The sequence below is a fragment of the Meles meles genome, chromosome 6 (assembly GCF_922984935.1).
Source record: "Meles meles chromosome 6, mMelMel3.1 paternal haplotype, whole genome shotgun sequence".
Taxonomy (NCBI): Eukaryota; Metazoa; Chordata; class Mammalia; order Carnivora; family Mustelidae; genus Meles; species Meles meles.
This window is the reverse complement of record NC_060071.1, coordinates 137,416,298-137,484,754: the sequence shown is the minus strand read 5'-3', so window position 1 is coordinate 137,484,754 and position 68,457 is coordinate 137,416,298. Positions and strand designations below refer to the sequence as shown.

At 45.3% G+C, this 68,457-nt stretch overlaps 3 protein-coding genes across 3 annotated transcripts; 2 read left to right on the top strand and 1 right to left on the bottom strand.

Moving 5' to 3' along the window:
* Positions 1-14,214: 14,214 nt before the first annotated feature.
* On the bottom strand, positions 14,215-61,869 carry HEATR4 (HEAT repeat containing 4). The gene is made up of 17 exons (XM_046008609.1): positions 61,746-61,869; positions 50,412-51,409; positions 49,086-49,276; positions 47,732-47,872; positions 42,792-42,995; positions 41,396-41,539; positions 37,975-38,154; positions 37,270-37,430; positions 36,497-36,601; positions 34,118-34,236; positions 33,276-33,456; positions 32,650-32,719; positions 31,638-31,827; positions 30,236-30,314; positions 29,316-29,475; positions 27,857-27,915; positions 14,215-14,472 (listed from the first exon to the last, which is right to left on the bottom strand). Exons 2-17 carry the CDS (start codon positions 51,338-51,340, stop codon positions 14,314-14,316), a joined length of 3,072 nt encoding a protein of 1,023 aa, XP_045864565.1. The 5' UTR covers positions 51,341-51,409; positions 61,746-61,869; the 3' UTR covers positions 14,215-14,313.
* On the top strand, positions 25,641-28,213 carry RIOX1 (ribosomal oxygenase 1). The gene has a single exon (XM_046008611.1). It carries the CDS (start codon positions 25,701-25,703, stop codon positions 27,702-27,704), a length of 2,004 nt encoding a protein of 667 aa, XP_045864567.1. The 5' UTR covers positions 25,641-25,700; the 3' UTR covers positions 27,705-28,213.
* Positions 61,650-68,077, top strand: LOC123943990 (acyl-coenzyme A thioesterase 1). Its single transcript, XM_046008612.1, has 4 exons — positions 61,650-61,732; positions 61,876-62,469; positions 64,171-64,373; positions 66,414-68,077. Exons 1-4 carry the CDS (start codon positions 61,702-61,704, stop codon positions 67,074-67,076), a joined length of 1,491 nt encoding a protein of 496 aa, XP_045864568.1. The 5' UTR covers positions 61,650-61,701; the 3' UTR covers positions 67,077-68,077.
* The last annotated feature ends 380 nt before the right edge of the window (positions 68,078-68,457 follow it).

Below are 68,457 nucleotides of genomic sequence, written 5' to 3'. Positions count from 1 at the left end.
AAGATGGGCTAATCATTGCTCCAACTCCTCTATGCAGAAGTCTGAGTCTGGCTCCATGGAAATTCCAGAGAGGGGGTAGTGTTCCGGGAATGAGCAGGGACTTAGCTGTATGGACTTTGTCCCTTTCAAAAAAAAAAAAAAGCTGGTCACTGTGTGGTCTGCTAAGTCAGTCCTTAGCTGAAGATAAGAGAAAGGGGATCTCATACACTCTCTGTGGATGGAGTAGGACCCCCAAGAGGACTGGGCTGGGAGCAGTAAGAACCAAGAGACTAAAAGAAGAGCAGTTTTGCAACATGAAAGTGGGAGGAAGACGGGCACCTGGTTGGATGGGTCCAAAGAGCATGCAGTCCTTCATCTCAGGGTCATGAGTTCGAACCCCCATGTTGGAAGCGGAGATTTCTTAAGACAAGATTTTAATAATAGTAATAAAAAAAAAAAGAAAGTGGGAGGAAGAGAGTCCAGTTTGCAATGTGAAAGAAAAAGCACTAGGAGGTTGGAGTGAGCCAGCAGGGCTGGGTCGAAGCTGGCTTCCTTATAAGGAAAGAGGATATGGAGGGTTGGCCTATGGCCAGAGAAAAGGAGGAACTATAATCAAGGAAACCTCATTATTTTGGCTTTGAGTCATTTCTCAGGGTTCACTCATGATTATATGAGAAAAATGGGGGGCTCCTAGAGTATAAATAATCTTTAAATCAGTAACACTATAGAAAGACAAAGGTCCCAGGGCACTACTCATCCGATCTCATTTTTTTAGGCCAGGGGTATCTGTTCCTGATCACTGTCTCTCCCCCCAACCCCTTTTCCTCTTGCCCGGTAAGTGTACATGTTCTTTGCTTCTGTCCGTGTTCCCATGAAGAAGAAAAAACAATCCTCCTTTAGACTGGAACTGTTTCTTGAGGCACTATCACCTTCTCAGCCGTTACTGCTGTGGTGCTAGGCCGTTAGAGCGCAATAAATACAGGTGATGACAGTTTACACCTCGGCCTCCACATCAAATCACCTGTGTCACCATGATTTCAACAGGCCCATGGCGTTTCTGAGATGCTCTAGCCCCGGACCCTTTGCCCACCCCCCCCCGCCCGCCGACACGTCCGCAGACATTGCCAGATTTGTGCAGGGAAAGGTTCAAAGCAGAAGTTGCTGGGAAAGTTCCTTGAGGTTCCAGGAGAGGTGTGTAGCAATATCAAGTTCCCTTTCCTGTGACTGTTGTCTTCTCTCCTTCTAACTCTGTGTTTCCTCTGAGTTTGAGAAAGAGGAGACTTGCCAGTTTCAAGAACTTTCAGTAGCCAGAGAAAACGTCTGCTAGCTCCTCTGCGGGATGGCCAATTTTAGAAAGGAAAGAAGGGGTGGGGAGGTGAGGACTTGCCCCCAGGAAGCCTGACTACACAATGGGGGATGGTGTCTTTATTTACTCAGCCCTTTCCTACAGGCAGCCAGAACAGCGGCCATTTCATTTTGCACTCAGGAAGTGTATTCAGTGGTAGGCTTTCTCTCTTTTCCTGTTAGTTTCCTGCAAGAGGACATCAGTGTCTTCTCAGGGCAGCAGCTGATAAGAATGATGTTGTTGTTCAGGAGGAGACAGACAAACATACTTCCCGTCTCAGACCCAGACCCTTCCAAGGACACACAGAACTGGGCTTGGGTGTGGAAACTGAAGAACCCGGAGGGCACGCCTATTTCCCTGGTGCCGTCTTCCTCCCTGACGCACTCTCTCTAGTAGGTCGCAATAATAACATCCTCCACTTGTATGGAATTTCACACTTTTCCAAGGTAGCATCCCACTGTACAGAAGCAGCGTTGGACATGCTGAATTTGGCACGGCCTCGGAGTTACCTTCCAGGGCTAACACGAGGAGGCAACTTTGGGTACAACATTATGTTCTAAGGAGGCAACTTTGGGTATAACATTACGTTCTGGGGAAATTATACAAATAGTGTATATATAGTTTAGCCTCAGTTGGATTCCATGACTAGTCCCTACTTACCTTCCAGATCTCACCTTCGAAGTTACTACTACAGGGGAACTTTCTGACACCCCCTTTCCCAGCCACACTGAATGGGGTGCCCCCCCTCACACACGCTACCCTTCCACATTGGATTCACACAGCCCACGTGTAAATTTGCTTAGTGCCTCGCCCTTCTGTAGCGTGTCAGCATTATGATACCAAGAACCACATCCACGCTGCTCCTAGCTGCCGAGCACAGGGCCTGGCCCACAGTAGTTCTCCAAATATTTAGTGAATGAATGAGTCAGGAGTCGTCTCGAGGAGCAGCCTCGCCACCCTACACCATCATTTATCCTGGGGTGGTGCTCTGGGAATTATAAAAAAGGCATGTGCTAATTATTGTGTAACGATCACTAGTGGTTACAGTAATTAGTAGGGTAAAGCACAGGCTAAATAAGGCCCTCCACCAATGGGTATGGGCCCAACCCCGCACCCTGAATTTGAAATCCCACTGCCTGTCTCTGTTGGACTTCCCTAGACAGAATTGCTCCTTTTGGGGGAAGTTCTGTCCAGAGTTGCCAACACTGGGGACAGGGAGAGCTCAGTTTCCTCTGAGTCAGGGAAACCATTCTGGTTTGGATATTAAATTAAAATACAGGGCCAATGGTGGCCCTCGGACTGTGAGATGGTTTTCCCTTTAAAGGTCTGCACTGAGTCATCCCTCCTCCGAATTATAATAAACAAACAAACAAACAAACAGACCACTAACTCCCTCAGGATAAGTGATAGAAGCAAAAATTCTTCCCATGGAGGTCAACATTCATGGCCTCAGCTCCCTCCCTGGGAACAAGAGGGCAAGCTGAGAGAAAAAAAAAGACTTTTCCTTCCCATTCCTTCCTTCCTCACAAGCTCTGGGCCTGTGGATTCCTGTTGCTGAGGGGAGGTGAGACTGGAAGTAGGGAAAGAGGAAGAATAAGCTGAGGACAGGGTACTTTGGTACTTCCATGGCCCCGCGGCTGTGGGGGGGGAGGTGCGAACTGGGAGGAAGGATGACAAGACACAAAGAATTCCTGTAGGTTCCTCAACAGTTCTTGCATCCCAGACAACCGAGGCACAGCCCAGTTGCCAGGACACCAGGGAACCAGAAATGCAGCCAGTAGGAGGGAACAACAGCAAAGAAGCAGGCAGATCTGACACACAGGCCCTGTGGGAGCCCCACAAACTGCTTAAGAATGAGGGTAGCCAAGAGGAGGAGGCACTGAGTGTGAGACCTTGAATCAGGAGGCCCACATGCTCTTTTCAGCTCAGTCATCGATCTACAGGAGGACCTTAAGTGGAAGATGCATGTCAGAGATGTGGCTTAATCAGCCAGATGGGCAGATGTTTGTGAGATGCTGCGAAATCTCTAGATGAAAAGAATTGCCAGGAAAAGTTATTATGTTGAGTGTTCCATGATATGGAAGGAAGCCAGAGCATCTTTGAGCTCCTGTACTGGAATCAGAGGCCACAGTGTTTTCATCTGGGGTGGACTTAGGGACCTACTTCCTGACAAGCTTAGCTGAGAACAGGGTCATTGTTGCAGTCCATAAGGAATACAACCAGAAATCTCATCTCTGGAGTATCAGAAATTTCCAACCAAACTCTAATGCTTTTTCTGTGCAGATGGATCCTGGCCAGGCTTCACTTGCCTAGAGGGGTGTGCAAGCTATGACCTGATCCTGCTTCTCCCTCTCTATATCTCTCCCAAACTCTCTTCCTCCTCTCTTTCTCTTTTCCGCATGTACACAAGGCCACTTAGAAACACTGACTCATCAAGGGACAGTTGGAGATTCTAAAATGATCACCTCAGTTGTGGCTCTCCATCTCCAACCACTCAGCCTTTTTGTTTTAAAGGAAGTGGTTAAATCCGAACCTTTTTCTTTTCGTTCAGCAGGTATGTGACCCTGGTAGTCTTCTCTATTCAAGGCCTTGTATACTTTCCTATCAATACTTCCATCCCACTCCCTTCTCTGGCTTCTTTTCTGCAAACCATCCAGATTGTCATTCCAAAGGGATGTTAGTCATTGAGCAATAAAAGCAGTAAATAAGAAAAGAAAATAAAAATAAATAAATAAATAAATAAATAAAAGCAGTAAAAGTACATTCCCCTTCCTGATCTCTTCCAAGTTAGCAGGCTGTCTAGACTCATAATAAGACTTTAACCCAAATCTACAACAAGTACTAACCTGTCCTGCCTGACCTAAGCAGCAGCCACCCCAGGTCACAATTATCACAGGAACAAATATTATTTTTCTGTTATTGCACAAAGTGGACGAAGGTTGTCTAGCTGATGCAGAACGCATCACTTGGTAAAGCCAGAGCGGCTTGTAAACAAACAAACAATCACAAGCATGGGCATGTGACTGGTAGGCATACTTGAGGGGGAAAGCTGAGCCAAATCTACAGTATCACAAAGAGCGTGGGCAAGGTCAACATGGACTCATCTCTGAAATCCACAGATTCTAGGATTTCAATGTCATTTACAAACTTCCAGTGGAAATAGGCTTAGCACTGATAAAAAGGAATATAACTTCACACTGTAAATAATAAATGCATGACCTTTGTATCCAGGGAGGGAATATAATCAGAATACAGTAAATATATAAATTACAGAGCCATATATGAATGAACCAGCCATTTTTCAGACCCGATCTTATATCACAATTCCAGGCCCCTTTCTTAGTTGCAAGGATTTCACTTCACTAGGCTGGAGTAGGACCCAGGGATCCATATGTTATTTTTGCTAAAGCTACCCCAAGTGATTCTGATTCATAGCCAGGTTTAATTTCCACTGTTTTTTTTTTTTTTTTAAGATTTTTATTTATTTATTTGACAGAGAGAGAGATCACAAGTAGGCAGAGAGGCGGGCAGAGAGAGAGGAGGAAGCAGGCTCCCTGCGGAGCAGAGAGCCCGATGTGGGGCTCGATCCCAAGACCCTGAGATCATGACCTGAGCCGAAGGCAGCGGCTTAATCCACTGAGCCACCCAGGCGCCCCTAATTTCCACTGTTTGAATAACCTTTCCTACAAGGTAAGAGACTATCCCATGGTCTATGGGTTTGACCCAGCCCGGTAATCCCTGTGATCCTAATTGTCAAGTGGCTTGGTTAGAGATGGGCACAGCTGGTTTCCTTGTCACATGGAACAAGCTCCAAAAGCAGCCTTCAGACTCTGGATCCACTGATCAAATCCAGTAGGATAGCAATCCTCTGGTCCCTGATCATCTAGAAACTTCTCTAAGATTTGAGACTTTCCCACCATAGGGATGAATCAGCTGGGGTGTTTTAGAACATGGTACTACCTTTGGAAGGAAATATTCAGATTTTCTTACCAGAGTAAGGTGCAGACTTAAAACATTTCCATTGTGGCTCTTTCTGCAGTGTTTAGCAGAGTGCTGGATATTCATTTATTCAGTTCGTTCAGTATTTTTAATAAATGAATATTGGTTTTTAATCAATATTCATTGATTAAAAATTAGATACATACTCTATGCTAATAGTTTGTTAGTGAAGATATAAATAAGTAAATATGGCATTGTTAAAACAGACCGGATGTGGTCTCCAGCCTCTTAGGTACCTAACAGGTTCTCAAAATTTTTTAATTTTATTATAGCGGCTGAGAACAGTGAAATAGTCATCCCAGGAAATTCTACCTAAGAGTGATTCCACCCTCCTAAGGAACAAAACATTTGAGTTCTTCAGAAGACATATCTAGTCCAACATCAAGAACTGTAAAAGAGGGGCGCCTGGGTGGCTCAGTGGGTTGGGCTGCTGCCTTCGGCTCAGGTCATGATCTTAGGGTCCTGGGATCGAGTCCCACGTTGGGCTCTCCGCTCAGTGGAGAGCCTGCTTCCCTTTCTCTCTGCCTGCCTCTCTTGTGATTTCTCTCTGTCAAATAAATAAATAAAATCTTTAAAAAAAAAAAAAAAAAGAACTGTAAAAGAAGGGGCGCCTGGGTGGCTCAGTGGGTTAAAGCCTCTGCCTTTGGCTCAGGTCATGATCCCAGGGTCCTGGGATCGAGCCCCGCATCAGGGAGCCTGCTTCCTCCTCTCTCTCTGCCTGCCTCTCTGCCTACTTGTGATCTCTGTCTGTCAAATAAATAAAAACAAACAAACAAACAAAAACCATAAAAGAAGATTGCCCATCCTTTCTTTTTAAATGTACCTAGAAATGAAGGGTACAAATGGACTTCCAGAGAATAATTACTATGCTTTATTCACCTTTGGATCCCTAATACCAGACACATACAGTACCTTGCTCCTAATAAGTGGTTTTGAACAACAACATGAGTGAATGAAGCTTGACTGTGCGTCCTGTATAAGAAACAGAATCATTCTGATCCTCTGCTTCCTCAGGATTGGGACAACAGCTGCCTTGCCCACTTGATATAGGGTTAGAAATCACATGTTTTAAGAGTCATCAGCACTACCCTATGACCTAGCGATCGCACTACTGGGTATTTACCCTAAAGATACAAATGTAGTGATCTGAAGGGGCATGTGCACCCGAATGTTTACAGCAGCAATGTCCACAATAGCCAAACTATGGAAAGAACCTAGATGTCCATCAACAGATGAATGGATAAAGAAGATGCGGTATACATACACAAAGGAATACCATGCAGCTATCAAAAGAAACATAATCTTGCCATTTGCAACGAAATAGATGGAACTAGAGGGTATTATGCTGAGCGAAATAAGTCAATCAGAGAAAGACAATTATCATATGATCTCCCTGATGTGAGGAATTTGAGAGGCAGAGTGGGGGATTTGGGGGATAGGAAAGGAAAAAATGAAAAAAGATGGGATCGGGAGGGAGACAAACCATAAGAGACTCTCAATCTTACAAAACAAACTGAGGGTTGTGAGGGGAGGGGAGGGGTATGGCGAGGGTGGTTGGGTTATGGACATAGGGGAGGGTATGTGCTATGGTGAGTGCTGTGAAGTGTGTAAACCTGATGATTCACAACCTGTACCCCTGGGGCAAACAATACATTATATGTTAATAAAAATAATTTTTAAAAAAGGAAAAAGAGTCATCAGCACTGTGACTGGCATAAAGCCGGTACTCAACACAGAGTTATGCTAGTGGTACTTAGTCGTTACCCTGACAACAGGTAACCGGAAGCGCCTAAGAACCGATCTGTATGGTCAAACCGACACCTAGTGGTGCAATCTTAGAACACACACCAAAAGTACATCAATTTTTGGGTTGAAACTTAAACTGGGGAATAAGAAGGGACTTTGGAGCACCTGCCTCACACAAGCAACATTGTTTCATCCTTACCAGTTATTTTCAACCCTGGTTGCATATTAGAATGACTCGTGAAGTCTTTAAAATCTATGGATGTCTGGAGTTCACCTTCAGAGATTCTGACTTAATTTGCTGGAGGTAAGTATGGCACAGGCTGCAACAATTTTAAAAAAGCAATTATGATATGCAATCAGGTTGACAACTACAACAATAGACTTATGAGATAATTCTGCTTTTCATGTTACAAATAATCAAAGTAAAGCTCAGGGTGGTAATCTGCACAGAGTCTCAAAGTTATTAGTAGCAGAAGGGGATTTGAACTGGAGCACACCATTTTTCTAGCACATCACATTGTCTTTGCAAAAACTTTTTTAAAAAATATTTTATTTATTTGACAGAGAGAAATCACAACTAGGCAGAGAGAGAGGAGGAAGCAGGCTCCCTGCGGAGCAGAGAGCCCAATGTGGGACTCGATCCCAGGACCCTGGGACCATGACCTGAGCCAAAGGCAGAGGCTTAACCCACTGAACCACCCAGGCGCCCCCTTTGCAAAAACTTTTTGAAGTCAGGTGTGCTCTGCTTAGCTTTTGTCTGTGAGAGTCTCAATGATAGGGGCATGAGGGAAACCATGACTGTATGGGATGAAGTAATCCCAACAACAGTTTGGTGGTGATGGGGTAATATGGTCCAATGAAGATGGGTTTGATTTCCTGAATCCTCTCTCTAGACTCTCTCTTCCCAGAACATTAAATTCAGCTGCCCTGGTGATGGATAAACAAGCAATGAAGTTATTTGACTCTGAAGTGAATAATAACAGATGAATCTAAAACTATCTTCCTTTTCTGAGACCGGGACTATATTAGAGAATTAGCATGGATTAGATTAATCATCTATTACTGAGTTCTGGGAAAAAACAGTCAGTACTGCTACTGCATACTTACACACTTGGCCAAAACTGCTGAAGTCATAGGTATCAGCAGGTAAATGAAAAGGAAAGGGTCTAAACCCTAACAGGTAAGACCGTGTCCTAACCTGACCTCCCACAGAAGCCAAAAGGGGAATGTTGCATGATCTGGAAAGGCGTACAAAGCACAATGTCTTCCAAACCCATGGTGTAAAGAGGGCCAGTTCAGCCCCAGCATGCAAATTGAAGGGGACCCTACTGGGTCAGTGAGAGGGGCTGCGGCATCTTATGGAGATGGGATCCAGGCCACTGCCTGGTTCTATGACTTGCTGGGATGAGTTCCCTGAATTTTGAGAAATGTTTCCTCGGTTGGTGCTGGGCAGCATATGGGAGCAGGCTGAGAGCGTTGAGGTTTGGCCAAGTGAGCAATATTCTAGAAACTCACCATGTGAAAAGCCTGTATCAGGGGTCACACACTGTCAATCCAAGGAGAGAATTTGGCTCACAGATGTGTTCGGCACAGTATTGGCTTATATTATTTTTAATTTTTTTTAAAGAAAGAGATAGGGGGAGGGGCAGAGGGAAGGGGCAAGAGAGAATCTCAAGCAGGTCCCACACCCAGACATGGGGCTCTATCTCAGGACCCTGAGATCATGACCTGAGAAGAAATCAAGAGTCGGACATTTAACAAACTGAGCCACTCATGTGCACCCCCCCTTTTTTTTTAGAGGGAGAGAGAAAGAGAGCGAGCAGGGGAAATATTTTAAGTTAGTAGACAATATTTAACATTGCAGAGATTTCATGTAAAAATCTCAATTTTTTTGTGTGAGATGTAACGTAGAGAACCTTGACTGTCCTGGTCACCTGCCATATCCCCAGTCTAGAACAGTGCCTGGACCATAATGACTATTTCATAAGTAATTTTTGAATAAGTGTTATTCAAGGGGCGCCTGAGTGGCTCAGTGGGTTGAGCCTCTGCCTTCGGCTCAGGTCATGATCTCAGGGTCCTGGGATCGAGCCCCGCGTCGGGCTCTCTGCTCAGCAGGGAGCCTGCTTCCTCCTCTCTCTCTGCCTGCCTCTCTGTCTACTTGTGGTCTCTGTCTGTCAAATACATAAATAAAATCTTAAAAAATCTTAAAAAAAAAACCAGTCCCACAAGAGGAATTATTATCTTCATTTTACAGCAAACAAAAGAAATAGCAGAGGATTCAAGTAGTTCACCTGTGGTCACGCAATTGATAAGCAGCAGAATATGTGGACTCACATGGGTTTGACTTTCAAACCGGCATATTCTGTCCATTGTGCCACTCTGCTCAGCGTCTCACACTGGTGGGCCTTCCATAATCAGAAGAAAACCTTTCAATTTATTGAGATATAATTCTATACCATACAACTCACCCATTTAACATGTACCATGCGATGGGTTTTTTTGTATATTCACAGGGATGTACAACCATCACCACAATCTAATTTTAGGACATACTTGTTTCTCCTAAAAGAAACCCCCTTAGCAGCCAATCGCTGTTCTCCTCTCCCTCTCCATTTCCACTCTGTCAGTCCTAGGCAACCACTAATCTACTTTCTGTCTCTATACATTTGTTCTGGAAATTTCCTGTAAATCATACAATATGTGGTTTTTCAAAACTAGCTTCCTTCCCTTAGTATGTTTTCAAGATTCAGCCAGGTTGTAGCTTGTTCCAGTACCTTATTTCTTCTTCTTCTTCTCCTTCTCCTTCTTTTAATGTTTTACTTATTTATTTGACAGAGAGAAGGAGCACAAGGAGAAGGAGCAGCAGAAGAGGGAGAAGCAGGCTCCCCACTGAGCAGGGAGCCTGACACGGGACTTGATCCCAGGGACCTGGGATCATGGCCTGAGCCAAAGGCAGACGATTAACCGACGGAGCCACCCAGGCGCCCCAGCACCTCATTTCTTCTTACTGATAAATGACATTTTATTGCACAGATACAGCAACTTTAATTCATCCATCCCTCAGCTGATGGACATTTGAACGGTTTCCACTTCTTGGCTCCTGTGAATAATGCTGCTATGAATATCCACGTCAGTTTAGGTTTTTGATATTTCAGAAGTTAGTCATTGTAACGTTTTGTGTTAAAAGCAATCATTTAAAAATCTACCATCATTTTTTGAAATACAGTTTTGGCACTTGGTCTTTTAAAATAGAGCTGGCATCTCAAAAAACATGAGAATATCCACTCATTCGTTCTTGACCCCTGAGAGGGTCTGAATGCAGTCTCCAAACAAACAAGCCCATTTGATCCAGCTACACAAAAAAATTTCTCAAAGTGAGAGAAACGGTCTTATGCTTCTTGGTGTATCCATGATGAGTAAGTAACCCACACATTTGGTAAATATTTGCTGACAATACAGATCATCGAGAAATGATGGTAGGGTGGTAGAATTAAGTGATAACCAATACAAGATTGTGGAAGGACAGACAGTAAATTCTAACACAGGTGATTTCCTTTTTACCCATAAGCCTCACTTTGCTGTTGGTCTGGTCACGAAGCTTGCTGTGGACGGTAATTCACTAATGGATGCTACTTAGATGGTACGTGTACACTACTACAGATAGGAAGCTTGGTTGAAAAATGGAAGTTTTCTCTAGGTCTCAACCAAGAGAAGGACAGCACAGTGTTTCTCCCATATGCTGGGCCAAACAGAAGCTTCCTTTTATTTTATTTTTAAAAGATTGTATTTATTTGAGAGAGAGAGCACAAGCTGGGGGAGAGGAAAGAGGGGAGTGGAGATGTAGGGGAGGAGCCGAGGGAGGAGAAGCAGACTCCCTGCTGAACGGGGAGCCCCACAAAGTGGGGGGGGGCTCCATTCCAGGATCTGAGATCATGACCCTTGCTGAAGGCAGACACTTGGGCGACTGAGCCACCAGGTGACCCCAGAAGCTTCTTTTAGAGCAGGATAGGAAGCTGTTACTTGTTTAATCAACCAGTGGAGTTACTGAATGTTGTGGCAGAAAAAAAGGGAGAGGAAAGATGAAAAGAGGAACAAGGAAAAGGAGAAAACGGAGGAGAGACTGTCCTACAGATGTCTCAGTTGGGAGGGATAGGTGAGGTTCTTTATAAAGGATATGTGACATTCCTGGAGTGTTTTGTCGTTATAACATTTTGTTAATATGAACAGATCAGCAAAAGCATGAAGGTAAGGAGAATGGATGTCCAGCTTCTTCACTGAGAAGTAACAAGTAAACCAATATAGAAATAGGAGAGAAAAAAGGAACTGTCGAGGACCCCTACTAAGCTCATTCCTTCCTGCAGCCTTTTCTCCTGTCCTTCCGCTCACCTGAGTCTTCCCTCTTCTCCGAGAAGGTAGTACCTTCTCGGTACTACCCAATTCCTTAAAGCAGTGAGATCCAAGCCTGTTCCTGGGTCTCCATGACTACTCCTGCACCTCCCACCCCCACCCCAACTCCTACAGGACATCTGCTGGGTGCCACACATTTCCTACTAGATTAAGCATATTGTCTTTGAAAGACCCTTATATGTATGTCTTATAAAACCCCTTGTAAACTCCTCAAGCACAAGGGCCATTTCTTCTGTGGCTGCTACATCTCCCACAGGGCAGACCTTCTAAGAGACCCTCTGTTTGGCCTTGCTGACTGACTGAAGAGTTCAGCTGGGCTCTCTTGTTCTTGCCAGCAATGCAGAGTGCACAATAAAGCCCTTTCACTAGGAAATGACAAAGTCAAAGCTAGAGGGGCTGAGAAAGTACTCGTACAGAATTCTTTATTGTTTCAAATGCCCCTTGGCAGCCAGATCCCAGAATCCTCCTTTTTCACAGAAGTGGAAATAACCTCGATATACACGATGGTGCTTTTTGGATTCCTATTTCACTTGGACAGAGTGTGTGAACTGATAAATAAAAACGTAGGTTACATGGGTCAGGAAAAGGAAAGATTTTCTGTTGTGCAGTTAACTGATACTCCCCCCCCAAAAGTCCTTTTTTACTCCGTGTCCCATAGCTGCTAGGCATTCATCGTGGAAATTATTGCTTTTCTTTTCTTCTTTTTTAAAGATTTTATTTATTTGACAGACAGAGATCACAAGTAGTCAGAGAGGCAGGCAGAGAGAGAGAGGAGTAGGCAGGCTCCCCGTGGAGCAGAGAGCCCGACTCGGGGCTCGATCCCAGGACCCTGGGACCATGACCCGAGCCGGAGGCAGAGGCCTTAACCCATCGAGCCACCCAGGCACCCCGAAATTATTGCTTTTCATATTGCTGTTGGTAACAGTGCCACCGGAAGAGAGGATTTGATTAGGGGAAGAAAAAGTGAACGATTCACATCACCTGTATTTTCATCTCTAAATATCCCAAAGCTTTTTTTTTTTTAAAGATTTTATTTATTTATTTGACAGACGGAGATCACAAGTAGGCAGAAAGGCAGGCAGAGAGAGAGAGGAAGGGAAGCAGGCTACCTGCTGAGCAGAGAGCCCGATGCGGGGCTCGATCCCAGGACCCTGGGATCATGACCAGAGCCGAAGGCAGAGGCTTTAACCCACTGAGCCACCAAGCGCCCCATCCCAAAGCTTTTAAAGGTGTAAATAGCAATCAGTTTTTAGGAAAGAAAGCTGGAGTCACACAACTTTGAATACTGGGTCTCTCGTCTTCCATAGCGATTTTTTTTTTTTGGTATTGTTTTGAGATAGGGAAATTGAAGGGACCCCACCAAAAAAAGGCTGGCTTTATTCTTTGCTCCTTCTCCTACTTCTGTCCTACTTCTCTTGCTGGGACCTGTACTCCTGCCCTGCATCATGGCTGATAGTACAAATAATGTATGTCCTCCTCATACAGGTCAAGGAGTTAATGATTTTTTTGGAGTCTTGCAGCACAATGGATAGTATCTAAGGACTGACGGACCGTGTGGGGTGGTCATGTGCATTTTTCAAGACCACTGGCTCCGTTCACCAAGACCCCTGGCTCCAGGGCACAAGTGACTTATGGAGGACACCTGAGCACTCACCCTTGTTTTGACCTGGATGCCAGAGAGGACTCGTACACCAGACTACTGTCCTCAATAAAAACTCCAGACCCCAAGCTAAGACAGACTCAGGCTTCTTTCCCTTTCAGAGTCTCCCAAATGCTCCCTCAGTATCTGCTCTCTCTATGCCTTCAATAACCTCTGCTCTCACTTCCTGATGGCTCAAGTTTGATTTCTCTCCTGTGTGAAGCAAGGATGCTCTTGGTTGGTTCTGCAGGACTCCCTCTGGGTCCTGGACCTGGCCTGCCCACATCAGTACGCTCTTACAGAATCCCATCTAATGATACACAGACAAGCCTGCCCCTCTTCCATCATGTCTAAATCTTTAAAGCACGAGGGTTTGTTGAGGTTCCTGAGAGTCATTGATCAGCATCGTAAAACCGCAGTGATGCTTCCAAGGGATCTGAGTGTTGATGCCCATCTGCGTGGTGGGAGGGAAAATGATCGTGCCAGCTCGGTCTTCTTGTAACACTTTGGTAAAGAATCTGCTCGAGTGGCGCCTGGGTGGCTCAGTGGGTTAAAGCCTCTGCCTTCTGCTCAGGTCATGATCCCAGGGTCCTGAGATTGAGCTCTCTGTTCGGCAGGGAGCCTGCTTCCCATCCCCCCTCTGCCTGCCTCTCTGCCTACTTGTGCTCTCTGTCAAATAAATAAATAAATAAATAAGTAAAATCTTTAAAAAAAATCTGCTCTGAATAAGATTAGACTTGTAGATTTAAAAAGAAAAAAAATCACCTGAGCTGTCGCTTTTCTAGACAAATGGTATTCTAGTTTGGGTTTCAGATGACTCTGTATACAGCTTGCAAAGGATGATGGGTCTTTAATATTGCTACTCTAGTAAAATTTGGAGTTCTGACCTATAATTAGTATATAACCTTTCAAGGGTATGGAAAAACAGGCTCAATCACCTAATGTGGTGTCAATTTTCTTTAACCCTCTGTGTAAATGATGCACATTAAAAAACCGAGGACTACTGTTACATACAATTTTCTTTATAAACATAATGACAAAGAGACTATACAACATCAGTTTAAAAAACAGAATGTGACTAGGTCTACTGCGTCCGTCTTGGAGCAAGAGAAGGGCTCATCCTAGAAATGATCACCTTTCCTCCCAGGGAATGAGGACATGACCCTGGAAAAAATTTCTCTCTTGAGTATTTACCCAGCTAGACATCCAGGGAGTCAGATCCAAATGGTCCCATCATAATCCTTTTTTCCCGGGCAGTGCGCAGATCTCTCACAGGTGATGACTGACTTCTGCTTCTTGTGTGTAGGTCCAGGACTGGACTCTGTGACCATGGATTTGGTGTGTGGGGCCTCACAGGCTGCAGAGAAATATTAACACGTGAGTGCCTATGCCGAACATGTGGTCTCATGTAAAAGGTAGACCCAAAGGGAGAGCCTCTTCAGCCACGGTTTATCAGAATAGCTCCACGAACAACTATAATAATAGAATTTATGGCTTCAAGACCTGTCCTCCTTTGACCCCAGTCAGACGCCTAATGTGGCAAATATGCCCAAATTTCCAACTCAAGAAGGCTTGGGCATCTGTGTGACGACCTTTGGGATTAGCCTGTATTTTTTATGTCTTTACAGTTATGCAGAAGTAGCAGCAGTGATGGGACACCCTTGTAGCTATGACTGAAGAGACCTATTCCTGGGACATGCTGAGGAGGTGGATTCCCTTAGGATGAATAGTCCCCAGGGACAGAGCAGTGGTCTACTTCAATCCCATAAACCAAGGTAGTGATGGCCACAGTTGAGTTTGTACCTAGGTTATAGCATCCTCAGGAGTCTAGATTAGTTCTAATATCTTTTTTTTTATTTTTTCAAAGATTTTATTTATTTATTTGACAGACAGAGATCACAAGTAGGCAGAGAGGCAGGCAGAGAGAGAGGGGGAAGCAGGCTCGCTGCTGAGCAGAGAGCCTGATGCGGGTCTCGATCCCAGGACCCTGAGATCATGACCTCAGCTGAAGGCAGAGGCTTTAACCCACTAGGCCACCCAGTCACCCGATAGTTCTAATATCAATCAAGGTTTCTGCATTACTCCATGGGCTAATAAAAGGGATGTCTTCTGTGGAGAAAAAAAAAGGACCTCACACACTGCTGGTGGGAATATAAACTGGTACAGCCACTGTGGAAAACAGTAGGGAGCATTCTCTAAGAGTTAAAAATAGAACTACCATATGATCCAATAATTCCACCTCTGGGTATTTACACAAAGAAAACAAGAGGGAAATTAGAAAACTAATTTACAAAGATATGTACATCCCTGTTATTGCAGCATGATTTACAATGGCCAAGATACAGAAGCAGCCCAAGTGTACTTTGATAGACAAATGGATAAGAAAGATGTCTCTCTCTCTCTCTCTCTCACACACACACGAATATTACACAGCTATAAAAAAGGATGAGATTGTACCATTTTCAACAACATCGATGGGGCTAGAGGGTGTTATGCTATGTGAAATAAGTCAAGATTGAGAAATACAAACACCATATGATTTCACTCATATGTGGAATCTTAAAAAAAAAAAATGAAGGGGTGCCACCTGTGTGGCTCAGTCAACGGAGTGAGTGACCCTTGATCTTGAGGTCTTGCCCCACTCTGGGCCTAGAGCCTCCTTAAAAAATAAAAATAAGGGGCGCCTGGGTGGCTCAGTGGGTTAGGCCTCTGCCTTCGGCTCAGGTCATGGTCTCAGGGTCCTGGGATCGAGCCCCGCATCGGGCTCTCTGCTCAGCTGGGAACCTGCTTCCCCCTCTCTCTCTGCCTGCCTCTCTGCCTACTTGTGATCTCTCTGTCAAATAAATAAATAAAATCTTAAAAAAAAGTAAAAATAAAAATAAAAATTGTTTAAATGAATAAACAAAAACAAATAAAAACTAACTATGAATAAACAAACAAAAAGCAGAATCAGACCCATGAATAAAGAGAACAAACCAACGGTTGCCAGAGGGACACGAAGGTGGGGAGATGGGCAAAACAGGTGAAAGGCAGTGGCAGATATGGGCATCTCTTTCCATTCCTGCTCTATTCCGTACTGTGAGGACCTTACATACCCACCGGTGGAGAAGTTTGAGAAGTCTACACAATGTATGATCTCAGTTATGTGACATTCTGGAAGAAGCAAAATTAGGAAGATAATTCAAAGATGTGTGATTACCAGCTGTTTTCGGGGAGAGGGGAGGCTGGAATAAGTCAAACACGGATTTTTAGGGAGGTTAAACCATTCTGTATGATACTGAAATGGTGCATACATGGCATCACACATTTGTCAAAACCCATAGAACTCTATAGCACAGGGTGACCCTTAATGAATGCAGGTATTAAAATATCGTTTAGGAGATCAGGGGATCCCAGGAAGGAATGAGACTCCGACAAGATAACTGGAACCTCAACTTAAATATCTTTTGTACAGATAATGTGATGATGATGAAAAATATTTGCAAGCATAATTGTATATTAGAATAACATTCTGTGTGGAAGTTACTTCAAATCGGAAATGTGAGTTTGTGTCAAAAAGATAATCCATTTCAATTGTAAAGAAGAGCTTTGTTTCTTTTTTTTAACGGATGATGGTGGGCATCAAACTACTACGCTATGTAGATTCGATTGGATGCACTTAAAAGAGTGGCATAACAGTTTTAGTTTAAAACAGCAACGTGGGGGGTGCCTGGGTGGCTCAGTGGGTTAAGCCTCTGCCTTCGGCTCAGGTCATGATCCCAGGGTCCTGGGAAAGAGCCCCACATTAGGCTCTCTGCATAGCAGGAAGCCTCCTTCCTCCTCTCTCTGCCTGCCTCTCTGCCTATTTGTGATCTCTCTCTCTCTGTCAAATAAATTAAAACAAAACAAAACAAGCCCAGCAATGTGGGAGGTGCCTGAGTGGCTTAGTCAGTTAAGCATCTGCCTTCAGCTTAGATCATGATCCCAGCATCCTGTAATCTGAGCCCTGCATCGGGCTCCCTGCTCAGTGGGGAGCCTGCTTCTGTCCCTCCCCCTACTCATATGCTCATTCACGCTCTCTCTCTCTCAAATAAATAATAATAATAAATATAAATTATATGTATATATAACTATATACAAATATGTACGTATAATGAAAATAAATAAATAAAATCTTTAAAAATAAAATAAAATAACAATGTGTCAGGCGCCTGGGTAGCTCAGTTGGTTAGGCATCTGTCTTGGGCTCAGGTCATGATCTCAGGGTCCTGGGATCAAATCCCGTGTGGGGCTCCCCAGTGAGCAGGGAATCTGATTGAGATTTTCTCTCTCCCTCTGTCCCTCTCCCACAGATGTACACACACTCTCTCCCTCAAATAAATAAATAAAATCTTTTAAAAAATAATAAAATAGCAATGTGTAAATGGTGGAATCAATTAGATCCTTTGCGTCTATTTAAACTTAAAGTGAAAACACTTTTTTTTTAAGATTTCTTTTTTATTTTTAAGTAATCTCTACATCCAACATGGGGCTTGAACTTGTGACCCCAATATCAAGAGTCACATGTCCTATGGACTGAGCCAACCAGTTATCCCCAAATGAAAATACTTTGGATGTCAATTTAAAAAGTTCAAAAAGTCACAAAGCTTTTCACAATTCTGTCAGAGGGTATGAAGCAAGAGAGTTGGAAGTTCAATATTCTAGTCAGCATCTTTCATGATTTATATCAGGACTTGGCAGACTTTTTCTATAAAGGGCCAGATAGTAAATATCTTAGGTTTTGAGGATCAGACGGTCTGTCTCAAACCTACTCAATTCTGCTGTTGTAGCATAAAAGTAGCTACCGACAGTCTATAATGAATGAATGTGGCTGTGTTCCAATACAGGGTTACTCGTGGGCACAGCCATTTGAGTTTTGTATATATCTTATGTCACAGAATTTTATCTCCTTCTGATTTTTTCAACCATTCAAGAATATAAAAATCATTCTTAGTCCACAGAGTGTATAAACACAGGAGACAAGCTGGATTTGGTCAGAAAGCCACAACTTGTTGGCCCCTGATTTATAGTTATTTGGTAAATTAGTCTTACAAATTAGTAAGTCACTAGTCTCAAAGCTAGACTGTAATCTGTCTCACATTTGCCAAAGCAAAGGCCTAGTCCTTGAGGCCTTAAGCAAAATAAATCAGAAATATATGAAGTAAAGTATGAAAGTTTCTTCTATTGCCAATAATCCCATTCCCAGAGGCAACCTCTGTCTTCAGTTTGGAAATGTTTTTCCAGATATTCAGTTATGCAGACACACATACATATGCACACAACATATATGGCTTTAAAGAAGCTCGGGCCCCTGGTTCACTCAGTCTGCTGAGCAGGTGACTCTTGATCTCGTTCTTGTAAATTCAGCCTCACAATGAGTATAGAGACTGAGTAAAAATTTTAAAAATTCAAATAATAAGTAAATAAATAAACAAACCATATATAAACGTGTATGAGTTGTGGGTTCTTAAAAAAAGATTTTATTTATTTATCTGACACAGAGAGAGAGAGAGTGTGAGCACATAAGCAGGGGAAGTAGCAGGTAGAGGGAGAAGCAGGCTCCCCACTGAGCAAAGAACCCAGTACGGGACTCCATCCTGGGACCTCGGGATCATGAGCTAAGCCAAAGGCAGACACTTAACCAACTGAGACCCCAGGTGCCCTGTGGCTTGTGTTTTTTTTTTTTTTTTTTTTTTTTAACAAAAAAATAAGGCAACATATATTTTGCTGTGCAATTTGATTTTTCAATTTACTATATATATTTTTTCTTAGGTGGGGAGGGGCAGAGGGAGAGGGAGAAAGAGGATCTTTTTTTTTAAAGTTTTTTTTAAAAAAAAGATTTTATTTATTTATTTGACAGAGATCACAAGTAGGCAGAAAGAGAGAGAGAGAGAGAGAGAGAGAGAGAGGAGGAAGCAGGCTCCCCATGGGGCTTGATCCCAGGACCCTGGGATCATGACCTGAGCCAAAGATAGAAGCTTAACAGACTGAGCCACCCAGGAAGGCACCCTTAAAGATTTTATTTTTAAGTAATCCCTCCACCCAGCATGGGGATTGAATTTACAACCCCAAGATCAAGAGTTGCATGCTCCACCAACTGAGCCAGCCAGGTGCACATGGCTGAATATTTCCAGGGATAGATTACTAAAAGCACAATTACTAGGTTTAAAGACATTCAAATTTTTTTTTTAAAGATTTTATTTATTTGACAGAGATCACAAGTAGGCAGAGAGGCAGACAGACAGAGAGAGGGGGAAGCAGGCTCCCCGCAGAGAAGAGAGCCCCATGCCGGGTTTGATCCCAGGACCCTGGGATCATGACCTGAGCCGAAGGCAGAGGCTTTAACTCACTGAGCCACCCAGGTGCCCTCAAACTTTTATATTGATGCAGTCATCCAAAAGTTTATACTAGGGTTTCTCGATCTTGATACTATTGACATTTGGGCTGAATAATTCTTTGTTGCAGGGCTGTACTGTACATTGTAGAATGTTTGTTAGCATTTCTGGCCTCTGCCGGTTAAATGTCAGTAGCAACTCCCCTGTTGTGACAACCAAAAGAATGTCTCTCGACAATGCCAAATGTCCCCTTGGGGCAAAATCACTGGGTTGAGAACCATTACCCTGGGCTCACTTCCTTCCAACAACCTCTCATATTTTCCTCCCTTCATGATGGAAAAGTACTCAAAGGAACTTGAGTTCTGAATCCAGTATGTATCTAGTATGTATCACCTGTGAGGTAATAGAAAAAGTATATATTGGTCCCTCCCACCACCCACTCCTGGCACAGAGCTACTGAAACCCTCATAATTTCCTAATAATAAGAACACTAGGGGTACCTGGGTGGCTCAGTGGGTTAAAGCCTCTGCCTTCGGCTGAGGTCATGATCTCAGGGTCCTGGGATCGAGCCCGGCATCAGGCTCTCTGCTCCGTGGGGAGCCTGCTTCCCCCTCTCTCTATCTGCCTCTCTGCCTACTTGTGATCACCATCTGTCAAATAAATAAATAAATAAATAAAATCATTAAAAAAAAGAACACTAAGAGCATTTCTTAGTTCTAATATTTGTCTTTGACCCCTTCCCTGACATAGGGCTCTTAAAACCTTTGTAAATTCTTAAGTGATAAGAGCACGTGGTGCATCTTTTGGTCTATTGAGGTAACCTTAGACAGGCTTCTGGGTTGGGGAGGGTCACCAGGAAGACCAAGCCATGATTAGAAGCTTGAGATTTTCGGCCCAACCCTCATCCTTTAGCGAGGGGAGAGGGGCTAGAAACCAAGTGAATAATTAATTAATCATGCCTGTGACAGGAAGCCTCCATAAAAGTCCCAACAGTATGGAGCTCAGAGAGATTCTGGTTGGTGAACCCATCCACACCAGGAATGGGACACATACCCCAACTCCACAGGGACAGAAGCTCCCCCTGTCAGGACCCTCCCAGACCTCCCCACCACGCAGCTCTTGGTCTGGCTGTTCATCTGTCTCCTTTATCATATCCTTAATGAACTTGTCAATGTAAGTGTTTCTGAGGTTTGTGAGCCACCCTGAGAAATTAATTGAACATGAAGGGGGGGTTGTGGGAATCTCACAACCCTGTTTGATTTGTAGTCAAATTGGACAGCAGAAGTTGAGGCTAACCTGAGACCTACTACTTGTAATTGGCCTCTGAAGTAGGTAGGGTAGCAACAGTCTTGTGGGCCTGAGCCCTTACTTAACCTGTGGAATCGGATGCTCTATCTCCAGGTAGATAGTGTTAGAATTTAGTTAAATTGTAGGACCCCTCCTCCCCCAGCTGGTGCTGCAGAGAACTGCTTGTTGCGGGGCAAAACCTTCATGTAGTTGGTGACCAGCAGTGTCAGAAGTGAAGTGTTGTGAATGTTCTGTAGGCGAAGGGTAAAGGAGACAAATAAGACAGACATGGGAGGAGGAAAGAACGGGTTTTTCCTTATACAAGAGGGGAAAACAGGTTTTTCTAATACATCACCCTCTGCTATGGGGACAGGGAACGGGACCCCATGGGAAAAAAAAAGCTAGTTTCATTCCTTCCTCCTTTTCCGGCTTCTCTTCTCATTAGGACCTGCACCCCCACCCTGCACCACGGCTTCTAGTACAAATAATGTATGTCCTCCTTGTAAGGCCAAGGAGTTAATGACTTCTTTGGAGCCTCCCAGCACATGACCAGAGGGGTGGTCATGTACATTTTTCAAGACCCCTGGCTCCAGGGCACTATGGAGGACACCTGAGCACTTGTCTTTGTTTTGACCAGTTCCTGCATACCCGACACACACATCAGACTACGGTCCTCAATAAAAACTCCAGACCCTGAGCAAAGACAAGACTTTCCGGTCTCCTGGACACTCTGTCTGCACCTGCACTCTCTCTGTCTTCAATAAACTCTGCTCTCACTTCCTGCTGGTCCAGTGTGAAGCCAAGGACCCTCCTGGCTGGTTCTGAGGACCCACTCTAGGTCCAAAGACCCAGACAGCTGGTGTCATTATGGGCTAAAGTATGTCCCCCTCCGTCCCAAATGTTGAAGTTCTAATCCCCAGAACCTCAGTATGGGATATTTGGAGAGAATAAAGTGTACCTTAGTCCAATATGGCTGGTGTCCTCATAAAAGAAGAGGAAATTTGGACACAGATTTTTACAGAGGAGAGATGGTGTGAAAATAGGGAGAAGATAGCCTTCCACCAAGACAAGGGGCCAGCTCCCAGAAACCAACTCTGTCAATACCTCAATCTCACTCACACTTCCAGTCTCCGGAGCTGTGAGAAAATAAATTTTTGTTTATGCCAATGAGTCCGTGGTCTTTTGTTATGACAGCCCTAGCAAATTCATATACCCTCCCAGTGTATTTGAATTTTAGATAAAGAATGAGTGAAAAAGTCAATGACTAATCCAAAGGAATAACTGTCTAGCTGTGGGTTTTGGCAGGGGAGATAATCTGGGGCATTTTCCTGAGAGGCTTCAGATCATTCTCTGTAAGCTCAAACACGGAGTTGGCTTTATTTAACTTGTTTTCTGTAGCAGCTTCTCTGATGAACAATTACTAACTTCTATAATCTTAATGTCAGGTTCCTTTGATTTATTTAAAGGGGAATTCTGTTGATTCAAAAAAACCAGAAAAGCAAGACGGGCAATGATTCGAGATCATGAAAATGAGATGAGTTTGGGAAAGTGAAGTTTGTTGCTTGAAAATACTGCATTTCTTTTACATCAGTATTTTTTTTTTAAGATTTTACTTATTTATTCGTCAGAGAGACAGCATACACATAAGTGAGGGGGGAGCAAACTCCTCACTAAGCAAGGAGCCAGGTGAGGTAGTCAATCCCAGGACCCTGGGGCCATGACCCAAGCCAAAGGCAGACACTTAACGACTGAGCCATCCAGGCGCCCCAAAACACTGTATTTTTATTTGCACAAGAGATTTGTCACAGCACTCCAGCTAACACATTCCTTGCTTGCTGACTTAAGGCCCTTCATCTGTGACAGAACTAATTTACTTTCTTTGAGATTTGCAGGCCACTGGCCTTGGGGAATAAAAGACCACAGTGTTCCCAGGCCATCACAGAGGCCAACAAGTCTGAAGCCCCCTTAGCTTTCTGATTAGCCTACCAACCCTTTAGCAAAATGTTTTTCTTTTTTAAGGTCACACAAATGACTTTACTGGCCTCCCTTTGTGCATCAGTAAGAAACCTCCATTTTGTACAACTTGGAGTTCCTTGCTACTTGCTAGATGGGATGCTGCCTGATTCATAAATTGTTGAATAAAGCCAATTAGATCTTCAAATGTATTCAAATTTTGTTTTTTAACAGTATGGATGGATGGATGTATGGACAGACAGGTATACGCATACACATTACACATATGTAAATGTCCTTGATTGGGATCCTACCACAATACTTACTTTTTTTTTTCCCGCCCAGTGATACCTTAAGAACATTACTCCACGTCACTCAATTGTATTTCTGGAGATGGTTGTTAATATCTGCTCTTATAGTGAGAACTAAGTAGTACCACAGGGAAAGTGATGACATTTAAAATAAGTCAGGCTCCAAAAGATGCCTCTTGGTGACAAAGGAATCTCAAAGACAGATAGCGACAACATCCTTTGAGGAAATCACAAAATGTTGAAAAAAGAAAAAGATGAGGTTACAGAAAGGACTGGGAGGAGGAGATGTTTGTACAGGATGTGGAAAAGATACATTTACAGTCCTCTTCCTAGCAGCCTTTATACCCTAGCTTTGTGAGCCAAGGAGCACAGCTCATCCCCCTAGCTCACTGCAGAATGTGTCCCTGCTGATTTACTTAAACTTCTACAGAACATATGCAAAAATCTTAATCTCCCCCACCCCCCATTCTGAGGTCCTCCAAACCAGGCTGGGGCACACATGCCATCTTATAGGGCTTTGCTCCATAATAATAAATTATTATTACTATAGCTATCGTTTTTAAGTGTTTAGCTCTGTACCAGATCCTGTGCTAAGTGTCTTGTATATGCATTATTTTATCCTCCCAACCACTCAATGAAATAGGTTCAATTATTATTCCCATTTTACAGATGAGATTACTGAGACCTGAGAGAGTAACCTGACTTAGCTAATGCCACAGATAACGAGTGAGCAGGAACCAATTCTGGTTGGTCTGCTTCCCCCAAACATTTCCTGTACACATCTCATATGAAAGGCAGTATATTAAACTGAAGAGAAAAAGGCATATGGAAGTCCTCTCCTTGAAATTTCACCATCGTTGAAAGAGTTTACAGTTTAGGAAGGAAAATGACAAGTACATAATACACAAATACAAGGTGCAACGTGCTAAGTTCACGTGAAAGGGTCAAGGACAGCATTTAGCGGAAGCAGCGTGAGTAAAGGTATGGCGAACAGGCAAGGAACAGCAAATAGTTGAACTTCTAGAAGTGGAGCTTAGGGGAGTTGTGAGTGATAAAGCTGTAACATTACATGACTTCAGAACCTAGCTAAGGAGCTTGGATTGGTCGATGAAGTACAAGATGGATTTCTGAGTGGGGCACTGGCAAATCTGGGACCACAACTTGAGAAAACTAATGTTGGTGCTACCTGTGTTACAAACTGGCATAGGGAGAGATCAAAGTTAGAGACCAGTTGGGAGACTACTTATAATAGACCCAGGTTTCTTGGTCTCAGAACAAGTTACAGTTTGGGTAAGGGAATTATCTGGTGGGGGAAGGTGTCCATCGCACTGTAGGTGTTTAACAGCATCTCTGGTCTCTACCCATTGCATATTTTAACAATCTACCCCCACCCCCAGCGTTTCCTGGGAGGCAAAACCACCCCGGTTGAAGACCACTGTAATAGACTATATTACAGTCAGAAATTTAAAAGGGAGAATGTGACACATGTGCAGGGGTAAAACCTAAAAGCTTTGGCAAGTGTTCGGATAAGGAGTTTGGCTGAAGAGGATGGAAGGATCAAACAGATATAGCATAACATACTCCTAATTGTTTGCAACACTGTATACTCTTCAGAAGGGCAATTTCCTTTTGGAGGGAGTTTGGAAAAACCTACTAACAATTACAAAAGCTCTCTTGCCCTTTGACCCAGCAATTCCATTCCTGGAACTTTATCTGAAATGATTCAAATGAAGACATAATCTTCATGAACAAAGCAACAATATTTACAGGGAACAGTGACTGTGGATTCTCAACAACTGCACCCTCTTGCCTACCACATTTTATTGTGCCTGTTAAATGAGGCGCTCAGAATTAAGAGGTCAATTTAGAATTCAGAGAAGGTGTGATCGAAGATTCTGAGGAGAGAAGCCCAAGCTAATGCAACAAAACCCCACATGGGGTGGAAAGGGCAGATATCAAGAATGCAAGTAGAAAAGCTCATAACTTCTCTCCCATATCACAGAGAGACCAATGACTATTTTGTATATCCTTTTTTGTATTTTTTTTTTAAGGTAGCTCCACCCCCAGCGTGGGGCTTGAACTCACAACCCTGAGATCAAAGATCACACGCTCTACACTACCGACTAAGCCAGCCAGGGACTCCCCCGACCCCCAAAAGACCGAGATTTTTGTATTGGTCAAAGGAAGGAAGGAAATTAGGGAGTCAGCAACGTCATCTGCTGAGAAAGAAGACCCGGTGGAACCGAGGCGTGAACTTTGCCTGAGGAATCTCGATCTTTGTCCAAGGACATTCCTTGAAAATAAGAATTGTGCTTTCCTGTGCAAAGTTGCTAGGGAACACGCTGCTCAGAAATGAGGACGTCTTGGGAACACTCCAGTACACAGAGATTAAAGAAGGAAAGAAGAATTAATAAAGAGGACAACTTTCTTTCTCCCGGGGTCCCCAGCAGTTTGGTTTTTAAATTGCCCAGCAAACGTGGAGCCCTTACCAATTTGGGAAGGACACCGCTACTCTGGTGAGAAGCCGGGCACTGCCAGCAGGGCGAGCGGGAGGCGCGGGGCGAGAGAATGGCAGGCGTGGCCAGCCAGGAGGCCGCGCCCCCTTCCCAGAGTGCCTCGCAGCCGCTCTCCGCGAGCTTCCTTTCCACCCAGGCCGGCCGGCCTCGGAAGGGGTTCCCGCCATGGACGGGCTCCGGGCCAGCACCGGGCTGCTGAGGCGCGGGAGGTTGAGACGCCGGCGCCAGTCGCAGCCACACAGCGGGTCGGTGCTGGCCCTGCCCCTAAGGCCCAGGAAGATCCGAAGGCAGCTAAGGAGAAGCGTGGCATCCCGCATGGCCGCACTGAGGGCCCAGACGCTGCCCAGCGAGGACTCGGAGGACTCGAGGGTAGAGTCGACGGTAGACGGTCAGGGGGACCCGCTGCCTGGTGGGGCGGCGGCCATCCCCGATGCGGCCCGGCGAGAGCCGTATGGCCACCTGGGGCCTGCAGAGCTGCTGGAGGCCTCGCCCGCGGCTCGCTCCCTCCAAACCCCTCGTTCCCTGGCGGAGGCGCAAAACCCCCCCGCTCGCCTGGTGGAGGCGCAAACCCCGCCGGCCCGCCCGGTGGAGGCGCCCGCCCTGCCCACGCGCCTGGTGCCGGCTTCCGCGCCGCCCGCGCGCCTGGTGGACTTGCCCGCCGCGCCCGCCCGCGTGGTGGAAAACTCGGCCCTTCTGTGCAATGCCCAGCACTTGGCGGCCGCCCCGCCGTCCGCAGCCCCCGCCATGCTGTCCGGGCCACAGGTGGACAGCACGGGCGGGGAGCTGGCCTGGGACTCCCCGCTGCAGCGCGTCCTGGCCGAGCTGAACCGCATCCCCAGCAGCCGGCGGCGGGCGGCGCGCCTCTTCGAGTGGCTCATCTCGCCCATGCCGCCGGACCACTTCTACCGGCGCCTGTGGGAGCGGGAAGCAGTGCTGGTGCGGCGGCAGGACCCCGCCTACTACCAGGGGCTTTTCTCCACCGCAGACCTGGACTCCATGCTGCGCCACGAGGACGTGCAGTTCGGGCAGCACCTGGACGCTGCTCGCTACGTCAACGGGCGGCGCGAGACCCTGAACCCTCCCGGCCGCGCGCTGCCCGCCGCCGCCTGGTCCCTGTACCAGGCCGGCTGCTCCCTGCGCCTCCTCTGCCCGCAGGCCTTCTCGACCACCGTGTGGCAGTTCTTGGCTGTGCTCCAGGAGCAGTTTGGCAGCATGGCAGGCTCCAACATTTACCTCACGCCCCCCAACTCGCAGGGCTTTGCCCCCCACTACGACGACATCGAGGCTTTTGTGCTGCAGCTGGAAGGTAGGAAGCTCTGGCGCGTATACCGCCCGCGGGTCCCGACGGAGGAGCTGGCGCTGACCTCCAGCCCCAACTTCAGCCAGGACGACCTCGGGGAGCCAGTGCTGCAGACCGTACTGGAACCCGGAGATTTGCTCTATTTTCCTCGAGGCTTCATTCACCAAGCCGAATGCCAGGATGGCGTGCACTCCCTGCACCTCACCTTGTCCACGTACCAGCGCAATACCTGGGGCGACTTCCTGGAGGCCGTACTGCCTCTGGCAGTGCAGGCTGCCATGGAAGAAAATGTAGAGTTCCGAAGGGGTCTCCCGCGAGACTTCATGGATTACATGGGGGCCCAGCACTCGGATTCTAAGGATCCACGAAGAACGGCTTTCATGGAGAAGGTGCGAGTCCTGGTTGCCCGCTTGGGACACTTTGCCCCTGTCGATGCTGTGGCTGACCAGCGAGCCAAAGACTTCATCCACGACTCTCTGCCCCCTGTGCTGACTGATAGGGAGAGGGCGCTCAGTGTTTACGGGCTCCCAATTCGCTGGGAGGCTGGCGAACCTGTGAACGTGGGGGCCCAGTTGACAACAGAAACGGAAGTGCACATGCTTCAGGATGGGATAGCCCGGCTGGTGGGGGAGGGAGGCCATTTGTTTCTCTATTACACAGTGGAGAACTCCCGTGTTTATCATCTGGAGGAGCCCAAGTGCTTGGAGATATACCCTCAGCAAGCTGATGCCATGGAACTCTTGCTCCGCTCCTACCCAGAGTTTGTAAGAGTAGGGGACCTGCCCTGCGACACTGTGGAGGACCAGCTTTCCTTGGCAACCATGTTATATGACAAGGGGCTGCTGCTCACCAAGATGCCTCTAACCTGAACTAGTTCCTGGTTGATTGCTGGAAGCAAGACAGTGGTGATTCTCTCTTAACCACCATTACCACCTTTTGCGGGGAATGGGGGAGTGGTGGGGGGGGGGGACTCAGGTACTTCCTTTGAGAACCGTTTACCTTTAGGACTGCTTACATTTACCTTTAAGACTGCTTTAATGTCACACGTTTCAGACGGTTTTCTAGGAATCAACACTTCACCTAGGCACAAAAGTAAAAGCAGAAGTTGGAGGTGGAAAAAAGGAGCTCTTTCGGCAGAAGTAACTTTGATCCTCATCATTTCAGAGCACGGGCCTCATCACCGCCCCCAGGCGCCAGTGTGCTGTGTAGCGCCTGCTGTGTCATTCTTCTTGAGACATTAGATATTTTTATTTGGAATTTGCATCCTTCATTTGAGTTCTCTTTCCTCAGTTTGGGGGGAGGGTTGGGGCTAGTATCCTGTTTGTGACTGTGAGTTTGTGTGAATGTTAGAAAAGTTATTAAAGTGCCAAAGACTGTTTCTAGATTTTTTTTTTTTTTTAAGACTAGATTATTATGTGACGTGGTTTGAAGGAATTGGGTGGGGGGGAGATAGGGAAAGTCTATAATGGCTGAGGTGAAAGGTAACTTGGGGTGGGTTGTAGGATTGGGGCCAATTCTATAACTTGAGGGGTAATTTATTTTAATCATGCTGCTTGAATCCCAAACAGCACAATTCTGTTGGAAAAGTTAAGAGTGAATTGTGGTTTTGCTCAGTGCTTGCTAGCATCAGTAGCTGGCATTGCTCCCAAAGGGGCAGCATGTCACCTACTTGTGCCTCAGTCAATCAACTGGTAGCAAGCTGGTCATGAAGGAAGGCTAGTGTTCAAGTTACTTTCCACTCTCATTTTTTTTCTGGCAGTTGGAAGAATCTTCCCCAAACCTGGCAAGTGAATATTCTCATGGTTGGTGGAAGAGAGCCTGGTGTACCAGAGCGAGCCCTGGACTTGGAACCAGAAGACCTGGGTTTGGGGTGGTGGCTGGTGGGCAGCTGACTGAATGATCTTAGGCTGCTGCTACGCCTGGCCACACAGATTTTGTAAGTACATTTTGGTACAGCTTGGTATCTGCACTTCATTTAGGTTATGTCTGGAACTTTAAGATCCTATCACCGTAACTGACAGGTGCAGTTACATAAGGTGGAGAACTTCATGAAGTTTTTGTTTTTTTAACGGATGTACATAAAGTGATAGCTCTCTCTCCAACCCCTCTTTCCAGAGGTAACTGCTATTAAAAGTTTAACTTACAAGGCTTTGTTTGGATGCTTAATCAAATGTAACAGTTTTTGTTCTGTTTTCCTAACCTCTCATTTTTTTTTACCTAACTTTTAAATCCGTTTAATTAGAACTACCTCATTCTTTTCTCTTTTTTTTTTTTTTTTTTTTAAGGGACAAAACAGCAAATAATAAAAGCCAGACAGCAGGCAGGAAAAAAAAAATAAAAGGACTGAGAGGATGGTGGCCAAAAATGAAAGGTAGCAGCCTTTCCTGACTCATCCTACAGGGCTAGAAACTAAACTCCCCAGATCCCAGAAGAGGCTTTTAAAGGAGTCAAGGTGTATAACTCACCCTGTGGAAACCTACCATGAAAAGTTTCTTGTAGAAAAGTACGGAGTTTGAGTGGTTTTTGCCCCTCCTTGGGTTGCAAGTAAACACGTTTTGTTTCTTCCTTCATTTTTCCTATGACCCTCTCCATCTTGAATATTTTCTGGGTCAGCAAATCCTTTTGGCTTAGTGTTTGAATCTAGATTAGAAGAAATGATGTTGAAAAAAATAACTGTATTAGGCTGCAAATCATCAGAAACCATTAATAAAGTAACTTATTGCATTGTGCTTATTGGCATTAGGTGGTACAGTCCCTCAGCATTCTTCTGATGTTGGTTGCACATTTTTTAGACCTGTGAATGAAAAATCTATTTTAGCTTTTTGGGCATGATGAAAGGAACTTGCTAAGAAATGCTTGATTGGTGTGAAGCTGGTTTTGTGAATTACATGAAGAAAGAATCTTACATTTTTAAAGTCTTTGTCCCTCTATTTCTTCAACTCATCTAACAACTTTGAAAAATTAGAACTACCTGTTCAGCTAGAGCATTCCTTTGGCAAAAACCCAGTTTAGGGATTAAGGAAAGTTAAAAGGTAAAAATCAAGGGTGCCAGCTCCAGTCTTAGTCTTAGTCTTAGTCTTAGACTTCTCTAAGTCAACTTGTAAAAAAGAACAACTTGGGTTTAGTTGATGGCAGGGAGAAAATGGGAAGGGAAGGAAGAATAAGTATTTCAGAACCAATAGCCCATTTTGAGGGTTACTTGAGAGGGCTGGTAGGATTATTGTTTTTACTTTGTCTTTATAAGGATTTTATAATCTGATTTTTGCATAACTGTTTTGTATCTTCAGAAAATACAGTACCTGTGTGGTTGTAGAAAGTATTTCTGTGATGGAGAAAAGGGTATGAGGAACTCTGAGAGTTCTGAATTTTCTCTTGAAAACATAGCTTGCACTTAACTTACCCTGTTCCTGATCTTCTGAAGCATTTCTTGGTTTCCTACATTTTTTAAGTTGAGTATCTTCATTGCCTGATGAATTTCCCTGAAAGATAAAAGGAACTTCTTAGATCATTCTTATCCTTTTTTTTTTTTTAAATTTAGGAAGTTGGGGGTGGAAGGGCAGAGGGAGAGGGAGAGAGAATTCTAAGCAGGCTCCACACCTAGCATGGAGCCTGACCCAGGGATTGAACTCACGACCCTGAGATCGTGACCTGACCTGAAATCAAGAGTCAGATGCTTAACCAGTTGAGCCGCCCAGGTGCCCCAGATTATTCTTACTCTTTTTCTTTTCTTCTTTAAAGATTTACTTACTTTTTGAGAGAGAGAGAGAAAAGGTGAGCTGGGGATGGGGCAGGGCGGGGATGCCACAAAGGGAGAAGCTGACTCCTCACCGAGCAGAGAGCCTGATATGGGACTTGATCCCAGGACCCCGGGATCATGACCTGAGCCAAACACAGACACTTAACCACCTGAGCTGCCCAGGTGCCCAGATTGTTCTTATTCATTTAAAAAAATAAAAAGGGTGGAAAATAGAGAAGTAGGAATCAATCAAGAATCCTAAATTCCAATCCTTTTTTTTTTTTTTTTTTTTTTTATTTATTTATTTGACAGAGAGAGAGATCACAAGTAGGCAGAGAGGCAGGCAGAGAGAGAGGAGGAAGCAGGCTCCCTGCGGAGCAGAGAGCCTGATGCGGGGCTCGATCCCAGGACCCTGAGATCATGACCTGAGCCGAAGGCAGCGGCTTAATCCACTGAGCCACCCAGGCGCCCCCTAAATTCCAATCCTAACTGTGGTTTTGCTTAGCTTTATCTGCAAAAATGGTACGAGGTTTAGCTTATAAGGATGTTGTGTAGTTTTTAAGGCGATACATTTGAAGATACTAATGGTACCATTTATTGAACACTCATGGTGGATACTAAACATATCATTTCTTTAATCATCACCACAGACCCATAAGGCAGATGATTATTTGCATTTGATATCTGAAAAAATGAGCTCAGAATGTTTAAGTAACTTACCCATGTTTACATAACTATTGTATGCCTGATCTGGGATTCAAATTCTGGTCTTTTTAACTCTAAAGCCTGTCATCACAGTAAGCACTTGAAAAATGTTAGCTGAGTAAATGAATTATTTAAAGCCACCTGGGATGGAGAACAGCTATGTGGATGACATGATCTGACTTTCCATTTAATTTAGGCTAGTTTTTCTGTTACCCACTTAGGTGGGTGGGTGAATGGCACAGGTGAGCCTGTGCTTTTACAGCCATTAGGCACCCTGGAAAGGCAGGGATGTATTCTGTTAACAAGGATGGGACAGTCGGCAGTACAAGAGGTCATGGCAGGAATCAGGTTTAGAGCTTACTTTAGAACAGCCTCATGGTTCTCTAGGAGCAGCACATCTAGGAACGTGTCCCTGACCCGGTCCCCTTGAAGATCGAGGGCTAGGATGCTACGGCAAGCTTCTAGTCGTACACCTGGTGACTCTTCATAATGGATGGCCCAGAGCAGGTGGTCTTTCAGCTGGGGACTCACTTGGCCAATGTGACCCAAAGCTGCAGAGATTAGAGGGCAGCAAGTTCCACTGTCACTTAGGATGGAGTTGGCTATATCCTAACATCCATAAATGGCCTTATTAACAAATAACAGTGATAATATGTAGATAGCTGCCTGCTAAATTAAGTATAGCAAATATTGAACTACTTTGTTAGTACCTTCTCTTTTGGATGACAGTTAATTATCATTAGAATTTTAGGGATGGCTTAGAGTAGGAAGTCTCCAAAGGATTCCTGTGGGGATGAGGAGGGAGGACCCATCCCATCCTTGCCCATTAGGATGTGAGAATATACTAATTATTTATGTAGGGATGAGATATGGGGCGGATAACTCAGAAGACTAGCCTAGTCCAGGCAATACAATGGGGAAAGGAGACATAATTACTTAACAGGTTTACCTAAAGCAAAGATAGCCAATGAGAAGGAATGTCAAAAATCCTTAAAAAGAAACTCTAGGAAAGTGTGACGACAGGGTTTTAAGTCGCCAGCAGTCTTGAATCTGGTCTTTTACAGAGTCCTATAGTTGAAACCTCCAGAGCAAGTGTATCCAATTGTGGATACCTACTTAGAACTTAGTACTAATTCTGTTGGTGGGGACTGTCTTGTTAGCCCTTCTTCTTAACAGGTTGACATAAACCTAGACTCAGGATCCTTAAAGAGAATTAAAAGGAAATAATCTTCAATTTCTCAGGCAAGAACTTCTGAGAAGGTGTAACCGTCTCTACCCCTATATTCTACCCCCTTCCTAGAGAGAGTCTGGGATTTATACCAGTACGTGGGAAGGTGTTTGAGGTTGGAAAGCTGGTGCCACACCCATACTACCTTGAATAGCAAATGCCTTGATTTTCCAGTAAGGATCCCTCTGTATCAGATTCAAAAGGCAGTCCAGGACCTGGGATGAATAAAAGAGCAGTGTTGAGTGGAGAGGATCAGAGCAAGAATGAACCAGAGACATGGACCCATCTTATCTCTAAAATGTGCTATCACTGAAAAATGGGCTTCTATCAGTTCTAGTGACGAATGAGTCGGAAGCTGAAGTGCTAGCCTGCACACATGGTGTATTAGCCAAATTATCTCCTGTCTTGGATTGACTTTCCTCAGCCCACAGTTCTGTGGTTACACAGGCTTCTTTAGAACGCCTGCAATCAGATTTTCCCCTAATAACTAGGGATTACAAGTCCATTCACTGGAGTCGATCCTAAAGCCTGTAACTGAGATGAGAACAGGATTCAAGGATGTGCTCTAGAGTTAAATCTGGGCTAGCTGGGAGCTGAATGTGGTCCTAACTGACTCACTGATGTGGCCAATCTACCCCTCACCTTCCTGGTTCTGATCTTTCATTTGAGGTGTCCACAGAACAGTGCGTGTAGTATTCCCAACAAGGGAAGCTCAGGATGATGCCCTCTTCAGGTTAATCAGGTGAATGGCGATGTGTTTCTCTGACTCACCATCTTATCGCGGATCTGCAGGGCGCCTGCTGCCAAACAGGCTGCCCGCCGAACTGCCATGAAGTCGTCAGAGAAGCAGTTCAGGAAGCTTGGGAGAAGCCTGGCAGTCATGAGCTGGAGCCCACCAATCAGGGAGAGAGCTTCCACACGCTCCTGGAAATTTCCTTGACTCAGCTTGACTCTGGAAGGCACAAGCGCTTTTATTTTGCCTCCTTGAACTTTTGGCATTCCCACCACCACCACGAATGCCCTCAAGATAAAACCCAACCTCTGTCAGCTCTCCATTATCCATTCCCACCCTTTCCTAGTCAGCCTTATGCCATGAGCTTAAGTTTCACGGGGGAAAGATCTCAACTGTCTTACTTTAACCCCCATTACTAGCATATGCTGGGCACTAAACTGTGTTGAATGGCTTGGTAAAGGAAACTTCCGTGTACCTCTTGCTCAGTCAAGTTCTCTTCACTGTCCTCCCCTGTGCCACCCTCATTTTTATATTCATATTTGGCTCCCAGCCTGGAATGTCTCTCCTCTCTGCCTATGTAGTCTGATCCATCCTCCATGAAAGTTGACCTTACAGAGCATTATAATCAGAATCATGTTGTACTTTTGAACTCTCAAACATCCCAAACAGTGCTTAACACCTAATGGGCACTCTGATTCTTTCCTTAGCCACATTGTTAGTGTCTATAGAAACTGGTAATTTTTTATTTATAAAATAATCCTGCAGTGGGACCCAGTACGATGCTGAACATATGAAGCAGCTCAACAGATGCCAGCCGGCCGGATCCCTGAACACTTACGAATAGAAAAGTTGCACTGGGTTCATGTTAACTAGGTCTTACCTAATGGTGTTGTACACCTCTTTCCCAAATTTCATTCGCCCCACAGCTTGGGCAGCTGCATGTCTTACTTCCTTATTCCAGTCACTCAGCATCATCTGGATCAACTTATGTTTCAAATCCTATAAATGGGAGTAATAATTAGCTGCCATTTATTGGATGCTGGTTTTGTGCTTGGTACTGTACCTGGTGTTTTTACCCATCACTTAATCCTCCCAGACAATCCAATGAAGCAGAATACCATTTATACGTGACAAAATGGAGGCTTAGGTTTACTTGGCCATGGTTAACCTGTTTCTGCTAGAGTCAGGACTCAAGGCCCAGTCTGTTTTCTTTTTTTTTTTTTTTTTTTAAGATTTTATTTATTTATTTGACAGAGAGAGATCACAAGTAGGCAGAGAAGCAGGCAGAGAGAGAGAGAGAGGGAAGCAGGCTCCCTGCCTAGCAGCCCAATGCGGGACTCGATCCCAGGACCCTGAGATCATGACCTGAGCCGAAGGCAGCAGCTTAATCCACTGAGCCACCCAGGCGCCCGGCCCAGTCTGTTTTCTAAGCTGATGCTTAACACTGCTATATTATGTCAGAACCAGCTTTCTCTGTCCTTGAGGGACATTTGATGGTTATGCACTAGTAGGGTGATACTTGTCCCAGTTTGCCTGGGACTTTACTGGGTTTAGTACTAAGAGGCCTATGTCCTGGACAAACCTGGACAGTGGGCCACCCTGTATATTAATACTTCATTCGGAAGGGATGAGACCAAGATTACTGCAGTGGTGGTTCATGATTGTGTCAACGTGCCCAAGCTATTCTCCCTGCTTGAAACATCTCTTCCACCTCAACGTGGTGGAATGTCTCCCTCCTGCTTGAGGATTTCTCTCAGACAATATTTTTGCATCCCCAATGCTGGCATAGTGCCAAGCGTGTAGACTGGGGTCAGACACTGCTTACTGAATGAGTGAAGGACTGACGGACATAGTGCTTTTCTTTCATTCCAGCAACCTGACGTGCAGTTCTCACCTTTGCTACGTCAGTCCCCTGCCTGCTCTGCATGTCTTTTTACTTTCAGTTGGCAATCCTGAGTGATAGGTGCTAAGGAGGTGAGTGTGCAAATGAGTCAGGTGTTGTTGTTAAAATGCAGATTTTGACTGAGTGAGGCTGAGGGGAGATTCTGCCCTTCTCACAACCTCTCAGGTGTGGCCTGTGCTGCTGGTCAGGACTTCAGACGAAGGGTCCATGGCAACTGGGGCAGAATTAACCCAGACTAAAACATCTTCCGATGATAATACCAAATGACCAGATTTTGTGCTTCCCACTCAAAATGTGACGGTCTAAGGGTGGAGGGTCTTAACTTCTCAGGGGAATGGTGGTGTTCTGGGACATTTTGGAGGTGCTGAGTGTTATAAAGAAAAGATACAGTGGCACATGGGAAGAAGGGGAAACCCCCATTTGGGACAGCTGAAGATGAATAAAAAATAATGGGAAGAAACAGGTCAGGTGAAAGCTCCAATGACGGTCAGGGTTTCCTCCCCCTGGCGGTCCCTCTTCACTTCCGTCCAAGTCTTAAACAGCTGTCCCACACACTCCTTCCCCAGCTTTGATAGGCTCAGCCTACACTGATGTCTCTGAAAAACTGTGAGTGCACTGTACGTTTATCACTTGTTCTTGGGTCATTTGTGTTTGTTGTCATTCCAACTATAGTGTCAGTCTTTTTAAAGTAGGGACTGTGTTTTATACCTTCTCTATGTGCTGAACACTCAGCGCCAACATAGACACTGGTATGGCTGGGTTGTCGGGTAGTTTAAGTAAGTGCTTCTCAAACTCTCTGGTGAAGGACCAGTTTTGGCAGGGGCGGGAGGGTAAGGAAGGTCACTGGCTGGTATTTATATGGTACATTCACGTTAAGGCAATGCCAAAGTACTATAAGAGTTTCTGAATTTTCCTAGGGTTTTTTGCTTATTTCATTGTGAGTGAGTTACAACTGTTGCTAAGAAGCAAGTGCCTTGAGTCTGAAAGACATGTTGGCATATAAAGATAATCCTGGGTTAGGACTAAGGTAGCAAGGTAGAGATAAAGATCTGCTCAGTAAGAATGGGATGCTAGGGGCACCTGGGTGGCTCAGTGGGTTAAAGCCTCTGCCTTCGGCTCAGGTCATGATCCCAGGGTCCTGGGATCGAACCCCACATCGGGCTCTCTGCTCGGCGGGGGGCCTGCTTCCCCCACCCACCCACGCCCACCTGCTTGTGATCTCTGTCTGTCAAATAAATAAATAAATCTTAAAAAAAAAAAAAAAAGGAATGGGATACTAAATAGCAACAAAAAGTGGAAGGGCTCCCCAGCCTCATTTTGCTTCGACTTTCTGTCCTGAAAACACAGAAGGCTTACCAGACTGACGTTCCCGCCGATCTGTGAGAGAACCCGGCAGGCTATGATCCGGTCCCTCCACTGGTAACTGTTCAGCTCCACAGCCAGCAGGGTGTGTATCAGGGTCTGAGGAATGGAAGACTTAGGTGGATATTCTTGGTAACTTTTAGAGATGCTGGAGCCTGAAGAAGTGTCAGATCCTAACATGGCATTCAGCCTAATTAATGTCACAAGTACATGAGGTGCCCATCCCTAGCGAAGGAAAGAGTGGGTTTACAAGATACGGGGCACTCTTCTTTCTGAGCCAACTGACTTTGGCATCCTAAATCAGGGAACGATATACAGATTTAGCAACCCGAACAGAAAACTCCTGGGGCCTTCTGTTTAACTATCTTTACTCCTGAGATGATTTGTATATGCCTCAATCTCTGTGAGTTTCACATTTCTACTGAAAGTAACCTCACTGGTAGGTCTGTGCAGTTTTCAATGGTAAACTTGTGGCAGAAGCAAATTCTACATATCAGAACTTGTCCTGCATACACAGAAGCCATCTGCAGCCTACTTTTCTCACCTTTGTCTCAGGTGGCTGGTGTCCCTTTTTACCTGTATTACCTCTCTACCCCAATCCACCCACACACTTAGTCCAGTCTTTTAACTAGACTTACTTAACTTACTTAACTAGACTGACTGACTTACCCAAGCCACCTGCATTTCCAATTCCTTACTTGAACTGACCTCAGACTCAAGTGTTCCCCATGACTTGGTTTCTCCTCTGACCTGTAATGAATACATACTGTCTTCTCACTGAGATGGCTCAGGAGCGTACAGCACTGCTGCTCGGTGTCTTCATTCTTCTTGTTAAACAGCTGCTGGAAGATCCTCTTAATCACGGGGTATGTGACATCACCTTCCAGAGCCAAGCACTGAGCTGCAGCCCAGCTGTCCACACTGTTACCTGTTGGGTGGGGTGAGAAACAGCTGTCTGTTCTCCCTGCAGAGAGAACAGCCTCAGGGTTGGTACCCAAGGCTGTTACCTGCCTGGTATCTTACTCCCCTGTGCCCCACTTAGTATAGAAGTCAAAGCCAATGGATCGTATCAAGGTTTTAGATATAGACTGAAAACCTTAACCTGAAAAGTTAAACCCTAAAAGGCTCTTGCTGGGTAACAGCAGTAGGCCATAAGGGCCAAATAACTTTGCGTGAACAGAGTCATGGTGTCCAGACAAATAGGTCTATGAAACACTTAGCCACCCAGGTACGACTAGGTGGCAGGGAACCTCTTTTGTAAAAGTATCTAGGAAGCAGTATCTCTGAATGTTCATGAACAGAAACCCCAAAACCTCAATACAGTAGCCCTCACAGAGCAGGACACTGCAGAAGAAAGGATTAGGAGAAGCTGATAGTGAGATCAGTGAGATAGTGAGCTGATAGTGCGATATGGGATAGAGTCCTGTCTCTACCCCATACTCGCAGGTCAGAAGTGGCAGGGAGTTACTCACCCTTCGAAAGGACACGATGCATGACGTCCCGGGCAAGGGGATTATGTGACTGTATGGCATATTGGCATAGTGCCGCTGCCATCCGCACATTGGCATTTTGGTCCCAAAGAGCAGCCTCCAGGGCGGGCTGTAGAACCTCTGGCAAGACCTGGACAGATGGGGCTTTCCCAGTCTCCTTGTCTATGATCAAAAGAGAACCAGGTAAGAGGGTGATAGCCCCTTTGATTTTCACCAAAACAGTTTCTTCCCCCTAGCTGCACAGTGGTCGACCTCAATCTCCTGGTGCTTCCTGCTAGTTAATAGAGTTTGGCTGAGCCCCTGCAATCGGTGGGCATTTCTGGCTCCCTTCTGTCGTTGTCCCTCCTTGTCTATGATCAAAAGAGAACCAGGTAAGAGGGTGATAGCCCCTTTGATTTTCACCAAAACAGTTTCTTCCCCCTAGCTGCACAGTGGTCGACCTCAATCTTCCTGGTGCTTCCTGCTAGTTAATAGAGTTTGGCTGAGCCCCTGCAATCGGTGGGCATTTCTGGCTCCCTTCTGTGCTGGGTATGCCTGCTCCCAGTCCTTGATCATGTGGCCTCTGGAGAGCTGGATTCAAGCCACCGAAGGTTTCCAGCTAGACTCTGGTGACCTTCCCTATTAGTTTCAATGATGAAAATCAACCTATTTACTATATGTTTTTGTATTTTTACTTTGCCATTTATGGTGTTTTCATATTCATTGTCTCATTCAGTCTGGCAGCAGCTTGTTGAAGTAGGCAAGGCAGGTATAAACTGCGGAGCTCATCTGAAATATGTCATTTCAGGAGTCTTTTTAGATTGAAACAGGCCCACATGACTCACAGACCACACAAAGCACGTCTTCTGAAGGATCTAGGATAGGAGAGCAGTTGGCCAATAGGGCCTCAGGCATTCCTTCTGGCCAGAGTTCTCAAGGCACTCTGGACAGCATTCCACAGAGCCTTCCGGGGACATATGCTGTGTTCTCAGGAGTGAGCATGTCTTACAACAAGTCGAGAGTTCCAATCCCAGGGCCCACAAAGGGCCTGCCTATCAGAAGCCACGCATTCATGGAAGCCCAAGTGATGGCGCCTCCTTAAGGCATTTGTTTCACTGATAGTTTTCCCAGTCCAGATGTGATGTGTCAGAGTTCATGTTTACCATAAGCAATGTTGCCTATAAAGATCAGGGCAACACGCAGACATTTTAACTAAAGCTCAAATTCTCAGGTAGAAGGGGAAGGGGTCTGTTAACCTTTTGTCCACAATTATCCTCATTTTAGAGATAAGGAATTTGAAGCTCAAATAGGCTAACTGACTTCCCAAGAAGTGGCAGAGCTGGATCTGTGACTAAGCTTTTAGGATTTCTGATCTTATCGTCATTGTGGGCGGCTATGCCATTTGTTAACAATAGGTTAGATGGGAATAGGTGTATTTTAGGAGAATAAGTAGAAGTCAAATGAGTATTTCAAAAAGGAATGAGTAAGATAGTTTTCTTTGGGAAGGTATGGGGAAGAAACAAGACAAAGGTTAAAATCTGGACACCTCGGACGTCTGAAAGGGATCACACAAAGGCATAATTCTGGGAGCAGAAAAAGTGTTCTTTGTATGTATATGGAAGATTGGGGATAAGAGTATAATATCTGTGGCTGCCTATTGGTTTTCTCTGTGCCAGGTACTGCAAACGTATCATTCATTTAATACCCAAGGAAATAAGCAGTTATAATAAAAAAATGCATAGTGTGGGGGTTACCTGGCTGGCTCAATTGAAACAGCCTGTAACTCTTGATTTTGGGGTCGTGAGTTCAAGCCCCATGTTGAGCCTAGAGCTTATGAAAAAAAGAAAAAAATGCATATGTGTGGAAGCATATAGAGGAACAATGACCCAAGTCTGGGTGGTGGGGCAGGGCAAACTCAGGAAATGATAGCTGAAAATTAAAGGACAAATATAGAAGTTAATCAGGTTAAAAAGAAATGAAGAGTTTTCTGGCAGATGGGGCAGCAAATTCAGAAACTTGTACCAAAAATGCCGATATCTGGAACTCAGTAGCTAGGAAATAAATGAAACTTTAAAAACATGACAATTTTGTAGAAGTAAAATTAGTCCCCGCCATTTAGAAGGGTTCCCTGTCTGGCAGGAATGGCAGAAAAGTAAACAGACAGTTAAGATAAAATGATACATATTAGGACAGAATATTATTAGACTGCTACCAGCAACAGAGAGGAAAAAGCCCTAGCCCAGGTTTCCCATAAAAGGTATCTGAGGGCATCTGAGAAATAAGTAAGCCAGTTGGTTTTATGTCCTCTCAATAGCACTTGATTATTTCCAGCATTTGGGTCCCCTGTCTTGTTAAACTGTCTCCTCAGATTACAGGTCTGGCTCTTGTAGATGGGAAATTTTCCTTTTTAACTACTTATTGCTAGTAAAGAAAAAAGCTATTGACTTTTCCAAAAGATTAAAGACCATTGGAAAGAATGGCTAAGTCCTTAATTCATTTCTAAAACTAGCAAAAACTGAAACTTAAAAAACTACTCATTTCACTTGTAAATGTAGTAAACCATTCTAAAATATCAATAAATCAAACCCAGTGGAGTAACGAAAGAATAATTTATCATGATCTGTTAGAGTCTAAGATTTTAACAGCAGAAATTCACACCCACAAATTAAAGGAGAGAAAATAGGAAATGGCTGGTAATATTCAACACTCATTTCTATAATAAACAGAAAATCCTACACGTATGTTGACATATTATTTCCAAAAGCATCGAGAAAGATGTGAAATGCCAAACAACGTTGGTTGCCCTGGGGAGTAGCATGGGGTGGGACTGGGAATTTGGGGGGAAGGGAATTACCTCTTATATTCCTCTGTTGACTGATGAATGAATACACAAAGAGGGAAGCAAAATCAGAATCTGTTGGTCATTTGGTTATGAGAAGAGGAAGCTTTTGTCCAGGATGACTCCCAGGGCCCTGGCTCCAAAACTAGGTGGACTATGGGGCTGTTGATTGAGGTTTGGAACTTGGGGAGGGGGTCTACAGTGAGGGTGTCTGTCTTGGGTTTCAGATGTGCTGTCAAAAGAAGGGCTAAAATAGAGTCGGGAGGGGAAAGTATATGTACACACACAAACTATATATAATTTGGGTCTATTACAAACAGGATCTCTGAGTGGAACCGTGCGAGCTTCCTTGAAGCTGCTGAGCAAACAGAAGGTAATGAAATGTAGTGCCAAAGGCACTGGACCCGAAGTCAGGAATTTAAATTTCATCTCTTACTGATAAGCTGTGTATATTCAGGCCAGTCTCTGGGCCTTGGTTTTGTTTGTAAAATGATCTCAGATAAGCCCAAAGGTTCACACCAGTTCTCATTGTCTATGGCTGTGTGAGTTGCCTGTATTCTCAAGCAGTTAAGTTCTGGCTCTCACTTGAGTCCCCCCAGCTGGTGGCAATCCGGGGCTGTTCTAAAGCAGCTGTAGCACATGTGATGATGGCTTGGATCCGAGTGTCGTCATGCACGTCCAGCAAGCCCCGCAGCAGGCCCTCTACTGTCGCATGGTGCCACTCGATGACTTATGCCACAAGGAGGGAAAGGAGAAGAAAACCATCTGGTTAGGGTTAGATAGGCCCCTTCCTCCTAGCACAATTCAAGCACAACATTAGCTCAGAAGAATAAAGGGCCCCCGGGATATAGGGAAGTTAATTTCTCTGACGATCCAAAGCTGCTACAAGCTCCCCGGCCCCATCCGGTCTTATATTGTCTCCCTTTGCTTAAATAACTCTTCATTGTTACCATCTGGAAAATAAAAGGGTGATAACACAGTGATTAAGGGTACTTTGTTATCAAACCCACCTGATTTGGAATCACAATTATTAGCTGTGTGACCTTGGACAAGTTACTTAACCTCTCTGAGGTTAATATTGCTCACATAAAATGGGAATGGTAGTAAAACCTACCACATTGAGTTACTCTGAGTATTAAATGAGTTAACGGGACAAAATATTTAACAAAATGCCAGGCAAGATACTAAGGACTCAACTGTTATGATTGTGGTTATCGTTAGATTGCCTCTGAGGTCTCTTCCATCTGGCTTTCAAGATCTACCTCATTTTATTACTAACTTCTCTCTCTGTAGGTATAAGCTTTCATTTCAGAGTTCCTGCTGGTAGTTTTACTCAGGAAATCTGTCAGCCCTTTTATCTTTACGTGATCCGGTACGTGTGATGGATCGGCTCTCTCCTGCACTAATTAAACTAGTCTCGAGTTCTGTAAGCCAGCAGTCCTAAGTCCTCAGACCTTAGAGCTGTAACCAGTCCTTGCCAGGCCCTTACTCTGCCCCAGGCACTCCACCTTCTACTCCCACATTGCCAAAGGCAGAGTGGATATCTGAGAATCCCAACTCCACATGTGAATTTTGGAGAGGCGTTGTTTCTACCACAGCCAACTACAGTTTCTCTGGATCACTACACTTCCATTGCTTGGGCGGCATATTTCATCCTTCCCTTCATGCGTCATTTACTGAGCATAAAGTTTCAGAGGCTGTAAGACAAAGAGTCCCTGGCTGTGAAGAGTCCTCAGTGTAGTGAGTGTACACAGATTACTGAGGTACAACCCACCCATGCAGAAAGCCTCCAGAAATAGGTCAACTATCATTGTGTGAAAGGCTCTTCTCTAGTGACAACGTTGAGGAGCGAACTAGATCTGCATGTTTTCACAAGAGAGGGATGAATTTTCATAGACTGAAAAACATGAGGCCAAGGTGAGACCCTCCTCCCTCAAACGTTTACTGATATCTCCAGACCCACCGCTGCCCCTTCACTTACTCAGAGCCCAGGCAGTCTTCCATTCCTGCAGCATCCTCCACAGGACCGCGAGTTCCCAAGTCACATCCTCCTTGAATGATTCTTTCTGCTTCCTCAGTTTCCTGGTCATAACGGAAACATCCTCCTCGCCCACCTGGAGCAGCGGATCTTTGACTGGAGTGGGCAAAGCTGTCCAGCGCAGGGCTCCTTTCACAGGCCTGTAGACTGTGCAATATGGCAGTGTGAGGTTGTCTTGCCCCACTGCCCGAGGCCCTGTGTTCCAAGCTAGCATGACATCCTGACCAACACCAAGGTGGAACAAACTCTTGAGAACAAACTTGCCCATGATTATGCCGGGAACTAAGTACAAGTCCTATAGGGAGTTAGGAAAAGTCCTGATGACAGACGTGATAAAGGCATGTTGGAGGGTGGATTTAGATATATATAAACCTTTTTATACATTTAATCTTTAAGAACAAAATTTGTTTATATATAAAAAGGTTTTGCTTAAAGTTCAGTTATCTGCCGTATTGCAATTTAGAGTGTAATTGTCCATTCCTAGTTTATTAGGGTTTTATCTTTTTTTTAAGTTTATGTATTTATTGTAGTGCCTGGATGACTCAGTTAGGTGGATGACTCTTGATTTTGGCTCAGGTCATGATCTCAGGGTCCTGGGGTCAAGCCCCATGCCAGACGCACACTCAGCAGGGAGTCACTTGAGGATTCTCTCTCCCTCTGCCCTTCCCTCTGCTCATGCGTGCATGCACGATGTCTCTCTCAAATCTTTTTTTTTTAAACTTTATTTATTTGTACTTAATCTCTACAGGTAACACAGGGCTCGAACTCAGAGTCCCGTGTTCTGACTGAGCCAGCCAGGTGCTGACTTTTTTATGTTTCTTTTTAATGTTTTTAATTTGGGAGGAGGAATGCTGCTACAAACTGCTAAGTTTGAGAGATTTTAGCATCTCTTGAGTTTTCCCTCATTATGACAATAGCTGAAAATTTGAGGACAGAAGAATGTATTATAAAAATATAGTTGTTATATAAAAACCAGTTACAGCTATGTTTCTAGACTTTGTGATCTCCCTGGTGTCAGATTCAGAAGACTCTTCCTCAGAGCAGTTGTGTGGGGAAGGCAAAAATATAAAAACATTTCCAGATTGCCAAGTTCATGATCTGTGGCATTGCTTATCTGTCTCATGCTCTGATCTGTCACTGCCGAGGTTTGTGTCCCTTCCACGATTTCATTCTAACATTTTAGGTTTGTTCTAAATCCACTCCTTCCTTTGAGCAAGCAAGGCAAAACCATTTCTTTCTCCTAATGTAAAAAGAGTCTTGTGAGACTCCAGGGCAGTTTAGCTCAGATGCCATACAGAGCATACCCTCCGAATGGTCCTCCCCCAGCTCGGTCGTGCTGGGGAAGCCCCGTCACCCTGTTGAGGGCTGGCTTCCTTTGCGGTAGGAGGTATGAGCTGGGGAGGCAGAACCACCTCCAGACAGGTGAGCTCCCAGTGAGTCAATAATACTATGATACTCCCCCACTTCTCTCCTCTCAGCCTGCTTGAAATCCCTCCCACAGAAGGGAGAAGTAGCTGGATGAGTCTAGTCCCTTTCCTCCTACATCCCCCCACTCAGGGAGTTAAAAAGGATGTGGTGAGAAAGCCTTGAATCTCCGGTATTTAACCTGTGTGGGAATAAACATGCACATCTGCCAACATTAATTTTACTTCCGGTCCTTTGAGTTATAGGCAGGTATAAACACATCCACTAACCACATTCCACATCAAAAGTCCTCTGGAGGGAGCACACAGACAGCCTTTTGGCTTCCTATGGGATAAAAGGCACAGTATCCCTTGCTGGCAGAAACAAATGGTGCCTTTCTCTTTGGACCATAAGACCTGTGCTCACTACAGAAGAACTGGAATGATCTGGGTATACTAGAGAGTTTTATATCACAACTTGTGGGAAAATTAAGGTTATACAGTAAGAAGTACACTTTGTATCTTGAGAATTTTGATCATTTTAAAGAAATCATCATCTAAGTTTTCAATTCAATCAAAATGGAGAGTAAAAAAAACAACCTCATCTCCTAACTTCAAAATTTTTCCTTTTTTTTTTTTTTAGATTTAATTTATTTATTTGACAGACGGAGATCACAAGTAGGCAGAGAGGCAGGTGGGGGGGGTGGAGCAGGCTCCCCGCTGAGCAGAGAACCCGATGCAGGGTTTCATCCCAGGACCCTGAGATCATGACCTGAGCCAAAGGCAGAAGCTTAACCCACTGAGCCATCCAAGTGCCCCCCAAATTTTTCCTTTAGGTTCTTTCATACCTAGTATTTCCTAGATGAGAATTATAAGGTGTGTCTATGTTACTATTCTGACTTCTCCCAGATCAATTTCAAATACTTATTTTTTTAAAGAGTATTTGAGAGAGACAGAGAACATGAGCAGGGGGGAGGAACAGAGGGAGAGGGAGAAGCAGACTCCCCACTGAGCAGGGAGCCCAACAGGGGGCTCTATCCCAGAACCCTGAGATCAGACCTGAGCTGAAGTCAGACACTGAACTGACCGAGCCACCCAGGTGCCCCTATTTATTACTATTTTTTAAATAGGCTCCACATCCAACGTGGGGTGTGAACTCCCAACCCTGAGATTAAGAATCACATACTCCCACCAAATGAGCCAGCCAGGGTCCCCAATTTCAAATACTATTTAAAAAAGGAAGTTTGGGGAGCGCCTGGATGGCTCAGTGGGCTAAAGCCTCTGTCTTCGGCTCAGGTCATGATCCCAGGGTCCTGGGATCGAGCCCTGCATCGGGCTCTCTGCTCGGCAGGGAGCCTGCCTCCCCCTCTCTGTGTCTGCCTCTCTGCCTACTTGTGATTTCTGTCTGTCAAATAAATAAAATCTTAAAGAAAAAAAAAAAGGAAGTTTGGGAAAGATTCTACAGCTTCTGTTCATCAAATGTTCTATGTTCTGGGGAAAAGAGGGCAGACATCTAGCACAGTAGGGGAAAAGTGTGAAGCCAGTGAGACAGGTGGTGAGGCATCTGAATTCAGCAGGGGGATTTGTTTTTTATAACAGCTGTGAGGTAGAATTCACATACTATAAAATTCATCCTTTTAAAATGTATACAATTCGGGGCACCTGGGTGGCTCAGTGGGTTAAGCCGCTGCCTTCGGCTCAGGTCATGATCTCAGGGTCCTGGGATCGAGTCCCGCATCGGGCTCTCTGCTCAGCAGGGAGCCTGCTTCCTTCTCTCTCTCTCTCTGCCTGCCTCTCTGCCTACTTGTGATCTCTCTCTGTCAAATAAATAAATAAAATCTTAAAAAAAAAAAAAAAAAAATAAAATGTATACAATTCAGTGGTTTTAGTATATTCACAGAGTTGTACCACTATCACAGTGTCTAATTTTAGGATTTTTACAAAGGTTTTATTTGTTTATTTGACAGAGAGAGAGATGGAGAGAGAGCAAGAATGACCAGGGTAGCAGCAGGCAGGGGGAGAACCAGGCTCCCTGCTGAGCAGGAAGCCGGCCTCGAGGCTCAATCCCAGGACCCTGAGATCATGACTGGAGGAGCCTAAGGCAGATGCTTAATGACTGAGCCACCCAGGCACCCATAATTTTAGGATATTTTTATCACCCCAAAAAGAAACCCTGTGCCGATTCCTCCCTTTCCTTAGCAACTGCTGGTCAACTTTCTGTCTTTGTGGATTTGCTATTCTCAGAGGGGAGGGTGTACACAATACAGCTGCCATGGGGGAACGTAGTATACTAGTAATAATTCCTTGAGTTTGAGCACTTAATAGTTTATAAAATTCATTCACAAAGTCACCTAAGTACCAATAAATATCACAGAATCAGTAAGTATTTCCAAAGTGCCTTACTGTAGGAATGATTAGCCTCTCAGCTCTAAGGAAGCAGGGGAAGCCCTAGAAGGTGACTTGCCTAGACTCCATCTAAGGCTTTGTGGGGTGCTTTCCACTAGGACCATTAGTTTCTGTACACGAAGGGGCCCACCAGAACAGTGACACTGCAAAGAAAAGTCATGGGATGTGGAAGCATAGTCTCTTGGAGGAGGGGCACTTTTTGTTTCATAAGCTCATTTCTTGGCCAACTGCCTTCCCTCCATCTCTCTCTCTTACGGAATTAAGCATGATATGCTTATGAAACAGAAATCTAGAACAGAGGCAGGTATGGGCCTGAGAATGGAATGGGAACGTAGAACGAGCCCAAAGGGACAAGGCAGAGTGCTGGATCGAAGGTTTGATGTACTTTCCCTGGAAGCATGGGAAGAAGATGGGACCTGCCTCATTGGTAATTACTGGCCCTAAAGCTCTTGGTTAAAACTAAGTTTGATCTGATTTCAACTGAATGGATCTTCCACAAAGGCTCTTCCTAGTTACAATTAGTGTTTTATAATTTTATGAGATGATTTTTAATTAGTAGGAAGGGACTCCCCTACATATGGTGATACCCAGGGTATAAAACAGGGTCCTTAAAGGAATAGCCCCATTTTCAGGGCACCTGGGAAGCTCAGTCCCTAAGTGTGGGGACTGTTGATTTCCACTTAGGTCATGATCTTAGGGTCGTGAGATTGAGCCCTACTTGGGGCTCCGTGCTCAGCAGGGAGTCTGCTTGAGATCCTCTCCCTCTCCCTCTGCCCCTTCCCCTGGCCTGTGCATATGCTCACGTACGCTCTCTCTCTCTAAAATAAATATATTTTTTAAAGATTTTATTTATTTATTTGACAGGGAGATCACAAGTAGGCAGAGAGAGAGGGGGAAGCAGGCTCCCTGCTGAGCAGAGAGTCCAATGCGGGGCTCGATCCCAGGACCCTGAGATCATGACCTGAGTTGAAGGCAGAGGCTTAACCCACTGAGCCACCCAGGTGCCCCTCTAAAATAAATCTTTTAAAAAAAAGTGCATTTTTATCATCACCCCATTACCCACTTCCTGCTTACGTGCTTCAGGAACTGGCTGGGAAGTCCACCTTTCTGGGGTTTCAGGGAAGACTTTAGATAGCTGCTTCTTGTAGCAGTTGAGGTTTTCCAAGAAAATATGGTCTCTCTTCCCACCAATCTGGTGGATGATCCGGACTTGATCTGTGAACAGATAAAGAAATAAGGACTCTCTGCTACCACCCTCCTTCCTCTCTTGCTGAGTTTTCAGTCACCAGGATCACACCCCATTTCCTTCTGCCTTAATTTTCAGCCCCAAAGACTCATGATTCCCATGATGTGGGGGCATCCTTTGAAGGTGACTGTTGCTTGGAAATAGGAGCTCGTGGTCTCACAGAGGCTTGGAAGCCAAGGCAGAACCTGTCTTAACTTACAGGTATTGTTCCCTATGAAAAGCTAAGTCCCAATTAAGGAGTATCTTAATTCATTTCTTATCAGTCCTAAATAACTTCATCTGAATAATTCTGTTAAATACTTTAAGAAGACTTTCAGTTGACAGTTGAACAAGATGGGGGCGAGGAAGAATAAACAGCTTGGAACGTGCAGACCTAGATCACAATTCTTGGAAGCACAGGCATCGAAAAGATAACAAGATGGAAGGGGAAGGTAGTGGACATTTATTGAGCATTGAGCAAGAAGCATTATAGATGCTTTCATTTCTATTCTTTACTTGAAATGGCTTTTTTTTGTTTTGAAGATTTTATTTATTTGAGAGAGGGAGAGAGAGAGAGAGCATGAGCAAGAAGGAGGGAGGAAGGGAGAAGAAGGGTTCCTGCGAGCAGGGAGCTTGATGTGGGGCTTGATCCCAGGACCCTGAGATCATGACATGAGCTGAAGGCAGATGCTTAACTGACTGAGCCACCCAGGCTTTAAGAGCATTTTTATTAGTATCGTTTTACAAAGGAGGCTCAGAGGGATTATATAACTTGCTAAAGTTAGTAGGAAGGGGCTAATCCAGGATCCTCTGGACTCCAAAGCCCATGATTTTCTTCTAACATAGCACCTCAATGGATTATCTCAAAGGGAGAGAAAGGAGAAGAGCAGAGAAGTCGTAGTTGTTCTCCAAGCCAAATCTTGTTTGCTTTACAACCCCACATTCCACACGGTTGTGGAATAACCTCCTTAGTAAGATAAAGGGATAGAGAAAGGTGTGGGGGTGGGGGTGGAGGCAGACAGATTCCCCCACCAGATACTGCCTATCCCCTGCCAAGACAACCCTTCTGTGCTAGTCACGAGGGGATGTTGGTCTTCTAGGGCCTCTTACCCACACCCGAGACTCTTTCATTCCCCATACTGCCTTCCACCTCCCTGCACCATGTCCACCTCAGCCCCCAGCACCGAACCCCAGCTCAATTACCAAAGTAGACCTCCTGTTCGAAGGTGTTGTCTGTGGAGTAAGCAAACTTCCCAGCTCGAGGATTCACCTGCCGGAAGCGGCTCTCCTTTGGGGGCTGAGAGATGTTCTTCTTTCTTTTGATATCCTCAGCAGTCTCATTGGTGCCAGGGACAGTTCCAGCTGTCTGCACTTGCGGCAAGTAATTGGGCAATCTTAGCAGGAGAGGGAGAGGGAGAAAAAGGAAAGACAGGAGATGGACCTGCTGCCTTCTAACAGACCCATAGCTCACTCCTCTTTAAGCTCACCTCATGTACCCATGAGCATCTAGAAACGTTTAACTAGTGGCCTTGCTCCGCAAAGTGCCAAATGAATATTCAGGCCCGCCAGAAGGGCCTGTGTGTAGCCTCCTTCCTCCTCCTCTAACAGAGCCACTCCTGCAGCCATGGGGCAGCATGGTAAAGAGGTCAGGGTCCCAGCAGTCTCTTTTTTAACATCTTGCCCTTAGAGGTTGCACAGACTTGGGGAAGGGAACAAGTTCCTACATTACTTCACCTCATCGTGTGTGTGTTAATGTCTGTCCACCCCAGTGAACAAATCGTAAGTTCCTTAAAGGGTCTGTGTCTCTCATTTACGTTGTATTCCCAGCACTTTGCAGAGTACCTGACAAGGAGTAGGAAGGCAGTTTATGTTTGTCCAGTAAGTGAATAAATAAATGGATTCCCTCAAGCTATAAGTGAGAAGGAAGCAATCTGAGAAACACACAGCCATCAGCCCTCGGGCTGTTCAGTTCTCTGTCTAGCTGCCAGTCAGTTTTGGAGTCAGTGACACAAAGTGACACAAAGGAGTCGGCTCCTTATTCAAAGTGACACAAAACCAAACCTCAGAGCCTCCAGGTCTCTGCTTTCTCACTCTTAATATGGATACATTTCTGAGAGCACTCAGATAGCAATAGTTCAGTCTTCTAGGAAAGGCCAAGAACCAATCCCTTTAAAGGCAGTGGTTCTCAACTAGGAGTGATTTTGGTCCCTTCAGGGGACACGTGTCAATGTGTGGAGACATCCTTGGTTGTCACAACTGGAGAGTGCTGCTGGCATCCAGTGGGGTACTACTAAACATCCTACAAGGTACAAGACAGCCCCCCACAACAAAGGCTCCTCCAATCCAGGAGGTCAGCAGGAGCTAGGTTGAGAACCTGACTTTAAGGAGATCACAGAGAACAGGTTGGCAGTGGAGAGCACAAGAGGTTGGTGGGGCAGTGTGTTCTGAAATAAGGAATGTGAACCAACCCAGTCCTTGAAGGGAACCCAAGGATTCTCAAACGGGTGCCTGAGGCCCCAGCCGGTGTACCTATAATAAACAGAAAGCAGCAGCTCCGGCTTCTCTGGCTCCGAGGTGGGCAGGATAACACCTTCATCCTCAAATTCTGCTATTTCTTCTTCCTCCAGCTGTTTCAGTAGCTCCAGGTCGCTGGAGGAAGTAAGCTCATCCCGGATGTGGCTCCAGTCGTATTGCTGGTGCAAAAAGCTCTGCCACTTGCTGGGGGATGCCCCAGGCCTCAGAGGACGTCTGCTCTGGATCCATCGGGCGGTGCGCTTGTTCAGCTTTTCCAGCACGATGGCTTCCCAGGCTCTGGCCTCCTTCTCGGGAGGGGGCAGCCAGGGTTCCCTCTCCTCCAGGTTCATGTTCAGAGAAAGTGATGGGCCTGCCATGTCTGGATCCCTGAAGGGATGAGGGATGAGAGGGCGAGATTTTTCCCAGCCCACATTTGCTGGCTTGGACTCCTTCGGCTGCTTCTTTTTTTTTAGTATATGTGCTGCCGAAGCGAGCACCTTCGGCTGCTTCTTAAGGTTGGCAGACCTTTCTGTCTTCACAGCCTGGGAGGTGACCCTTGCCGAGGGACCTGAAGAACGTGAGGACTTGAAGCCAGTGGGTTTCTCACACCGGTCCCTGCTGATCGGGGGAGGCTGGATGATGTGGCCTGCCTTGTAGAGATGGTCGAAGTTGTACTGGCTGTAAGGGGTGCTGGGAAGCCCTCGCTGCCATACTACCTCCTGAGAGAAGGTAAGGTTTGTAGCGGCCTTTTTCAAATATTGGTTCTTGAGGTATGTGCACCGATGTGGGCTAAAGTGGAACACTGGAGGCACGCTGGACATGGAAGCACACTCCTCGTGTCCTGGTTTTGAGTGGTGAAAATTCATGCCCCATCCCAGCCGTGGGGGAAGTGACTGATGGAAATGGGGGGAAAGAAGGGTCTTTCCCTGTTGGGTTCTAGTCATTGTTTCCCAGCAAAAGCTTCCTTCCACACTTTCCTGGTACAGATGCAGGCTTGGAGGCGTGACCAGATCCTGTTGAGGGGATGGGAGGAATGGGTGAGAGCTCTAGGTCAGTAGAAATCAGCAGCCCATAGCAGCACAGAAAAGAAATGGGAAGACAGATGGAGGAGCGTGGGGTTGGGGGAGTGGGGAGAAGCCATGTGAGTTAGAAGGACAAAAGAAAGAAATGGTTCAACATTCTAAATATTCTTTGTATCAGCCCCTTGCTTCCAATTCTCCCTTTTGTCCCCAAAGTTCAGCCCCTCCTCTTCTTATGAGGGATTAGATTACTGCTTTACAGCAGTATCCATACGTCTAATTTTTCCTCAAATGTCACTTTCTGTGTGTTTAAAGAGCTTATAGCATAAAGTTCAAACAATCAGCCTGGCATTCAGTGTTTTTTATGAGTGTAACCCCAGTTTATGACCTTCTCTGGTCATAACCTCTGGAGTCTCTGAGCTCATCTCTGCGTATTCCTCCCTCTACACGGTGGAGCTCCCTTTTGTGCCCTCTTTCCTCCACATTGGACAAATTCTATCCATTCTTCTAGGCCTAGGTTAGTTCCTACCTGCTCCAGAACTTTTTCCTTCTTTTTTCCCCCAGAAGTTTTTCTTGACCTCTCCAGGCCTCCATGTCCCACACAAATTTATAAATCACTCCTAGTCTGTACCAGTTTGTTTGTTTAATTCCAGTACAGTTAACACAGATGCTACAGTAGTTTCAGGTGTACAGTTGTGGTTGCGTACCAGTACTTGCAACTCTCAATCCTACGGCACCTCACACTGTTAATTATTTGCCTCTAACTATATTGCCCAAAGACCATGTCTTCTGTCTCTGCTGTCCTTCAAAATCACCCAGTCCCTTTCCATATTGCTACATAGTCTTCATTGTTAAAGTGTTTAACAGCTACAGAATATTTTACCAAGTAGATAAGTCACCTTTTCCTTAATTATTGGGCAAGCTGTTTTCAGGTTTTAGCTAGGATGGAAAACACCATAGAGAACAAATGCCTAAATTTAGTGCCTTTTTTTTTTTAAGATTTATTTTATTTTAAAGAGAGAGAGTACCTGCATGCAAACAGGGGGAGGGGTAGAGGGAGATGGAAAGGGAGAGAGAGCCTGCAGCAGACTCCCCTCTGAGTGTGGAGCCTGACATAGGTCTCGATCCCAAGACCTGAGCTGAAACCAAGAGTCAGACCCTTAACCGACTGAGCTACCCAGGTGCTCCTACATTTAGGGCTTTTTAAAATTATTTTCCTAGGGCACCTGGGTGGCTCAGTGGGTTAAGCCTCTGCCTTCGGCTCAGGTCCTGATCCCACGGTCCTGGAATCCAGCCCCGCATCGGGCTCTCTGCTCAGCAGGCTCTCTGCTCAGCAGGGAGCCTGCTTCCTCCTCTCTCTCTGCCTGCATCTCTCTGCCTACTTGTGATCTGTCAAAAAATAATAATAATAAAAAATCTTAAAATAATTTTCCTTCTAAAGTCCCTCCTTGGTCTAATAATGATAATTGACAATTATGAAGGACAGACATACCTCAGGGATACTGTGGGTTTGGTTCCAGATAAGTGCAATAAAGTGAATATCATAATAAAGTGACTCAGATGAATTTTTTGGGTTCCCAGTGCATGTAAAAGTTTGGTTCACACCACACTGTAGCTGATGGAATGTGTGATAGCAATATGTCTAAAAACCAACGCACATACTTTAATTAAAAAATACTGCTATGTAATGCTCACCATCATCTGAGCTTTCAGTGAGTTGTCACCAGAGATCACCATGACAAATATCATGATAACAAGAAAGTCCGAAAGACTGTGAGAATCACCAAAATGTGACACAGAGACACAAAGTGAGCAAATGCTGTTGGGAAAACGGCACCAACAGACTTGCTGGACACAGGGTTGCCACGGACCCTCAGTCCATCAAAAACGGAGGATCTGTGAAGTGCAGTAAAGCGAAGCGGCAGTGAGGTCTGCCGGCACGTTGTCAAGGGCTTTACCTAGGGACTAGGGACGATACTGTGGTTTTTCATGTGTATGGGAAGAAGTGGAGGCTCCCAATGGGTAAAGAGGTTGCTTCAGGTCACATAGGCTGTAAGTAGAAGAGGCAGGTTTTAAACCTCGCTGCCAGAATACTCCTCCAGAGCACTTAACCTCTGTGCCACACTGGCTTTCCAGTACCTTCTCTCCTTGGGACTCAATTTAGTCCACCTTCTTCTATTAAACCTGACCTGTGGGTATATTTCTTTTTCTTATGAGCCTCCTTTTATCTAGGTATCACTAGTCCAGAATTGATAACCTCACTCAATTAAATCATACACGATTACTATGATATCAGGAGTTTTTGCATAGAAGACTAATTTAGTCATTCCGTCTCTTCACAATTATGAAGGGCACAGAGTATTTTAAAAGTGAAACCAAAAAAGTTATGGCAAGGGTAGAAGGGGGTCACAAGTGACAATTTTCTGAAACAGTGCCTACTTTCACTGCTTGAAGATGAATTATTAGATGAAAACAACATTCATGTGCTCATGCCTTATGTATTGCCTGATATAACATTTTATCATTTTTAAAAAATTTTATTTGACAGAGAGAGAGAGCATAAGCAGGGGTCGTGGCAGGCAGAGGCAGAGGGAGAAGCAGGCTCCCCACTGAGCAAGGAGCCCAATGCAGAGCTTGACCTGAGCTGACAGCAGATGCTTAACTGACCGAGCCACCATGACATTTTGTCATTCTTAACATACCAGTGTGTCAATTCTTGCTCCTAAGGCAGGGGGCATTTTGATCCTAAACACTTGAAAAACAGATGAGGACTGGTTTCACCCCAAGGTGACTGTACAGAATGATTTTGGGTATCCCCAGAGATATATACCCTTTAGCAGGTGCCATATAGAATCTTTGGTTACAATGCCACCATCCCAGAAAGAATACCGTATTAGCATTATCAGTTATTATAAATTGTCAAGCCATTATGTTAGCTTATTGGAAAGAGGGAAACTCCTTGTGTGTTTCTGCAAAGGAATGAGGGCTCAGTCATTAATCTGCCTTCGGCTCAGGTCATGATCCCAAGGTCCTAGGATTGAGCACCACATCAAGCCCCACATTGGGCTCCCTGCTCAGCAGGAAGCCTGATTCTCCCTCTCCCACTCCCCCTCCTTGTGTTCCCTCTCTCGCTGTGTATCTCTCTGTCAAATAAAGAAATAAAATCTTTTTTAAAAAGAAAAAAATGAATGAGGACAGGACAAAATGTCGAAGGCTTTGGACAAAAGAGGCTTGGGGCGCCTGCGTGGCTCAGTGGGTTAAAGCCTCTGCCTTCGGCTCAGGTCATGATCCCAGGGTTCTGGGATCAAGCCCCGCATCGGGCTCTCTGCTCGGCAGGGAGTCTGCTTCCTCCTCTCTCTCTCTGCCTGCTTCTCTGCCTACTTGTAATTTCTGTCTTTCAAATAAATAAAATCTTTATTAAAAAAAAAAAAAAAAAGAGGCTTGTCCTAGATGGACTTAGGGTCAGAAGACAAGTGTAAGGCCAGGTTCTGTACTTCCCACCCCACCTGATCTGCCTCAGTGTGCCAGTCTGAAAATAGAGTTTGATATCTGTTCTAATTTAGTGTTGGTATGAAACTCAAAATTAGGGAACATGTATGAAATTTTTTTCGCAAGCTACATAGTATTACATAACTGTGAAGAATTATCACTGATTCAGAGCATGGGCTATGCCCCTAAAAGTAAGTTTCTGGAGTCCCACAGTTAGATGGTGCACTGGGCACTGAGGGAACAGGTTAGGAATACTGGGGACCTTGGCAATTAAAAGAGAAGGTGGATAGAGAGGGAAGAAAAAATCCTCTGTATGGAGTTTGGAGGCTCCATATTATCCAAACTTAAATGTTACCTAGACCAACATTGAGGCAAGGTCCTCTCCCAACAAATGGTCCCTTAAGAACCAAAAGCAGGGGCGCCTGGGTGGCTCGGCGGATTGAAGCCTCTGTCTTCAGCTCAGGTCGTGATCCCAGGGTCCTGGGATGGAGCCCTGTATCGGGCTCTCTGCTCAGCAAGGAGCCTGCTTCCCCTCCTTCCCCCCCCGCCCTGCCTGCCTCTCTGCCTACTTGTGATCTGTCAAATAGATAAATAAAATCTTAAAAAAAAAAAAAAAAAGAACCAAAAGCAGGGAGTGCCTGGATGGCTCAGTTGCTTAAGCTGTCCAACTCGATCTCAGCTCAGGTCTTGATCTCAGGATTGTGAGTTCAAGCCATGTGTTGGGCTCTGTGCTGGGCATAGAGCCTACTTAAAAATAATTTTTTTTTAAAAAGAGCCAAAGCAGAGCGGCACATCCCAGGTGCCTTTATATACTGACAGCATAAGAAACAAGGGCTCCTGGGTGGCTCAGTTGGTTGGGCACCTGCCTTGGGCTCAGGTCATGATCCTGGGGTCCTGGGATCAAGCCCTGCATCTGGCTCCCTGCTCAGCGGGGGAGTCTGCTTCTCTCTCTCTCTCTGCTCTTCCCACCACCCCCTGCTGCTCATTCTCTCAAAAATAAATAAAATCTTAAAAAATGAAAATAAGAAAAGAAACTGAATATACTGCATCCTGTAGTCAGTCAAACCTGGCATAACTAAAGACCAGGTAATCTGGTAAATAGCAACCACCAGCATTATCTTTGTACCTCTAGGAACCTGGCTAGACAGGCAGGCGTCAGGTTGGAAGGGTTAGGCCACATGCCTCCAAGTAAAACTTAATAGAAGAATCCAGATTCCAGTGAGTGATATCTCAAAGGTTTTTTTGTTTTGTTTTAAGATTTTATTTATTTAGGGGCGCCTGGGTGGCTCAGTGGGTTAAGCCTCTGCCTTCGGCTCAGGTCATGATCTCAGGGTCCTGGGATCGAGCCCCGCATCGGGCTCTCTGCTCCGCAGGGAGCCTGCATCCCTCCTCTCTCTCTGCCTGCCTCTCTGTCTACTTGTGATCTCTGTCTGTCAATTAAATAAATAAAATTTAATTATTTATTAATTGACGGACAGAGATCACAAGTAGACAGAGAGGCAGGCAGAGAGAGAGGTGGGGAAGCAGGCTCCCTGCTGAGTGGAGAGCCCAATGTGGGGCTCGATCTCAGGACCCTGGGATCCTGACTGGAGCCGAAGGCAGGTGCACCCAGGCACACCTATCTCAAAGGTTTTAAATTTAGTTCCACCTTTTGTTTCACCTTCCCAGTCGCCTGCCTTCACCCCCTGGTCTGGGACCTTTATTCTGCAGAAATAATTGAAGTAGGCTGAATAATTCATGCTAAAAAGAGTAATACCTTCCTTTTTCCTTGTTATTAAAGCAGCAGAAACCACCACAGGAGGCTAAAAAGCAATAATCCTTATTAGCACAGTATTTCTGAGAGCTTTAAAAAGTAACAGACTTCGGGGCACCTGGGTGGCTCAGTGGGTTAAAGCCTCTGCTCAGGTCATGATTCCAGAGTCCTGGGATCGAGCCCCGCATCGGGCTCTCTGCTCAGCAGGGAGCCTACTTCCCCCACCCCCCTCTCTGCCTGCCTCTCTGCCTACTTGTGATCTCTGTCAAATAAATAAATAAAAAATCTTAAAAAAAAAAAAAAGTAATGGACTCTCACCTCCACCGACAGAGTGGTTTTAAGGTAGAACCCTAGAGGGGACAGTCAGCTTCCAGGACAGTATTAATGGTTAAGGACCTTCTATATTAGGATCATTTGAAGAGCTTGTTGAAAGGCAGAATCCTGTGTCCTACATCCCAGAATATTGATTCAGTACAGTGCCAAGTGCAGTCTAGAAATCTGCATTTCAACCAGCTCTCACAGGTGTTTGTACACATTAAATTTGGAGAAGCTACAGCCCCAACAGGTGTCAGTGGGGGTTATGAAGGAAGCTTGGTGGTGGGGGGAGAGCAGGATCAGAGAACACAGCCTCTTAACCTGGCTTGTTTCAGACCCCTCCCCCTGCTGCCTTTCTCATCAGAAAGTTCCTTCATTTTCCCCCTCTACTTTCTTTCTTTCTTTTTTTTTTTTTAAGATTTTATTTGTTTAACACAGAGAAAGAGATCACAAGCAGGCAGAAAGAGAGAAGCAGGCTCCCCACCAAGCAGAGAGGCCAACACGGGGCTTGATCCCAGGACCCCGAGATCATGACCTGAGCCGCAGACAGAGGCTTAACTCACTGAGCCACCCAGGTGCCCCTTCCCCCTCTACTTTCTAATTCCTGTTCCTTGCCACACACTCACACAGATCTACTACAGTCTCCTGAGATTACTACAGAGGCTCTGCCATAAACATTATTCAATTCTAACTCTTTTATCTCACAGATTTCAAATTGAGGTCCAGAGAGAAGAGACACAATGAAGATCACAGTACTGGTTAATCCCTGAAACAATCCTGACCCTTTGGACACTTAATCCAAAGTGTTTTCTACTACTTCAGACTGCCTCTCATCATTCAGCTGACACTAAAAGCTCTTTTCAGATACTGGTAAAGTAGCAGTGTTTTCAAATTACCTTCAAGGCGGCCTCCCTCAACCCAGTCTTCAAGGGGAAGCAAGGTTCTGCATCTTAAAACTTTCTTGGTTTCTTAGGTTCTAAGGCTGTTTATACTGGTTGCTAGGCAACCATCTCTTTAGCATTCCATGGGTCTACTGACAGAATTTGCAGGTTCAATCAGTGGTATCCTCGCTTATTTATTTTATTTACTTTTCTTTTTATTTTTTTAAAATATTTTATTTATTTATTTGACAGACAGAGATCACAAGTAGGCAGAGAGGTAGGCAGAGACACAGAGGAAGGGAAGCAGGCTCCCTGCTGAGCAGAGAGCCTGATGCGGGCTTGATCCCAGAACCCTGGGATCATGACCTGAGCCGGGAGGCCTTAACCCACTGAGCCACCCAGGCGCCCCTTTATTTACTTTTCTAAACAACTTTGGGAAGCTGCACTGTATTTCTTGATTGATGGTACAACAGACTGCTTGGTCATCCTTTGAAAATAAACCTTTTAAGTTTGTGCAGCTCAGTATTTTTCCCCCCTCAAGCGTTCACCCAGCTCTGGCATGCTTCAGGTTAGTAGGCTGATAGAACAAATAGTAAAGTAGAATGGGTCTGTCTTTGGGGTCTTTTCCATTCCCCTTTCATCTCCACTTCCACTTAATCTCCTGCGATCATACAGTTCAATTCCATCTCTCCTGCTCCCCAAATCCTGGCTAGATGATCAGCTGGTTACACTATTTTTACAAGGGGACTCTTCAAATTCCATATCTCTACTAGTAAAATCCCAGGGCTCCAGAATTCTGGTTTTCAGAAGTTCCCTTATGAAAAGAATTTGTCCTGACACTAGGAAAGATTTCTGGGCATGAGGCTCTGTCTGTCCTGTTGACCTGGAGCTGTTAGGTGGTCACCATTTCTTGCTGACTAACTTAAGCACTCACTTTAGTGCCTGGGCTCAAGCTATGCTCAGACCCTGGGACCCTTAAATAAAATCTAAAAAAAAAAAAAAAGAACCTGGGACACTTACAAAAGGGCAAAAAGGCATGGTTTCTGAGATGAAAAGACTGAGAGACTTAAAAATTCAACAGAATTACTGTATGAGCTAGCAATTCTACTACTCATGAGTATATCCCTGAATTAAAAGCAGGGGCTTTTAAACAGGTATTTATAGACCCATGTTAATAGCAGTACATTCACAATGGTCAACGTGGAAAAAACCCAAAATCCATCAGTACATAACAAAAAAATAAAATGTACTGCATACACACAGTAGACTACTGAGCCCTAAAAAGGAGGGAAATTCTGATACATGCTACACATATGGATGGATATGGAAGACGCTAACTGAAATAAGTCAGACACAAAAGGACAAATACTGTATGATTCCACTTATATGAGGTACCTCGAATAGTCAAATTCCTCAAGACAGAAAGTAGGGGGGTGCCTGAGTGGCTTAGTGGGTTAAAGCCTCTGCCTTTGGCTCGGGCATGACCCCAGGGTCCTGGGATCAAGCCCGGCATCAGGCTCTCTGCTCAGCGGGGAGCCTTCTTCCCCCTCTCCCTCTGCCTTCTTCTCTGTCTACTTGTGATCTCTCTCTCTGTAAATAACTAAAATCTTGAAAAAAAAAAAAAAAAGATGGAAAGTAGAATAGTGGTTTCCAGGGGCTGCAGGGGTTTTCAGCTTGGGCGATGAAAGAGTTCTGGAAATGGACAGTGGTGATAGTTGCACAATACTGTGAGTGTACTTAGCTATATGGTTAAAATGGTAAGTTTTATCTTTGTATAATACCACCATTTTTAAAAACCCCACTTAATTATGAAAGTCATGCTATTTCTTTTTCTTTTCTCTCTCTTGTTATTACTTTTTTAGTAAGCTCCATGCCCAGTGTGGAGTCCAAGGTGACCCTAAGATCAAGACCTGAGCTGAGATCAAGAGTCAGAGGCTCAACCAACAGAGCCACCCAGGTGCCCCAGCCATGTTATTCCTGATAAAAATTCTGGATAAAGAAGAAAATTAAAACTACCCCAAATACCCCAAAGCCTAAGAAACAAGTGTGGATAACTGCTGACCAGTCTTTTTTTTTAATGTATTGATACACATTTTTAAAGGTTATATGGATCTCTGCCTGCTTTCAGTGTCATGAAAATTTCCCCATCATATTCTGCTATAACATCTCTAATGGCTACATGTCTTCTGTTATATGATTGCATCACAATTAAATTGATTAGGCCAAATTTATATCGCTAGTTTGTTTCTAACTTTTCCTCTATTAAAACAACAGTATGATAAGCATCCTTATAACCAATATATACATACATTCGTGAGTACTTAGGAGCAATTCCTAAGGTCAAAGAGAATGGACCTTTTAAACATTTTTAACCAGTTTGCTCTGAAAAGGTCATAAATCCATCAACAGTGTATGAGTATCTGTTTTACGAATCTTTAAAAAAGGACATATCATGTGAGAAGAGCTGCATAATGATTCAGAGCACAGAATGGAATCTGACTGCAAAGATATAAATCCCAGTATTTTAGGACACCTGGGTGGCTCAGTTAAGTACCTGCCTTCGGTTCGGGTTGTGATCCCAAGGTCCTGGGATCAAGTCAGCGGGGAGTCTGCTTCTCCCTCTGCCACTCCCCCTACTGTGTGATCTCTCGCAGACAAATAAACAAAGAAGATCTTTAAAAATAAATAAACCCCAGTATTTCCAGTTGTTTGATCTTCAGCAAATCACTTCACCTCTCCCTCCAGGCCTTAATTTTCTCATAAAGCTCTCGGGAGGATTAGAAACTATTATTATTTACTTCCTTTAGTTTCTGTGCACAAAATACACTGAAATATCCCAAAGAACCAGTGCAAAACTAATTAGAGCTTCAGAGAATTGCATGATTAATAACCAGCAGGAGCTGAGAACATTTGAAACTAGGTAAAAAGGCTTGGTTGGGAAGGTCCTTGAGGGGGGTGGTCTTATGGGACCAGTGGCAAACCGTTGTTGTGGGCTTGAGTGGAGTTTACACATTTTGCAGGTTTCTCTAATAAATATGAAAAAAATCATGAATGTAAGATCCCAAACAAGGTGTTAAAAAGGGCCTGAAGTTAAGTTTGGTGAAAAATCCACCACTAGGTGGAACCCATCCACAGCTTATGAAAAAGTGGGGGAAAGGTGAGCCATCCCAGATGAGAGGGAGATCACATTTGCCTAAGTACAGAAGCTATGATCTCATTTGCCTATTTTTATACCTATAAGGAAAAATCCCTGGTCACACAGCTAGTAAAAGTCCAGGCCTCTTAAACGTGGGGATGGTGTGGAAGATAAGCTTATACACAGGTAATACACAAGCAAAACACCATGATGCACACTTTTAACGAAACCTCGTGATAATTAATGAGAGGAAATTACTCAACAAACTGATAAAACGCAATTCCAGTGCTGCAGTCCTCTTAGCTGTTAAGAATTTGGCAACTGGAGGGGCGCCTGGTAGGCTCAGTTAAGCTCCTGACTTGGTATCAGATCCTGATCCCAGGGTGCCAGCTGCCCATGGGGCTCCCTGCTCAGCGTAGAGCCTGCTTCTCCCTCTCTCTCTCCCCTCCCCCCACAACCACTCGTTCTCATGCTCTATCTCAAATAAATAAAATTATTTAAAAAAAAAACACAGGGTGGAAAAATAACAAAAACCCACTCAAAATTAATTAAAAACAAAAAAACTGGCGACTGGAGACTTTCCCAGCTGCCAGAATCCTTTCAGAGCCAGCCCTTGATCGGCAAACACTGCACGGGCCAATGAGCTTCTCAGAAGCGGAACTAGGAAAGTCTTCCTCAATAGTGCAGGTTTTTCAGTACGTAAAGTAAGTTCATGCGTGTCATTTTCGCTCTTGCTTTTACAGGTAAGTCACTGACCTGGTGGGACAAGCTCAATTTGGCGGGCTACTCGGCCCCACGGGGCGCTTAACGTGCAGATGACGCAGCCCGCCGCTAGAGGCTCTTGGAGCAGTTTCTAACTTTCTTCACGGCTCTGTTCCAACGACAGGAGGACCGAAATCCAAAGACAAGATGGGAGCCTCCTCTGGCGCTATTCTGCGAGCTTCCGGACTCGGCCGACGGGGCCTCCTGCCATGGTCTCCAAAGCTGTGGCATGGTGGCCGGGTCTCTGGGGCCCCAGCCCGGAAGACTGCGACCTGGAGCCTGGAGCCCGCGGGCCGCTGCGGCTGGGACGAGCCCGTGCGCATCGCCGTGCGCGGCCTGACCCCGCGACAACCCGTCACGCTGCGCGCGTCCCTGCGCGACGAGAAGGGCGCGCTCTTCCGGGCCCACGCGCGGTACGAAGCCGACGCCGGCGGCCTCCTGGACCTGGCGCGCGCGCCCGCGCTGGGCGGAAGCTTCGTGGGGCTCGAGCCCATGGGGCTGTTCTGGGCCCTGGAGCCCGAGAAGCCTCTTGTGCGGCTCGTGAAGCGGGACGTGCAGACGCCCTTCGCTGTGGAGCTGGAGGTGGTCGACGGCCACGAGCCCGACGCGGGGCGTGTCCTGGGCCGGACGGTGCACGAGCGCGACTTCCTGGGGCCCGGAGTGCGGCGGGAGCCGGTGCGCGCGGGCCGGGTGCGCGCCGCGCTCTTCTTGCCCCCAGGTGAGCGCCCGGGGTCCCCGGCTGTCCTGCCTACCTTTCTCTTGTCTCCTGCAAGTCTACCGACAGTGAGGAGGTAGCTCCCAGCATTGCAGAGGTTTCTGGGGGCCTCCAAGTCGGCCGTGGTGCTGGGGGTGGGTCTGTCTCTCCAAAATTGAGAGGTCAGTTAGAAGACATCAGGGAAAGGGGAAAGACAGTTATAAGTGAAAACGAAAACATTTATAGGTAGTTCCAAGTTTGTTTGTTTGTTTTAAGATTTTGTTTTTCTGAGAGAGAGCACAGAGGGAGATTTGAGAGGGAGAAGCCAACTCCCCGCTGAGCAGAGAGCCAGTTGGGGGGCTCGATCCCAGGGCCCTGAGATCATGATCTGAGGTTAAGGCAGATGCTTAACCGACTGAGCCACCACTTGGTAGTTCCAAATCTTTTTATTTTTAAAAGGATTTTATTTTTTTAAAGATTTTATTTATTTGTCAGAGAGAGAGAGACAGAGAGAGAAAGATCACAAATAGGCAGAGAGGCAGGCGGAGGCAGAGGGAGAAGCAGGCCCCGAGCGGAGCGAGGAGCCCGATATGGGACTCGATCCCAGGATGCTAGGATCATGACCTGAGCCGAAGGCAGCTGCTTAACCAACTGAGCCACCCAGGCGTCCCAAGGATTTTATTTTTAAGTAATCTCTACATTGGGGGCACCTGGAGTCCGCTTCTCCCTCTGCCTCTGTTTTTCTGCTTACTTGTGCTCTGTCAAATAAGTAAATAAAATCTTAAAAAAAAAAAAGTACTCTTTACACTCAAGGTGGCGCTCGAACTCACAACCCAAAGATCAAGCGTCCCATGTTCTGCCAGCTGAGCCGGCCAGGTGGCGCCTTTTTTTTTTTTTTTTTTTTTTTAATAGTTTCTCAGTATAGCAACTTTGCTTCTAACTCTCACAATATATTAAGGTTTAAGAAAATTAAGGTGAAGGGGGCGCCTGGGTGTCTCAGTCTGTAGAGTATGGCTGCCTTTGGCTCAGGTTGTGATCCCAGGCTCTCTACGCAGAGGGGAGTCTCTGCTACACTCTCAGTCTCTGTCTCTCTTAAATAAATAAGTAAAATCTCTTAACAACAACAACAAAACCCAAAAGCAGTTTTATTCATTCAGCAGTTGAAGGATGGATTTCCAGGCTGGGTTTCAAGTCTTTGGAGATGATGAATAAAGTCACTACAAACTCGCATTGCCTAAGTGTTTCTGTGTGAACACAAATTTTCACTTCTCTTGGATGAATACCTAGGAATGAGATTGCTAAATCATATGGTAAGTAAGTGGTTAACTAAAACATTGCTCAGCTGTTTTCGAAGTGGCTGTATCATTCTGCGTTTCCACCAGCAATGTTCTACATGTTCCTTAGCATTTGGCATTGTTAGCTTTGGGTGGGAGGGGCAGTGGGTAACGATTTTCTCTCTTCATTGTCTGCTTGTAAATTATTTTTAATTACAAAAGTAAGGCATGCTTTTTGTAAAAGGTCTGTGGTGCTCTGAGGCTCTGGGTATAGGGGAAATGTGGATTGAGCCTATGCCACTGTCTAGATCCTTGAAGACCAGAGGGCTTCTAGCATTTCTGATCCATCAATAGATAACTTTGACATCACCAAGTAGGCAACACAGGGCTTTTGACACCACTGCAGAGAGTTTGGGGAATAGTTCAGTTTTGTGTTTTGTTTCTTCCAAAGAACCAGGACCCTTTCCTGGGATTGTGGACATTTATGGAGTTGGAAGTGGCCTTCTAGAACATCGAGCTAGTCTGCTGGCTGGCAAGGGGTTTGCTGTGATGGCTCTGGCTTATCATAACTATGAAGACCTTCCCAAAGGCCTGGAGATCCTCCACCTGGAGTACTTTGAAGAAGCTGTCAACTATCTGCTGGATCACCCTCAGGTTGGAACTTCTCTGAGTTTTATGATCTATGTATCGTTGTCTTCATAACTGCTCTTAATTTTCACAGAATGTAACAAATTCACCACAGCCGCTCCTAGGCTCCAACACACGCTACCATTTAGAGTCACTTCTTGCAGACTATTTCTATGCAATTTTATGTTGTTGTATTTCCTGCTAGTAAAGATGTTCTTTACTGGTTTGGAATTTTAAATCCCAGTATTTTACAGTAGGTCACAATAAGCCCAAACATATTTGAGAACCCTGGCTTTGATACAGGAAGTAGAGGGAAAGAGAACTGGAATCACTATCTCCAGAAGGCCCCAGGTTAAATGTTTGTGCATAACAATCCTGCTCTCAGAGAGGCCACAGTGTTAAGTATTTTTTTTTTAAAGCTTTTATTTATTTATTTGACAGACAGAGATCACAAGTAGGCAGAGAGGCAGGCAGAGAGAGAGGAAGGGAAGCAGGCTCCCTGCTGAGCAGAGAGCCTGATTCAGGGCTTGATCCCAGGACCCTGGGATCATGATCTGAGCCGAAGGCAGAGGCTTTAACCCACTGAGCTACCCAGGCGCCCCCACAGTGTTAAGTATTAAAGAAGAACTGGGCAGCCAAAGAACCTGGGTACTAGGAAGTGTTTTGAGGGCTATAGGCTCAGGTATCAGAGTACCAGGAGATAAACCTTGCTTACTTTACAATTCAGAGCTCAGTGGACAGAAAGCTTTGGAACTCTTAGAAAAGGTGATAGTGTGCAATGGCACCAGTATGAGGTGTGGACAAACAAGAGTTAAATTTAAGGTGTTTGTTTTTTTTTTTAAAGACTTTATTTATTTATATGACAGACAGAGATCACAATTAGGTAGAGAGGCAGGCAGAGAGAGGAGGAAGCAGGCTCCCCACTGAGCAGAGAGCCTGATTTGGGGCTTGATCCCAGGACCCTGAGATCATGACCTAAGCCAAAGGCAGAGGCTTAACACACTGAGCCACCCAAGCGCCCCTAAATTTAAGTTTTGATTTCACTAATTGGCAGCTAGCCCCATGACCTTGCGGGCTCTCTTTCCTCCTCTGAAAAGTTGGGATGATAATAATATGTCATTTAATTTCCTAGTACTTCTCCTCTAGGAGGAATAAATGGTTGTGACCAGTCAAGGGTGCTGTTGTAGAAGCCATCAGGAGAAAAAGATTGCTGTTGAGTGGTGAATCGGAGGGCCATTTGTAATAGATGTTGGTAACTATGGCAAGAGCAGTCCTTGCAGGATAGTGCAGACCCAAACTACCCTGAGAGGATGGGGTAGAGAAGGGAAGACTAAAAGAACAACTCAGACAACTGACCCCACCAGGGCAGAGTGGATATGAGGTCAAGGGTTTGTTGTGAAAACCAGAGCATTAAGTATGCCCGTGGGAATGGGCCAGTAGAGTAGAAAGTGATGAAGAAGAAGGGAGATGATGTAATTGTAGGAGCAAGTCCTGGAGAAGGAGAGTGGAGATTTCAAGTGCAGGCAGCAGGGGGGCCTTTGATAAGCACAGAGGTATATGTGCTGCCGAAGCGAGCACAGCACAGAGGTACTTCGAAACCCAAGGGAAGGTAGAGAGCTAGAGCTCTTGTGGAACTAAGTAGATCCCACAGGGTGGAAAGAGGCAGAGTTCCTACTGGAGAGCTTCGTTTTCTCCATCTGTGAACGCGAACAGGGGTAAAGGTTAAGAGGCTTCAGTTTGTGGGAGAGGTGTGCCGTGGATTTGGGGCAAGTGGAAAGCAAACATAAGTGAAATGTGGCGGGATGGAAGGGGAGCATGGAGGCTGAGAAGCCAGAGTATTGAGTATATCCTCCACGTGGTTGCTGAAGTCACCAAGAATGATGATGGAAAAACAGCAGAAAGGAAGATAGAGAGGAAGAGTAAGTGAATACCCCAAGGCTGCAAAACTTGGCAAATGGTAGAGCCCGGATTCAGGCTCAGTTGCTCCTTTGTTCCAATTCCAGGCCCTGCTCATCACAGTGCACTGTTCATGGCCTCATTCTCCTTCCTCCTCTGTCCTCTTCTCAGGTAAAGGGTCCGGGAGTCGGGCTGCTTGGCAGTTCTAAAGGAGGTGACCTCTGCCTCTCCATGGCCTCGTTCCTGAAGGGCATCACCGCCACTGTCTTAATCAATGGCTCCGTGGCCAATGTCGGGGGAGCCTTACACTACAAAGATGAGATCTTGCCCCCTGTGGGCTTAGACCCAAATCGGGTAAGGCTGACCAAAGACGGCTTGGCAGACATTGTGGATGTCCTGAACAGCCCTTTGGAAGGAGCTGACCAGAAGAGTTTCATTCCCGTGGAAAGAGCTGAGAGTGCCTTCCTGTTCCTTGTAGGTCAGGATGACCACAACTGGAAGAGTGAATTCTATGCTAATGAGGCCTCTAAGCGCTTGCAGGCCCATGGTAGGAAGAAGCCCAAGATCATCTGTTACCCTGAGACAGGACACTACATTGAGCCTCCTTACTTCCCCCTGTGCCGGGCTTCCCTACACACCTTGGTGGGTGGTCCTGTCATCTGGGGTGGGGAGCCCAGGGCTCATGCCATGGCTCAGGTGGACGCTTGGAAGCAGCTCCAGACTTTCTTCCACAAACACTTGGAGGGGAAAAGTTATGGGGACTCTCCTGAAAGTATAGCTCACTATTTGAAGGTTAGGAGAGTGAGACCAACATATGCTAGCAGCAACAGTTAAAGATAGTTCACCTGATTTATTATTGTAACACTTCTGGGTTTTTATTCCTTTCTCTTTTTAAGTGACATCACCATTAATAATAGTCTCCATTTGGGACACCTGAATGGCTCAGTCAGTTGAGCGTCTGCCTTCGGCTCAGGTCCTGATCCCAGGGTTCTGGGATCGAGTCCCACATGGGGCTCCTTGCTCAGCGGGGAGCCTGCTTCTCCCCCTGCCTCTGCTGCTCCCACAGCTTGTGCACGCACGCTCTCTCTCACAAAGAAATTTTTTTTAAATCTTAAAAAAGTCTCCATACATACTATGTCAGGAATGAAAAGAGAGCTGTAAGTATAAGCAACTTTGTTAAAGGTTAAATATTGGAGCATTACAAGTGAATATTCCTTCTCCTTTCAGTGTTGACACCACTGTCACTACTGTCAGGGAGCAAGAATTCCTGTCCTGACATAGGTCCTTCTAACTGGACTAAGAATCAAATTGACAAGAGACAGATGAATAGGAGAAAATCAAATCTGATAGCGTATGCACAGGAAATCCACACAGACATGGAAATTCCCAAGACAGGCAAAAACGAGGTATGAACATCATCCTGAACTAAAGAGAAAAGGTTAGAGGTCTAGGACTTTGAAGGGAAGGAATGCAATTCACAGGGCAATAAGAAAAGATGTTTGATAATTAGATGTTTGCCCTGCCATACAGATGGGTCATTCCGATACAGTTTATCTCTGTTAATAACCCTTATGCTGGGAAAGACCCTCAATTGAGATTCTTCCGTGTAGTTAAGGGAAGGGCAAAAGTTTCTCTTGAGCCTGCAGGGTTTCAGTTACCTTCAGCTCAAAATAGTCTAGCCAAAGTGGCCCATCAGTCCCCAGGCTACCAACATCCTCCACAAAATCTTTGTGATGATTTTCATGTGTGTCTTTTCACATATTCTGCTTTAACATTCGTATGTATACCAATAAAAAAATGTGTTTTGTTGCATAAATGTCATTTTATTTTATTGACAGATCACAAGTAGGCAGAGAGGCACGCAGAGAGAGAGAGGAGGAAGCAGGCTCCCTGCTGAGCAGAGAGCCCAATGCGGCGCTCGATCCCAGGACCCTGAGACCATGACCTGAGCCAAAGGCAGTGGCTTTAACCCACTGAGCCACCCAGGTGCCCCATAAATGTCATTTTAAAGATACTGATTTTACAAAACAAATAAGTGGTGGGAAGAGGCAGGTTTTACTTGACACAAATCTGATACCACAGCAACACATGGAAGTGACGGTGGTTTTAGTCCAGGAGGAAGGAGAGCAGTTGGGAAAGGAAATATGCTTCCAGGGCACCAACTCTATGCCACTCACTTAATCCTCACAACTCTGGGAGGCAAATGAGAATATGT

Bases quoted from the DNA above. Each gene is read 5' to 3' on its own strand.
- RIOX1 (XM_046008611.1), top strand. From the start codon at position 25,701: ATGGACGGGCTCCGGGCCAGCACCGGGCTGCTGAGGCGCGGGAGGTTG.
- HEATR4 (XM_046008609.1), bottom strand. From the start codon at position 51,340: ATGACTAGAACCCAACAGGGAAAGACCCTTCTTTCCCCCCATTTCCAT. The intron at 34,237-36,496 runs GTAAGCCTTCTG...TCCCATTTATAG, and splicing joins TCGGCGGGAACGTCAGTCTG to GATTTGAAACATAAGTTGAT. The intron at 31,828-32,649 runs GTAGTATGGGTG...TAATCTCTGCAG, and splicing joins CAAGGCATTTGCTATTCAAG to CTTTGGGTCACATTGGCCAA.
- LOC123943990 (XM_046008612.1), top strand. From the start codon at position 61,702: ATGCGTGTCATTTTCGCTCTTGCTTTTACAG. The intron at 61,733-61,875 runs GTAAGTCACTGA...TTCCAACGACAG, and splicing joins TTTCGCTCTTGCTTTTACAG to GAGGACCGAAATCCAAAGAC. The intron at 64,374-66,413 runs GTTGGAACTTCT...TCCTCTTCTCAG, and splicing joins ATCTGCTGGATCACCCTCAG to GTAAAGGGTCCGGGAGTCGG.